A 72,089-nucleotide genomic window follows, 5' to 3' on the forward strand; every position below is an offset into this window, starting at 1 on the left:
AAAGACAGATCTTCACAGAATGTGCTGAGTTGGAAGGGACCCACAAGGATCATCAAGACCAACTCTTAAGTAAATGGCCCATATATGGATTGAACCCACAACCTTGGCATTATTAGCACCATGCTTTAACCAACTGAGCTAACTAATTGACAGATTAAAAGAGCCTCTACTTGTATGCTTAAATCACTTCTCTTCCATCCTACATAATTTACCAGGGATAGGGAAAAAAAAGAAGTGGTGCAAGAGAGATGCTCCTTCTTCCATCTTTACACAAAGATAAATACAATCCATAGCTGTAAAACAGTAGTAAATACAGTGTGTAAAGCTGGATACTGCAACGAAAGCCAGGAGTGTCTTGCTGTTCTATTACAACTCACCCATGACAACAGCAAAAAGGATCATTGGACCTTTTTCCAGCCATACATTCTCTAAGACATGTCCACAGCTCTTACTTAGTCCAGCGCTTGTAGCGTTCAGCAGAACACCTTCTAGTTCATGACCCAGATAGCAGCAGGAAAGGTGACTTGGCATTTTGTTGCATGGCATAACTGATGAACTGTGTAGCAAATGGAGAGGGACATATGGAAATAGAAAGTGAAACATTGTGCAAATGTCAACTCATTAGGAAGTTATCCATACATGGAAGAGTGACAGGCTAAAAAAAGCAGGGAGAATAAAAACACGAAGGGAATTGTGTGAATAATACTTTGAGACTAATTTAGCGACATTTGAAGCACCCATGTGTTTGCTGCTTCCATATGGCAAAGCAGAGAGTTAACTGCACAGGATTTGTCCTGCAGCTCTGGTGATAAACACACTGATGACAGTAGGTTCATACAGGCAAATAAGAAGTGCTGGACAAGAATGGCAGTAGGGGAATGAAGCTAGGAGGGGAGAGGAGTGGTGTGGGGAAAAATATACAGCAAATCCATATTGAAGACAAGCTCATGAGTAGTAACATGAAGCCCACTGAAGGTGTGAACAAAACCTCGCATCAGTAGATACCTATGTTCCCAATAATAAGTTGGCAGCAGGGAATGTTCATGATCCTGAAATGAAATCAGCTACACTAGCAAACTCCTAAAATGCTCCCAGTCCTGCTTTCAGCCTGAACCAACTAGTTTTGTTCCCAGCTGTTTTGAAACCTTGCCAAGGGACTGTAACCCAAACACTCTCAGTGTGTCTTTATAGGAGAGGTGCTCCATCCCTTTGATCATTTTTATGGCTCTCCTCTGGACCCGCTCCTGTGCTAAGGACCCCAGGGCTAGACACAGGTGGGGGCTCTTGAGAAGGAAGTAGAGGGACAGAATCACCTCCCTTGACCAGTTGGTAACACTTTTTTGATGCAGCCCAGGATACGGTTGGTTTCCTAGGCTGCAAGTGCACCTTGTCAACTCATGTCCAGCCTCTCATCCACCAGTACTCCCTAGTCCTTCTCATCAGAGCTGCTGTCAAATTGTGTGTCTTTGCTGAAAGATTGGATTCTGCAGAATCAAAATAAATGAATCATACAGACACAAAAATATTTCAAGTATGTGGAACAGGTATTTGACCCTTGCCCCGTCGTTCTGTCCTTGGTCTGGCTATATCTATACCAAGCTTAGTGTATGACTGATGTGAACTCATCAGGAATTACCTTGTGCACACCACACCTCAACCTATTTACTGTGAATAGGGCGGAAGCGAGCACCATATTACACTGTTTGTATTGATTTGGGAACCACACCTTATGATTACCTTATCTTTGGGCTATGATTGTGAGACATCCTCTGGTATTTACATTTATGCCACTGGTTTTCTGTGCAACCTGGGACAACTTATTTAAACATGCTATGGCTGCATTTCTTCATCTCTAAATTGGGGGCAATTCTTTCCTCATGAGATTGTTATAAAGCCACACTAATTGATGTTTATAAACAGAGGATATCCTGGGGTGAATGAGATAGATACATGAAAAATATTCTTATTATTCATATTGGGACAGCACATTCTGCTTGTATGTACATAGAGAATAAACCATCTCAGAATGGGTGAAGTTTACTTAAACAATACATAAGAGTAGTCACCTAACACCTTCTAGTCACTGTTCTAGACTCTGTATATTATTGATAGACACAGAAAACCTTAGGCAATGACTTTTTTTATCTAAGGGTGGTAGAATACATCTTCCTTATCTAGGGCAGTAGAACACATCTTCCTCTGCAAGTGTCTCTTTCTCCCTACTGGCTATGAAACCTGGAGTAGTTCATAGAAAATATGCAGGTGTGCAAAGGAAAGTGGCATTAAGCACAGACTTACCTCTTTGATCAATCAACTGCTACTACTTATTACTTATTCATAAGAATGATAGGGCTAAAATATCACCTCTTCTGCACCTACCATACCCTTTAAATCAAGTTGGACAGCCTCATAAAAGTCATACAAGTGTGTACCCAGCTTTATCATTGTACATGCGGGTTGTTGCTACACTGTGCTATTAAGTGTACAGACAAGACGCAGGAGAATCACCTGGAAACTCTGGAAACAACAAGTCCTGCAGGCATGAGCTCAGGTTTCTTCATTGAATGCATGGCAAGCCCTAACCCCAGAAACTGAATACGCAGCAAGAATCTATTTAAACTTAACATCAAAGCTGAGCTCACGTTTGGAAAAAGGAGAGGAGGAGTAGGAAGAGCTGAAGGAGGTGGCATCACCTCAGGTACCTATTTAAACATCAGTAAGATCAGTGAATCTTTGTTATAGCCCACTATACCTATACAGGAATAATTTCATGGCAGCCTCTACCAAGAGCATGGCCCAGAGGTCATTTTCCCTAGCCTTCCCTCCCATGGCCAAAGCATTTTTCATACAGGCATGTCAGAGTGTTTTGAAACTGCCAAAATCTGACTTGCCTATAAGATATTTTTATCCAAGCCTATGTTGCAAGGCCTTTACAGCAAGGGCTGTGTTCTGCTGTAGGTGTAAGTGATTTCTAGGCATAAAGGTAGTTTCTAGTTGCTATGGCATTACAGATAAACTATTATTATTTGCAATTAATATTTTCCTAAACCTCCTATAATACATAGTTATTATACAATGGATGTATTCTACAGATGGATGAAATTCCATTTATACTTGTGTTAGACATACAGAATAGTCACATTTTTGGATATACTGCAAGCTATTCTAACATGATTGATACTGTCATGCAACAAAAAACTCTATACATTCATAGGGAATTTGAACCCAAGTGGTAATAAAAGTTGCTTGTTTGATTCTCTAAATAAAACAACCTTGCAAACACTCCTGTGATGACCATAGGGGATATTCCTGCTGTAGTGTTACTACTGTTATTCCTACACAGTAGCATATTTGTGGTTATCATCACACTTGTACATTCAAAATATTCCTTTACAGTATGTCTTATCTGTATCATTCATGAATTTGAGCAAATTTAGTATTATAAATATTAACTGATCATAAGTCCTCTATGATGTACTGTGAGATACCATATACTAGAAGTATAACTCAGGACACATCACGGTGTAACCTGTGTTCTGGGATACATTTGCACATATCAGGAAAAAAACAAAACCAAAATACTGCTAGGAATAGATTTCATTTTTAGTTGCCATACAAAAACTTTTCTGACACTTCTGACACATTAAATGCAATACACATGGAACAGAATACAATTTGACTCCACCACCTCCCTGGACAGCCCATTCCAATGTCTGAGCACTCTCTCCATGAATAACTTCTTCCTAATGTCCAATCTAAACCTCCCTTGGCACAGCTTAAGACTGTGACATCTTGTCCTACTGCTGGTTGCCTGGGAGAAGAGACCGACACCCACCTGACTACAATCTCCTTTCAGGTAGTTGTAGAGAGTGATGAGATCTTCCCTGAGCCTCCTCTTCTGCAGGCTAACCACCTCCAGCTCCCTCAGCCTCTCCTCATGGGGCTTGTGCTCCATCCCCCTCACCAGCCTCCTTGTCCTTCCTTGGACACACTCTAGCACCTCAACATCCTTCCTAAACTGCTGCAAGCAAGCAGTGTCTGGTTTGGGAGAGTCCCGATGGGGGCACTGAATTGGAGAATACCATTCCTAAACCACAACAGTAAGCAATTAATGTCCAGCAACCTGGTATTATGAAATATAGATTTTGTTAGATAGGTTACTATTTGAAGAACAAAAGTCTGACTGATAAAGGTAATAGTACTAGTACATAAATAAGCACCTGAATTTGGTAAGCACCTGAATTACATGAGTTTACGAAAAAAATTAGAGGTGCAAAAATTGATTCAATTATATGGATTAACAAGTAGTTAAGTGATAGAACATATAGGGTAACTGCTGTATGTACTAAGATCATTATTGAAATATTGTAGACATATCTGGCATTTACATTTCTACAAAAACACTAAAAACTTGCAAAAACTTTGGTGAATGATAAAACATCTGGAATATGCCTAATAATAACCATCAAAATAAGACTATTCTGATTTGCAATCTAATAAAAAATCAAGAAGTTACTAAATGAAGACATATGAATACCTACAAAGAGAAGAGATTACTGACAGTAGACTGATCTGTACAGTAGGGCTGAGAAAGCATAAAAGCTGCAACTGGAAATTCAGATGAGAAAAATTATTAGGTTCTCATAAGTACTTAATTCAAAATAGAAGAGAAATGGAAACTCTTGTATGTTACAGAGATAAAAGATACAACTTTTTCATTGCTGCAGCAACTTATGTGGAGGTTATTTGATAGGCAGCCAGTCTGGGCTGACAAGAAAGCAGAGATGATGACAGCAACAGATGTTTCATCTGTTTCTTGACACAATAACCAGCAGGTCTGAGGACCGTGTCTTCTGTACTGCAGCCACTGAGCAGTTCTGGGCTGGAACTGTGTTATGCATGGGCCTGCACTTTGGCAGAAGTATCTGGTGCATGCGCTTACCCCCATGTCAGTGAAAGAGAGGAAATAGGTCCTCTTACAATCAGGTACTGTCCTATAAAGCATTTTTATTTAGGTACCAATATTGTACTGTGTAAAACTGTAAAAAAATTAGAAGTATGATTTCCTTTCTGTAGTTAAATAGTCTCTGTGGAGTTTGAATACAGCCCTGGAGGTAGCCTTGTACCTACAGATACCCTTTCTGGAGCATGCTGGTATAATGAATGCTACTGTATACCATATATGTTGTATATATACCTGTACTGTTGCATGGTGTTATTCTATCCCAGATGCCTATTTTCCCTTGATGAATTTCATAAAATGTTTGTCAGCCCATTTCTCCAGCTTGTCGAGGTGACTCCAACCTCAGACATATCATCCAGCACAAAGACTGCTCCCTGCAGCTGGATATCATCAGTGAGCTTGTGGCAGACACATGCTGTTCCATTGTCAAAGCCATGAATGAAGATGTTAAACAATACTGGTCCCAATACAAATGCCTTTTGCTCCAGCCTTTTTTTTACTGACCGTAATTCACCCAGCTAGTCCTATCTCTCTAGCCCCAAATATTCTGTAAGACCAGAGCCAAAAGCCTGCCAAAGTGAAGGTAAAGGACATCCACTGCTCTGCCCTCATCTTCAAATCCAGTCATTACATTGTAGAATGCAATTAGGTTGGTCAAGCACAACTTGCACTTGGTAAATTCATATTATTTTTTTTCCCAGTCACTTTTTTTTTCCCTTATGTGCCTAGAAATGGCTTACATGAGGATTTGCTCCATAACCTTCACAAGAATGAAAGTAAAGCCAGTTGGTCTCTATCTCCCCAGCTCTTCCTCCTTGTCCTTCTGAAAGATGGGTGTGACATTTGCTTCTGCAGTCATTGGGAACTTCTGATCACTGCAGCCTCTTGAAGAGATAGAGAACAGCCTTGCAGTGATATCAGCCATGCATCCTGCTTGGCTCTGTATTTAAGTTGCTTACGAAATCCCTAACTCAGTCTTCCCCTGACACTGGTTGCATTGCACCAAACACATGGGAAGCCTGAGAACAGATGTTGCTAGTAAAAACTGGGGAATAAAAACCTCAGCCTTTCTGTCTCCTTCATCACTAGCTTTCCTGTCCACTTGGCCTTAGTCTTCCTCTTTCTACTTTTCTTCCAAGAAAAGCCCTTCCTTCACCAATTTTTACTCTCACTAAACTTTGGATTTCCTAATTCAATCACTGCAGACTTGGGCATTCCTTCTGTATTCCTTCTGAGCAGCCTATCCGTTCTTCCATCTCCCACAGGCTTCCTTTTTCCATTTAAGCCCTGCAGGAGTTCCCCATTTAGCTAGTCTGGCCTCCTTACCCGTGCACTGTGTCCTACGATTCTTCTTGTGCTTTGAGACTCACTCTCCTGGGCTCCTTTGTCTTTCAAAGAAGGAGCTCCTGGGAACTAGCACACCAAGAATCCCTCTGAAGTCCTCTCTTTTGCAGTTCAGAGTTGATGTCGCTACTCCCCTCTTTTGCTTTCCATCTTCAAATCTGATCACTAACTATGTCTAGACCAAAAAAGCCTGGTGCTTTTGTTATTTTGTTTTGTTAGGCAGAAATAAAACCAAATTTTATTATTCAGCAAGCTAATTTTTAAAAAAATTATCTTGACATTTATTATTAAATTGATTCTCAGAATATGTTAATATAACTATTATACTGTGCTTTTTTAGTGCAACATCTTTGGCCTCCCTCACATTCGCCACTTTCTCAGTGAAAAGGCGAGTAGTATATTTCTGATGATGTAAACAACACAACATAGTTGTTTGTAAAGACTCTGCTGAATTCCAGAGAGTCCTGTTCATTTATACAAGCTGAGGATCTGTTCCAACTGTTGGTTCTTGAATTCTTGATGTAATTTAGATACAGAGTTATTCTTCTGTGTCCATGAGCACCTCTGTTCCTGTGAGTTTGGGGCACGTATTACACTATTTGGATGGTCTTTGTCATTTAGGCATACTTTAATACTGCATCTAACAGATAGATCCTCTTCCAGTGTCAGGCTTCCCAGGTTTTGGTTTTACGCATTTTGCTCTATTGCATAGGTAAGACATAAGATTTTGAGACAAGAGCTCAGGCAAAATAAAAATTTGTGGCTAGACGCAGAGTTGATAAAATGTGCACACAGAATAAAATGAGCATAGTTTGTGCACCTACTCTTATCCAATAGCGGTCTTTTAAAAAACATGACAGTTTAAGGTCTCACTTTCTCTTTTGGGAGTACATTTAGCTGCCATGTAGAGCTGCGACTCTTACCTTGGGGACAGGTGACTTCATTCCCACTAGAGCTTTGTAATCCTGGTAAAATCTTCCTGAGTATTAATTGCCTCTTGAGCTAAGAATGGATGGCTCAGAGGCTAACACCAGGCCCAGTGCCACAACACCCTGTAATGGGCAGCACAAATCCCAGCAGGAAGCATAGTACACCTACACAGCAGTCCTCCCTGGGGATTTCCCTGCCTATATACAGGAGAGAGAAATGGATGCATGGCAACTTGGGCCAAGTGTGGATGGGAGGTTATAGATGACACTAGCAAGGTCCTTTACAAAGCAATGACTCTTTTTCTGATTTCAACAACTAAATATTCATATGTTGTGTTATCGTTTTCTGCTCCTTTCTTTTTTGTTCTCTTTAAATATCATCGCATTATACACATATACATACACATTACTGCTATAAAATTTTCTGTTGAGAACCCTACCAACTGAAAGCTTTAAAGCAGTTGCTGCATGAAAACTTACAAGAAAATTCTCATATGCTTTGTGAGAAATTTGGAATTTCACTATACAATATAGGAAATGCTATGTTTTATATGTATCTCTCTTGCCTATAACTACCTAGTGGATCTTCAGGTTCATTCCAAAGAGGCTCATGCTCTAATCGATCATGTCTGAATACAGCATTGGAAAGACCAGTGAACCACGGGTTTATACCATTGAGTGGCCAAGACTTAGCTAACCTGGGGGAGATCCCAAAATTTTTGCTCTCTTCCATTCCAAAGAGCTGGAACTGGTATCACTTTTCTCTAGGCTTGGTTTTAACATACATAAAGTGAAGGTAATACTGCCAGCTTATCTCAGTAGGGCTATATGGCTAACTTACTGTTTATAAAATGTTTAACCCCATGGCAAATACTTCCACATGATCTTCCAAGGGTAAGTCAACACAAGCCTATAACGAGGACTGGCACTCAGGTTGTCCATCAAGAGTGTACAGATCTACAGAATACCCCCCTGGCAGAGTGAAAGGTGGAGCGTGCACCAGGTCGCACCAGTTCAGAGGCCGAGAGGCTGACACAGCCTTTATGTAACTCCTTTACCACAATTTCATCCTCCACACACCATACAGATAAAGGATATGGCCAGCACCATTGTTACCACCCATACTCACACAGTTACAGCCAGAGACAGCATAATAGCACTCAACTTGCTCAATCAACGCCCTTCCACCTAACTATATTGCTATAAGCGGCTTCTGCAGGGGACTATGCCCTACATTTCAGGCCATTACTAGCGCAGAAGCAAAGGTGCAAGATCATCCCTACAAACAGCTACACGCCTTCAGGAGGCTGACACACCCAGTGAAGTGGGTGCAGTAGCAGTGACACACACCTGTGGAAAAGACGATTTGGTAGTTAGCGACGTGCTGCAGATCTGACTATACATGTTGCTGTCATTTCAACACAGTGCCCTCAAAACATCAGCCCATAGTTTAGCATCATCGTTCTCCAGCATGTACACATATGAAGCCCTCATTGCAAAAGCGTGCTTGCCACACCTCACAAATGATAGATGCTGTGACAGATATCACTGCAGATAAAAATCTTAGCTGTGTAAAAGTCTGAGAAACCGTGTAAGAAAAGTATCAGTAAGGCAGAACGAGATGGTATACATACAGGTTTTTATAATCCTCATGTCTGTGAAACACTCCTTTTTAAAAGGAAGCTGAAACATGGGTGAAGCTATGAACATGTGAGTATACAACACATCTCATACACTGTATATGCACATTAGCTTCTTGGTTAGTGACAACTCCCACAGAGGAACTAATTATAAATTAATCTCTCAGATTGGGGCTGGGAAACACAGAAATAATGGCTCCTCCTCTGGACCAGTACTGAACAGCAGTTGTTTAAGATGGATGTAGCCCAGCCACTGCAGGCCAATGCTTCAAGTCTCTGTCCAGATTGCAGTAAATGGGGTTAGTTCTACAGTTTAAAACCTGTAAACATAATGATCCGGAGTCAAACCACAGTTAATTAGCTTGGGAGTAAAGCCTGACATGGCTTGGGAGAAAGCTGTCCACCACTTCCCTGGTCTTCTACTTGGGACCAAATTTGCATGCAGAAAGACGAAGAAGAAATGTCAATATGTATAGTGAGTCCTGTGGAAACAAAAGTTGCATTCACTTTGCCACTTGGAATGTTGGATCTGGCCCTTGAGCATTTAAACCAGGATATTAACCACACTTTAATTCCGGTATTTGAGATAGAGCCACAGCAAAAATGGCTGATTTTCAAAACATGAAGTTGACACAGACGAGAAATCCAATTCAGTGCTGATGCCAACAGATGCAAGTGAGGTGGAAGCTAGTGGGAACTTACATCAAAGGTAAGTTTTGGCCAAAGCCTGCACTGAGAATTAACACCTCTGGATACTTTCTGATGCATCATTCCAATATATTTGGTTTGGAAAAAAAATATTTTGATGTAGCTAAGTGTTCCAAAGGACAGATGGAATCTAGCAGACAGGTTAGAAGACAAATAGTAGGATCTTTTTTAGCTCCTACAGAAGACTCCCTGTGCAAAAGCTGTGTAATCCCTGTGTGCCTGAGTTACCCCACCTCAAATTATGGAGTTAACAATATGTTACGTAATAAACAAAAAAAATTAATTAATGCTGAAAGACACTTTGTTGGTTTTAATGTTATTATTTTTAAAAATTATGGTTGTATTAAAAAAGTGTCTTTTAAACTTGTATGGTATAAAGCTGCCTTAAATCAGCCTCTGTATTGAAGCAGATAGCAGTTGTGCTATTGCATATGAATACACTTGAGCCTGTACTTGTTGATTCAAAGATCAGATAAGCTTTTTTTGGCTCAGCTAGCAGTCTTTATAAGGCATATCAGCTCGAAAGCTTTAATGCAAGGAGCATATCAACTGGACAGGCTGTGCAAGAAAATTCCATGCACTGCAAATTAAGGTGCTATTTTATTTCATCGTTTTCCTTCTTGAGACATTGATGGAAACAAATGAAAAAATATGATAGTTCAACAGTTAATCAAAACATATTTCTAAAGTTAAGGTATTTTGAACATTTAAATTTGGTTGTGCTTAACACATATAATACTTTATATGCCTTCCTTACTGGTAAGTGAATAGGTTGTCCCTTACCACATGGTGTAACATTTAGATCTGTCAAATGCTTTGATTCAAGCACCGTTATGCTTTCGTTGCTGACTGTGGTGATTCTCTTTGTAGCAAGGCAGAGTTCTTTTACGGCTGTTTTTGTCTTTTGGTGAGCTGTCTGGAGGGATCACTGGTGGCAACATACAAAGTTTGACTGCTTTCTTCCTACTGCTCTTCATAAATATTACCAAACACACCTGTCTTACATTTTTCCCCTTACAGCAATTTCATTGCTAACCTGAAGCGAAACCTGAGTGGGAATACTTTCAACTAGTGTAGAAGCATCTGCTGATTCATCAAACATTATGATAGAGTATGCTTCACTGAAATTAATGAATATGTGTGTTTTTATAAGCGTTACTAAAGGCACTGGTCATCCGGAATTTGAAAAATTTCTATCACTATTTATTTGTTTCATGAAGAAGCAGAAAATGGCTTGAAACAGTTTTGAAATGAGATATAATTGGGGGTTTTTACCAAAAGATCTGGAAGAAATACAAACAATTTGTATGTGGAATGGGAACTGTGAGGAGACCTTCCTTGAGGCAGGCTGTCCCACAACTTCCTGTTACCTTCTGCACCCTTCCTGAAGCACACAGACTTGCCTGCTGCCAGCACAAACACCCTGGAGAGCTGGCCAAAGGGACAGAGCACAGTTGGGAATACATGTGTACATTCCTCTGGGGTTAGCTGCCACAGGTCTGCCTTTTCCTAGAAGAAATTTGCCCATCTGAGATGTCCAGGTTTTAGAACATGTAGATTACCAGGTAGAAGATGACAACACTAATTAACAATATTGAAAAATCATCTTTTTCTGACTACCATGCTCCATTCCCGGAGAATGCTTTGATACTGTGCCTTTGAATGCCTTTCTCCTTCTGCTCTCTTTAAGTAGAAGACATGGTCTCAGCATTTTTAGATCCACCACATCTTGCTGGGTGCACAAATGTAGGAAAGTAGCTGGAATGTGTTTGGAAGCCCCCAGACACAGACCTAATCTTAAAAGCATGTCCATATACTTGCAGGCTGAAAGTTAAACTAATGAAAATAGTTTGTCATAGATTTCAGCACATTTTTTACAGGCAATCTCAAAGCACAAAGGAAGTTACTCTCATTAGATTGTTCATCTTCTCCCCATTGTCCAAACTCTGCAGCTCAGTTGCGGCTCTTCTCAAGGCTTATTTGCTCTGTAAAATTATCTATGTACAATCATACAGCCAGTATAAAGGATTTAGTTGCAATCAAGGAAAGTTATTTAATCTGAAATAGATGAAACAGTAAATTGGACTGTATAAACATTTTATACACAATAATTATTGGTGTCAATTGTGCAAAAAAGTCTTCCACAGAATAAATAAGTAATCATTTTAATACAGAAGTTAGCATATCTAGGCTATTAACTATTAACAGGAATATATATTAATATTGATAATATGTCTTGTTCCTTTTTTGTTCTTTGGTAGATAGAATGGATCTTCACTCCTTGTGTTGGTGGCACTCTCTTTAGTCCGCATCTTGCCCAACAAAGGCAGTGAAGTGCAATCCTTTGTCATGTTGATTCATTCAGTAGCCCATTCTGTTTCAAGCAAATGGCCATACACCAATTTGAGGATTATGACTCAGTCTTCTGGTTTCCTTTTGATTTAAATGATAGTGTTAAAAAAAAAGTTCCAAAGCTGTGCTTCAGACAATACTAACCACAATTAAGATTCTCAATGTCCAACAATACACTGCAGTGGTTTCTCCTAAAGGAGGCACAGGAACCACAGCTAACACTACACTGTCTGCCCGCAACTTGGGAAGCAGGTTGCCCTGCCCAGTGACAGATCCATTTCAGAGCTTTCACCAGACCTTCTGCCATGATCAGTGCCATCAAAATAAAGCGTAATTCAAGTCAGCGTAATTCATGCAACTAGTAGTTGTCCATACATCTGTGTCCAATAGCCTTGCTTTGCTCCAACTTTCAGGTGGCATTGGGATAAGCTGGACTTCCCTGTCCGTCCAGGCCTCCAGGGGTTGACATAGCTCCTCTTCCTTTTCCCAGTGGAGGTGATTCCTTCTCCCAAACACCTGGTTTTGGTGCAGCAGCTCTGCTTACTGTGGAGTACCTAGTGATGGCCAGTGTGCCTCTCCTCTCCATAGGGCTGGGATCGCAGCAGCCGGGCAGTCCAGGAGCTAAGCAGACGGTGACTCACCCAGGAGGAGGAGTGTGAGCTGTGCTCAACAAGACCAAGTGACAAGTGACAAAGGTGCTGGTGCACTGGAGAAGGGAGAGGTAGATACCATCTGATCTGCTGTCTGCTGTGAGGAAAGCTCACAACTCGGGTGGAGCAGGTCCCCTCCTGCCCCTCAGTGGGCAAACCGATCCCGGGGGTGTCATGCAGCCATCCGCACTATGCAGACCGTGGGAAAGGGAGGGTGAGAGACAAGTTGGCAGGAGGAGATAAGAAGCAAAGGCTGTGAGCAGCAGCTGGTGCCCTCACACCAGGAAGGGGGTTTGTTGGGGCTGAAACGCAGGGTGCTCCTTCTGTAGCACCCAGCAACGCTCTGGGCAGGGAAAACCTCTTTGCGCCATGGAGCGAACATCCAGGCCTTGGTGTAGCAGAAGAGGGGAGAGCGTGGGTGGCGCCTGGAGGAGGCTGGTCAGTGAAGTGCCACCAGCCGGTGGGGCAGGGAGGTAGCGAGGTCCCGTTGCCGTTGCTGGTGTTATCCGTGCTGGGAGGAGAAGGGACTTTAGCGGAGGCTCCTTGCAGAAGCAGAAGAGCCGATACTTCGGTGCGCACAAATGGATGTAACGCGAGCGTGGCGAGCGGCGGTGCCTCGGCATGTCCGTCAGGGGCGAGTGAGAGGGGGAAAAAGAGAAGGAAAATCCAAACTGCTACAAAGCGAACAGGAAGAAAGGCAATAAGAACTGCCTGAATTTTTTTTTTTTTTTTAACCCCGTCTGGTAAAAAAATAACCAAACCAAATCCTATTTGACAATAAAAAGCCCGGTTAAGTCAAGAAGCTGCCCTTCGCCGCCCCGCACACGCGGTGAGGGAGGAGCGGGGTCCCCGCGCCGCCCCGCACCTGCTCGCGCGGGGGGCGGCGGGGCGCCTGCGCGGCCGGGCCGTGCGGGGCCGTGCGGCCGCGCACCCCGCGGGCGCCGCCGGCGGGCAGCGGGACGGCGGCCACGTGACGCCGCCGCTCGGCTGCCTGCGCTCGGCTCCGCACCGCGCCGGGCGCTGCGCACCGAGCTGCGGAGCCGCCGCCGCCCCCCGCCTCCGCGCCCTCCACCCTGCCCGCGGGGCACGGGAGCCGGTGACGGGAGCGAGGCGGAGTCTGGAGGGAAGATACCGAGAGATAGAGATTTAAATCACATCCCCGGCTGTAGAAGGGGCAGCAGCAGCAGCAGCCCCGGCGCAGAGGTACGGACGCACGCGCCGAGACAGGTCTGCCGGCTCCGCCGCCGCTGCTGCTGCTGCTCATCATGGGTGCCGCCGCCGCCGAGCCCCCCAGCGCCATGGGCCTCGTGTCCAGCGTGGTGAACGACACCCTCGAGTTCTATCGCTGGACCTGGAGCATCCGAGGTAACGCGCCAGGGCGGCCCCGGCCCCGCCATCGCCGTGCCCGGCGCCCCCCGCCCGCTGCCACTGATGCGCAGCGGCTCAAAATGGCTCCGTCTCCGGGGAGACGCGGAGCGCGCTCCGGCTCCCCGGGACCCCCCGCACCCGCCTCTCCTCCTCGTCCTTCTGGGGGAGCTTGGGTGCTTCGTTTGTTTATCCGCCGTAATCCCGGGTAAGGGCCCGGGGTGCGCGGGGCATCGCGTCGTGGCAAGGTGAGGGTGTCCCTCGGGCGCCCGCGGGCTGCACGGAGCGAAATCCGCTTCCCAGAGCCGTGGCTCCTCTGGTTCCCTCTCGCCGCGATGTGCCTTGGGCTGGTCATACGGGAATCTGATGTCGGAGGTAAGCGAGGCCCTCCGGTACTTCGTGCCGGAGCTCAGACGGCCTCCGGCTTCTGCGGCAGGTGGAAGCCCCGTGCCGGCATCGCGTGGAGTTAAGCAAACGAAATGAGGAAACGATTATTACCGTCAGTGCTGAAGCTTTTTGTTTTATATTAAGTGTGTTTGGGTCAATTTTGCTGTTTTTCATTTTTAATATGCTCCATTTCTGTAATTGCGCTCCACGACTGCAATGTGGGAGATGCTGAAGGAAGAGAGAATGTCTTGGAATATGGAGAAATGTGAAAAAGCAGCTTTCAGTGTTGGAACAGTAAACGAGGTGGTCATTTGCTGCAGTGCCTAGTAGCTCTGGAGGTGTTATTGGTCAGCGTGAATGGCTCTGTCTCGTTGGTCAAATGAAAGGAGTTGCAGCTTTCATAGCTCATATTGTGAGTAGGCATGGGCAGTTGACAGAAGGATCACTTCTCTGGATGTTTTCCTCGTTTTCTTAGTTGTCCACGCAATGATGAGGTCTAGGCTATTTTGATTTAAACCTAAAAACACATAGAGCAAAACCGCAGCGAATGCACCTATGGACGTGTTTTGTGGCAGTGTGGTGAGTGGAAATGTGGGGCCTTCATTGCAGACGGGGAGCTCACTGCATCAGCAGTCTTTGCTTTTCCGCCCCCCTCCTTTCTGCCATCTGTCAGATAACAAATTAATTTTATGTTATAGATAGAAGGAGCTCACTTTTTTCCACAATTTGCCTTCCCATAACTTAGGTGTTTTGCCATATTTTAAAAATTAAGCCTACATGTGTGTTTTTCTTTTTTGTATTTAACAACTGCCAGAATACGAGAGCAAATAAAAATGCTTGCAGCAGCACTGCATTGTAATTTACCAGTGTTTGCTCTCTTTCTCTGCCTCTTGCAACATACCATTGTTTGTAGACTGCCAGGTAATGTGTGAAAGAGATGCTGTTCTAGCCCATCAATAGCATTTTCAGATGGATATAAAAATAGATGTGAGTACAAAATTGATATCCTTATGGATTACTTGATTTCTTTGGAAAAAATACTTCAACTTCTGATATGTTTCCTGAACTTCAAACATGTTATTTAAGTCTGTACATAGACCATGTTTGTTGTAAGCAAAAATGATGAGAGAAAAACTAAAAAAAAAAAAGGAGGGGGATGAAAAAGCAAGTAAATGTAAAGAATGTAACAATAATGTAACTGACAGTGATACTACATATGGAGCAAACTTTCACTTCTTCTCCTCTTTGTAGAATGTTTAGTAGTAGGGTGACTACACTTTGATGGCAACTAAAATATGCTTAAGTCTTACTAATTTTCTAATGCAGAATTTTAAATTTTTGCTCTAAGTTCGGTAGTGTTGCTGTTAACACAGGATTCCATTGTAATGAAATAATCAGTCCTATTTTGTGTAAGAGGTGGAGCGTTTCTTGTTCAAATTCTGAATTTCAGCAGGTTCCTGCAAGGCTAGTTTTGGACAGAGCAGAAAAACATACAACAGCGTTTTATACCCAGTAGTAAGTAAACCAAGGTCCTGAAGGGATTACGGTCAGATATGGATAGGCAAAACATGTAACGTCTCACATTGTAGTCACAAGGTAGCTCTGGATAAGAAAATGTCATTCATGAGGCAATGCTGTGTAGCTTTTCAATGAAATAATTTCTTAATGCATTAAGTTCCACTCAATTTGCTGCTTTTCTGCATGTGTCTTTGTTCAGACAAAAATAATTGTCTCCATTTGCCATGTCTGAGTGAATATATAGCATCCTTCCAGTACCTAAAGGCAGGTGACAGGAGAGGTGGATAGGGACCTTTACAAGAGCATGTAGTGATAGGACAAGGGGTAATGGATTCAAACTGGAAGAGGGCAGGTTTAGATTAGATATTAGGAATTCTTTACTGTGAGGGTGATGAGGCGCTGGAACAGGTTGCCCAGAGAAGTTGTGGATGTATCATCCCTGGAAGTGTTCAAGACCGGTTGGATGGGGCTTTGAAGGTCTAATGGAAGGTGTCTCTGCCTGCTGTCAGGGTGGTTGGAACTAGCTGATATTTAAGGATCTTTCCAACCCAAACCATTTTATGATATGTTCAAATCATGAATTCAGCAATGTTATGTGAATTCATGCAATTCACCTTTGTGTCAAGAGCTATGACAGTGATATTGCTCAACAGAAAACTTAAATTATGGCATGCAAGACCATTGCCTAATGTTCAATATCATTAAATAAAAGACTATACCACGCAGCAAAGTTGCTCAACAAATGATGCTATGCAATAGCATTACACAATAAATCATACTGAAACACTACTACACAGCAAAATTACACAACAAAATGTGAAGAAATTTTATTCCCACTACGACTCCTACACTTATTCTCTCCAGTTCCCACTTCCATTTTTTATTGGACACCCATCTGTCTTTAGCCCTGTTCTTAGTATTCAGCAGGATTGTCCTGCCAGCAGGTGTTTTCTCCTGCTGCCTCAGACTCCTGTGATGAGACTTGTGTAGAACTGTGCCAGAATGTCCCACTGAGTTTTGTGCTGCTTTATTTTTGCACGTTAAGGATTTGATCTTTTTCCTCCCCTGCTCTGTACTATTTAAAAGCAAATGACCTTTTCTGAGACTAAAAAGAACCCCAAAAGGGTTCTTTATGATGAGCCTAACTGGATTTTGTTTGAATGATGTCACAGGGGTTTTTTTCAGCATTAAGCATGCTGTCTAAAGCTGTTTTGTTTGTGGGTTTGGTTTTTTGGAAGTTTTTTTTAGATCTTGCATTTGGAAATAGTATTAGTGTTCTGTGCCATTTTCCCCATATATATTATCAAGTACATTTTCAGCCTTACATTAATGTTTTTGCTTGTTCATTTGTTGAAAAATTTTTTTTTTTCTCTCCTTACTTGACTATGTCTAAAAAATCTATTGTAGCTGTATATTCACCTAGGAGGCTGAGGGATATAATTTAGGAAGCCATAAACTTCAAGGAGAGATACAAAGGTCAGAAACATGGTCTTGGTAGTCATCAGAAGAAAAAAAGAAAGGTGGTCGGAAGAACAGTTACTATCAGGAAGGATGATCTAGGAATTCCATGCCCTTATTTCTGTAAGGGCATGGGACTGGTTCCATGTAATAGCTAGGGCAGGGCTTCCTTCTTTCTCTCAGCTGGAGTAGCTGGTTGAGGTGAGATCTGCCAGGAAGGATTTAGGATATGATTAGATGACTGAGCAAGTGACTTTCAGGGAGGTTCCAGGCTGTGTCCAGGGGAACTATTAAGATGAATAACCCAGGACACAATCCAGGAAGGAAGAATGTGGAAATTTCAAAACTTGGGTGAAGAGACCACTGACAGTTGGGGAGGGGGAATAGGAGACTGTGGCTTGAAAAGGAGATTTGTGAAACGCTGTACAGAAAGATTTATTTAGAGGAACTAGTTAATTTGAATGTATTGAGCTGAAGAGCAGAAGGCTTTACTGACTTTGGGTGAGAATGATTGTTCTTGGTGCTCGGAGTTTAAGGAGGCAGGGCCATCCCGGGCCAGCTGGGACTACTTTGGAACAGCAACTATTTACAGCTGTTGCAGTTAATAAGATTACAGACTTTTTCCGTCAGTAAGAAAGGAGAGAGGAGAAAGATGCAAACTTTCACTTTAGTGGTAGGATAGTCTTCTATGTAGCATCTTGTTCAGGAACAATTTCAGTTGTAGTTTTTATCAGTTGGGTCAGAAGCATAAGGCAATGAGGACAGAAAACATGGGAAATTTACAGCTGCTTGCCTGAAGAGTGAATCAGTGGAACAGCTTCCATGGGAATACAGATTGCCATAAAAACTTTTGCCAGGAAGATCTTTAAGAATGCCCAAGAAGTTCAGGTTCGTTTTCTTTTTCAGTCCAGGGAACAGAACTGGAACAAAAGTTGTTTCTTCTTCCCTCATTCATTTCCCCATGGAGAAACCAACTATGGCCAAAGGATCCTGAATGTTTATGCTTGAGGAAAGCTCATTGGGGTGGTTAGCAGAACACTCTGAGTGCAAGTAGTCCCTTGTATTTGAGGATTTGTGCCAAAGCTGGAGGCAAGTAGAATCTCAGTGAAAGTTTCTCAGGAAGTGGTGATGGGGGGAGAGAGAATGAAGGGTGAGATGAAGATACAAGAAGTCTATTTCACAGAAACAAAGCAGAATGTGTTCCTAAGCTTTTGGATGGATGGCTGAGCATTAGACTTGGTGATTTGGAATGGTGACTTGGTGATTTTTGATACTTGTCTTGCAGATACAATTTTCTTGGGAAAAATTTTTCAAGAGAACAGTTTTTTCCATCTGTGACCGTGACGGGGTAAAACACAAGGATTAGACAGGAACACACCAGAAACTGGAGAAGCAGTGTAAATGGGCTTGGCTGTCTTGTGGCAGAAACACAAAGAAAAAAACCTGTGGCATAACCAGCACCCGGAGAAATTGATTACAGAAGTAAAGAATGTTAAAGACTAGATCGTATGAGTCTGCTTTCAACCAAACTGAGCAATAGGAGCATCCCAGTTTATTTGATTTATTTCACATTTAATTGCTTGTCAGTGGAGGGAGGTGATGAAAAAATTATTTATTAGTGACAAGAAAACAGCTGTTGGTATTGAAGACAATTTGCTGAGTGTTTGAGGGAAATACCACTCATATTTCATCACCAGGAGATTTTATCATATTTCAGCACTTGAAAGACATAATCAGAACTAAACAGATACCAAGCATCTTTGGAAATGAAAACATCATTCAGAAAAATACATTACTGAAATGGAAACGTCTGCTTAGAGATTTTGGATCACCAGGCTTCAAGAACTCGATTATGAGGGAGTAGCATGAAGCGAAGTTAACATTGTGGATGAGGAGCTGAGTTGTGAGTGGAAAACTTCTCTTTCCTAAAATGAAGGAGAAGTTGTGGGGACCACCTGCTCAGCTTGAGCAAAGACACTAAACAGAAAAAAGCCTTCAAAGAGTACCAGCAGGAATGTGATACATAATTCTGTTTGAACACTCATCAGCACAATCCAAAAGCAAAAGGAAATGTGTAGACAAAATCACAAGAACATAATTTTTGGAAATTCATTTTAAGGCTGTGTAGATAGCGTGTCTTGAAATCTTTGAAGGAAATCAGTTATTATAAATACTCTTAAAGGAGAATCCATGGAAAAAGATCGGAAAACAGCTTTATGCAGAATTTAACCAAACTGATTGCATGACCTTACTACCTATTGCAGAAGACCATATAACTAGAAGTTTAAAATTGCGGCACACAGTAAATTGCTGTTGTGGAGTTCTCAGTAAATCGTGTTTCTTAGCTGAGGCTGCATGACATTAGTGAGGTGCAAATCCATATGTGGTGCTGGAGCCACATACTACAACCAGAGGTGAAAAATCCTTGAGCAGTTGAAATAACTGTGGCATAAAGCAGATTCCACTGGTTGCGTAAATTGATCAATTATAGTGTCGGAACTCTTGCTCGTAAGGTAGCTTCTCTAGTTGGAGTAACTTGACTAGAAGTTGACTGTAGTAGTCACTCTGTATTTATTCTGTGCTCAGTGTGAAGAGACATGTAGCAGGGCTATGGTTATAGCTATGGCAGACCAGAAGAGGTTGTATTCAAGGCAGCTGTGCTGTACTGTCCTGTGCAACCAGGGAAGATTGTCAAAGGCTGCATAAAGACAATTAGTAGAGGAAGGTGTAGGAAGCATAGGATACAGTTCCTTTTAAGGTCTTGTAGATCAGGAGCCATGAAGAATGGATGAGGCAAAACTCCACTTTTTCCTTTGCCAGTCCAGGCAGGTTTTTGGAGTTACTTGATTCACATGGATTAAGAGAGCACTTAGATAAAAGGTGAATGAATGAAAAGACTCTAAGTGTATGTGGAGACAACTTTGAGAAGAAGAATTTGCTAGGATGCAAGACTAAGGGAGGAGAAAAGGCTGTTGTGTATACTGAAGAGTTTTTTGAGGTAAGGCAAGTGGGGTTGAATGAATGCCTGAGTGGCCTGAAAAACTGGAGCTGAATGAGAGTTTATTTATTTAAAAAGAATTGGCCATTAAAAGAATGAGACCTTTGGCTTTTAAAGATTGTTGGTATGACTGGAGTGTGCCTGGAGAACAGAAGTTGGGACATTGTAATTTAAAGGACAGAGGTAGGACTTCTCTGACTAGTAAATATATGACAGGGCTTTGCTTTCTCAAGCTGTATTTGGAAATCAAATTTTAGCTACCATTGTGTTTCATAAGGAACTCTTGGGACTGTCTGACTGACATTGTTTTTAGGAGGATATCGATGCTGAGTGTATAGTTACCAGGTCTCATTTAGGTTACAAGTGGGTACAACCATACTCAGTGTTGTCAAGACTCAAGTGCTTCTGAGCATCTGAACTTCAAGGTCTTGTGGCAAATGAAGGCAGCTCTGAAATTCAGGCTTGCAGAGATCTAAGTGTCAGCTCTCTTGGGATTTTGAGTACTGCACCCTAGATTGTAGACTAAGCAATAAGTAGCTGCAAGGCAAACCTGGAGATGATTTGAGTGTGGCGTGGTTTGTATTAACACCCTCTGTGTGTGCTTGGATCTCAAGATAAGCATGAGCTAGTTTATCTTTCTCTCATGGAAGGAGAGGGGGAATAAGCTACCTCAATTTGGCTTGCAGTTTTGCCACCAAGTTGATTAGAGGCATGGAACACCTCTCCTATGAGGAAAGGCTAAGAGAATTGGGATTTTTCAGCCTGGAAAAGAGAAGGCTTTTGGGGTGACCTAATTGTGTCCTTCTAGTATCTGAAAGGAGACTACAAGAAAGATGGAAAGAAACTTTTTACAAGAGCATGTAGTGACAGGATAAGGGGGAATGGCTTCAAACTGAAAGAGAATAGGTTTAGATTAGATGTTAGGAAAAAATTCTTTACTGTGAGTGTGGTGAGGTACTGGAACAGATTGTCCAGAGAAGCTGTGAATGCCCTATCCTTGGGAGTGTTCAAGGCCAGGTTGAGTGGGGCTCTGAGCAGCCTAGTCTAGTGTAAGATGGCCCTGTCCTTGACAGGGGGGTTAGAACTAGATGATCTTTAAGGTCCCTTCCGGGTCCCTTCCAACTCAGTCTGTTCTGTGATTCTGTAACATATTTAAGAAGAGAAAAAAAAATTGGCACGGAAGTAATTGCAGCCAGAGAAGAAAGGAGTGAGAATATGTGAGACAAACCATTCTGCAGACACTGAGGTCAGTGAAAGAGGGGGAGGAGGTACTCCAGGTACCAGAGCAGAGCTTCCCCTGCGGCTGATGGGAAAAACCATCATGAGGCAGGCTGTGCTCCTGCAGCCCATGGAGGTCTACAGGGCAACAGAGATCCACCTGCAGCCTGTGGAGGAGCCTCATGCCAGAGCAAGTGGATGCCTTAGGAAGGCTGTGACCCTGTGGGAAGCCCATGCTGGACAGGTTACTGGCAGGACTTGCAGACCCCTAGAGAGAAGCCTGCTCCTGAAGGACTGCACCCTGTGGAAGAGACCCACACTGGATCAGTTTGTGAAGACCTGCAATCTGTAGGAAGGACGCAGGCTGGAGAAGTTTGTGGAGAACTGTTTCCTGTAGGAGCGACCCCATGCTGGAGCAGGGGAAGGACTCTTCCTTCTGAGGAGGAAGCAGTTAGAAACAACATTTGATGAACTGACTGTAACCCCCATTCCCCGTGTCCCTGTGCAACTGGCAGAGAGGAGGCAGAGAATCAGGAAGGAGTGGAGGGCTGGGGAAAGTTGTTTTTAAGGTTTATTTTACTTCTCATTATACTGCTCAGATTTTGATTGGTAATAAATTCAGCTAATTACTCCAAGTCAAGTCTGTTTTGACCATGACAGTAATCTGTGATCTCTCTGTGTCCTTAACTCATGAGCCCTTTCTTCTGTTTTCTCTCCCCTGTCCAGCTGAGGAGGGAAGTGATTGAGTGGCTTTGGTGGGTACCTGGTCCCCAGCCAGGGTCAAACCACTGCATTCCTAGTTTCATTCCATCCATCCCCCTCCCACATGTACTCCTCTCTTTCAGCATAATCATGAACTCTTGACTGTTTGGTTTGTTTCTATCACATCTTCCTATTCTTTTTATCTCTTTTGGCTGTATCTCTAAAGTGTCTTCCTCCAGCTCTTGTCTATGTTATGCTTAGTTTACATGTTTGACCATGGTGTTTCGGGTTTTTTTATCTGCTTATAGACAATATCTCCTTGTTTCCCTCTCCTGATTATAACCAATATGAGAGGTTGTTTTATTTCTTTCTGAATGCTCACAGAATGTTGCTGGAAGAAGGGAATTTATCAACCATATCTTTCACTTTTTCTGTTAAGCCAGGAAATCTTATCTTTCTAGCCAATATTTTATGCCCTTCTATTCTTAGAGTATCATTGTAACATGTTGTCTTTAATATACTCTAAAGAAAAAAAAGGAAGTAGGAAATACAGCTGTTAAATTGAGTAGCTCGGCTTTAAATAGGAGACTTCATAACCATTTAATATTTAGTAGTTTGCCAAGAACAGATGTGCACAATAGAAATTCTCACACACAGAGTACTGCTTTGATATTTAGGTCAGATTTTTTTCTATACTGTCTAATCTCCATGTTGGTGATCCATGAATTTTTGATCAAGAGTGAAACTTTATTTGAGAAACCATTAGAGAAGCTTAGATTTAGGGCCATGTGTTACCATGGAAGGTAACACAACTGTGGAAGTGAGGAGACTTAGTTGTAGCAGTTGTTGGGGCATGGACATTATGTAGCTGCCAAACTGATGATTTTGCTACTGTATACTTAATGAAAGATTCAGACACTGATCATTCTTTTCACCATCTTTGGGTTAAAAACATTTTGGCATTCAGTTCATGTTTTGAAAATCAACATTTCAAAATTAGTCTCTTTTTATGCTGTTGGTTTCTTCACCCCTAATTTGTCATTAACAAAGATGTTAAAGGCATGTTGAGGAATTGAGTTCTAAATGTTTAGAGAGTTGTTTTTCTTTGGAGACTTTGACTGATGTATTTGTGTTAGGCTAACAGAAGACCTAATGTATCCCACAACTGTAAAAAATACTTCTGTCTCTGAACTTTGAAGAGCTAATGCATTTCAATAACTCCTTTTGTAGTTTTTAATCAAAACAAAATTCCCTCTTTATTCATCCTTCTGTAAAACCAAAGTGATGAGCATTCTTGTGATGATGCAAACAGAAAAAACAGGTAGTTTATCAGAGGCATTTCTGTGCAACTTATTGCAAATTTTCTCCAGTAGCTTTCTTCTATTTTGAGGTAGATTTCACTTACCATTGCTGGCTTTCATACATGCTCGAAACTGCATCTAGAAGTGTCTAAATATTCATCTGCAACCCTAAATTATTCTGTGTTACAAGAGCAGCAATGTAAGTAGTTTGTTTGCAGTGTAGTTAAGCATCACTATCCTTCCGCTGTGTTAGCACATTAGCAAGACGTGTATCAGTGCTCAATTTACTGTCTCGTGTATGCTGAGTATGTAACACATGTCTCTACAGTGGATAAGGCCTTGCAGAGTTATTATTAAACTGTTGTTAATAATCCTTCATATTTTTCAAGGATTAGATTTAAACTGAGGAAATCTAATAAAAATATCTGTTTATGGAGAAGATAATCACATTCTATGATCATCCCCTTCAGCATTATAAAACCCTGGATGGGCCAGTAGCCTAATCTGTTATTGCAACATTGAATATGCATAAATCCTGTGTTTGTATTACTGCTTATTGATACCCCTACAACTATTTTCATAGGACCAAACCTCAACGCTTTTGTGTGCAGTAATGACATCTCCAGTTTGAGGTCTGAGAAATAGTTTTGGCAGAAACCAGAGAAGAGAGAGTAAAAGTGTCAGTAAGGAAATCACTGTAGAAGGAAAGTTTTATGCAGAACTTTTATTGCTTTAGAACTACATAGACATGGACTGGATCATGAAGTCTGCAACTAGTTTACAAAACTGCATCTTGTGCCTGGATTGGGGATTTTTTTTTGTTTTCTTCTGTTTATTCCGTAACATACAATATTTAAGAAAAGGCATGCAGGTATCACTGCACTGGGAATGCATCTTGCATTTGTGATGTTTGGAAAAGTAAGATTTGAACAACAGAAGCCCTCAAGGCAGGAAGCATTCTTCTATCTTGCAAATCTTACGTAAGCTTCAATGAGGATTATATTTTCATTATTCCTTGAAACAGAGCATTTGCACTGTCCCCACAAGTAGTCATAATCAATGGAAGAGATAAATCAAATATAATTTGAGCAAAGTAATCTCTTTAGACTTGAAAATCCTGAGACTTGATGTTAAATAGTTGTGTCTCTTGAACTTCATAATAATTCCATTATTATTCTTGTCTTGAAACAAGTAGGTTCTGTAATTGCTATATACAGGTGCAAAGAAAATATGCTATTAATGATTGAATGATGGGAGTCCTGAGAAGACTAGAATGCTAGTTAGAATAATGGGAAGGGTAGATAAAATACATCTGGCCTTTTAACAGCAAGGCATTCCTGTTACTTTATGGAAGTTTATGAAACATGCATATTACACGGATGTTCATTAGCTGCAGGAGATATTGTTCTTAGCTGTGTGGCATTTTGATTTTATGTTTTTGTGTATAGCTTTAAGGAAGACTAAGCAGTCAATTACGAAGCCCTGAAATTCAAAACAAAGCCACAACTGGTTATAGGTCATACCTGTTAGTCTTGTGTTACAGTCCTTTTGGTGCTGGGACAGGTGTCTCTCATTTCTGAGTGCAGCAGCATTCGTACATCTTTGCAAACTTAGAATCTGTGGGCTTTGTTGTTTTGATTTTCAGAGTAAGTGCTTTTGTTATTAATTGTGCTTCAGGCTGAATATTCTTATTCTTACACCTTAGTTTTGGTAAAGTGACAGTGCTTTGCCATAAAATTTTGATGTCTCTTGTTCTTGACCCAAACAAGTTAGTTTGTTCTTAACTAGTTAAAGCTTGAGGACATAACTCAGCTATTGCCACTCATTATTCAAGATCAAAGTAAACTTGCTTTCTGTGTACTGTATTAAAAAAATAATTACTTAAACCAGGTCACCTGTTATGCTTTTTTGTTCCAGGTTTTGGGAACCTTTATCCATCCTGTGCATGTCATCCTTAGCTTTACCAGTAACACACATAGGAATAGATTCTTTACTGTGAGGGTGATGAGGCACTGGAACAGGTTGCTCAGGGAAGTTGTGGATGCCCCGTCCCTGGAAGTGTTCAAGACCAGGTTGGATGGGACTCTGAGCAACCCAGTCTGGTGAAAGGTGTCCCTGCCCATGATGGTGGTTGAAACTATGTGATTTTAAAGGTCTCTTAAGTTTAGCAGAGAAAAGTGTAATAAACTAATTAAAGTTTAATCCTAATTCCTTTGGATTTAGAGAGCAAATTTATGCAGTGGGTCTAGTTAACGTTTTACAGCAAGCTGCTCTATGTTCTGCTGGGCTTTCCGCCTCTGAAAAGACGCTAAACCAGGAAATTCTTCTAAGTAAGATTGCTTAGCTAATATATGTGTTAAGGGAAGTTTCATGGCCTTTGTTTGTAAATGATGCTAGATTATTCCTGAATTAGGCAAAGGTATTTTTGAACCTGTCAGACTCCTTAGAAATATCCATAGTGCCAGAAGACTGCAGACATTGCCAAGTATGATAGGTAAGAAAGAAGCTTAAACTGGACATTTCTTGTGTCCCAGTTGTTTTGCTTTCCTGTAGCAATCTGTCTGCACAATCCTGCCTCAGAGGACATAGAGAATTTTTCTGACTGAAACAATGATGAGGCTATAGGCATGTAATTTTAGTTTGTGTGGTAGCTTCAATCTACTATCGTAGGATTTCTCATAAATAAACTTGATACACTGAGATAATTAGCAACATGACGAGAAGAAATGGCCTCAAACTGTGCCAGGGGAGAGTCAGTTTGGACATCAGGAGGAATTTTTTCACAGAAAGGGTGGTCAGACATGGGAAAGGGCTGCCTGGGGAAGTGGTAGAGTCACCGTCTCTTGAAGTATTCAAGAAAAAACTGTATGTGGCACTTAGTGCTATGGTTTAGTTGACAGAGTGTTCAGTCAAAGGTTGGACTCAATGATCCTGGAGGTATTTTTCAACCTTAATGATTCTATAATTCTATGAATTGAGGATTAGGGTGCAATATGTGCAATGAATAATCATTACAAAACAGGTAAGCTAATTCAAACACTAAAGATGTTTAAAAGAATAATTAATTTTGGGCTATATGAACTGGTCTATTAAAGTCATAATAAATAAGCGCATAGAAATTTTTAACATCTACAGATGTTCGATCCAAAAATATATGGCCTCTCAATTTTTACTCTGCAGTGGTGCTTCTCTATCAGTCTTCAGTCTCAAGCAGTGCAGCCCATATAGTTAGTCACATTCTGTTACAAAGGCTAAGCTTCAGCTGGTTTTGTTCCATTTGTACATTCTGAGATGTTAGTCAAAGACTGAGGGTTTTTTCTTGGAATCTCTACAAACTGGTAACAGTAAATGTACTTCTAAATTGTTCTGATACGTTACAGTTTAGTTTAAAAGCCTAGGGTCTAATCAGGTAGATGCTTTTTCAAGTTTACTTTCAACTGAGCCAATCTGCAGTGGTTGTGTAGCCACAGTGAACCTTGTATTCACTTGTAAATATTTACATGACTGAAACAGTATTTTTAATACGAATGTAGAAAGAGAAGTATGCTGTATAGAGTATTTATCTGTAGCCAGAAAGAAAAGGGGAGAATGGGACAATAAAGTACTGCAAAAGGATCTAGTGTGAAAGCTTTGTAAACATTTTAAGGTGTATAAAGTTTTGTTTCTCACGTTTTCTTATATGGGTTTTCATTTTGTAAGAACCTTCAATTACAGTGCTAGTGTAACTAACAAGACATGGGAAATTCTTAGGTAATTAAAATATTGTACTTCATAGAACAGTGCTCCAACTAGATAATATTGGTTTGCCTTCCTCATATTGTGGAATTTAAAATTTCACTCATTTAAAGAAATCTTTCTTAAACTGGAGATTGGGCTTTGAGAGGACTTCTTCTAAAGTAAACAGCGTGATCTGCAGAGGGCTTTCACAGAACTGCTTTCAAACAGTTGCCATTATTTCTGCAGTGTCTTTGGAAATGTAATCGGACAGATGGATGTGCTGGATTGGCACTGTAAGTGTCTTTGCGCTGAGAATAGTATCAATAGCTATTAATAACTTTGAAAGTCTCTCCAGATAAATTAGTGAGTAGTGACCTTATGGCTAAGGAATACATAGTAAAAGTAAAAATAAAGACTATCTAAGTTTTGATTTTCGAATCTAACATTAATGCGGGGAATCTCAAAAATCATGTATTTTAGTAATGTAATATTTTCCCCTAAAACGAGTATTAAAAGCAGAGATAGTCACCATTGTACTGTTTCAGGATTTCTCTTGGTCAATGTCAGAATGACTGTGCTATACATTTGTTTGCTTATTTTTAAAGTTTGAACTTCTAGAGGAAAGGAAAAAAAATTGATCATAGGCTAAGTAGTATGCAGGAAATTGAACCATCTAAAATCCTTTCTGTTGGAAAGGAAATTCTAAGCCACATTTAACAGCAGTGTTTGTGTATTGAAACAATTACATTATGTTTCACAGAAGTTCCTTGCAATTTTAATACTAACCATCACTACAACCTTACATATTGAAATACATCTTCATTTGACATCTATATTTCAGTATAGGTTATGTTCTCTTTGGACATTATCAGGCAGGATATTCAGTGCTTTTCACTGGTCCTGCTCTCGTTCTTCCTTTGAAAGAAAGAATCAGAGGATTTATGTGTGTATTTCTTGTTAATTTCCCCATGTAAATATTTCCATCCTGCAAAGGTAGGTACCTCAGGGCAATTTCAATCATTTTTACATATATATATATATATGTATGTATAGACACACACACATATACATACGTGCATACATAATAAGTTATTGTGTTTCTTGTCCTTGCAAGGTGAAACTTTAAAATATATTTACACTAAATGACAGAAAACCTTGTGTATATAAACATTTCATACTATTTCCTTACATGACAGTAATTTTCTATCAGGAACAAGTTAGAATTAGCCCTATTCTACATTGGATTCGTGTTTGCTGTGAAGTGCAACTCTAAGTATTTGTTCTAAAACTTTTCCCACCTTACCAAAACAGAACTGTACTACAGGCTGTGCCATCGCAGCAGACATTTTATTTGTGATCAAATTAGAATCTGGGTCTTGGGATTTGAAAGACAAACGCATTAATCCCCTGAAAGATTCAGTCAATCTCTGTCAATTCTAATCAGGTAAAGGCATTGGTCATTTTGCTTTGAAGCAGCTGGAGGGATTTTTTTAAATCAGGGAGCTGGCCTTTTTATTTCAAGCTTATTTCATCTTGCAGGTAAAAATGTCCCTATTGCATGTGAAATAGTGAAGGATTTAATACACTCATATGTCCCCTGAAGCTATCACAGTGCTTTCTAATTTGCAGAATCTTTTGTGGTCATAGCACCAGCTACTAAGTAGGACACAAAATTCTGCTAGTTTTGCTGAAACAAAGTGGGAATGGAAGGGAGGAAGGTGTTGGAATAGCTTGCAATGTTTATCACTAAGCAGATTACTTGAGAGTGAATTTATCTTGGTTTGAAAGAGAGTATATGAAAAGAAGTTTGAAGCAAGGGTCTGCATGTTACTGTGGTTTTTGTGTAGAACATGGACAAGGAGGCTTGCTGGGTAAACTGAGATGAAATTGGTTTTGGAATATCTTCTGTGCAATAAGAATGATTCGTGGAACTGATTTTTAATGCAACAAGTGACTTTGCATTATTCAGGAGAGGCATGTTTTCTGATGCCACAGTACTAGTAAAAAATACTCATACGCAGAGTCTCCTAGATGCCTTTAAAATAAATGTAAGGTCATGTTCTTAGTTAGCACAGTAGGAATTAGAATAAAGTTTTTCCTGTAGATACGTTTCTGTTTTGGCCAGGATGTACTCTAGAACTGAATTGCCTGCCCTCTCATACAGGCATTTTGTGTTTGAAGTGTAATTAATTGTCCTAGAAGAAGTCAGGCCCCCAGAATAGCAGTCGGATTCCCTGGGCAGTGTGTTATGAGATCTGTATCAGTAATCTGTGTTTTTCTTGCAAATACTTAAAGACTTGTCTCTGAGATGTGGCTCCAAAAACCCTTTGTGGAGGGGAAAGTACCAGGCTGAAACCATGGTATGGAGGAGTAATGGCAGCTTTTCAGGTGCTCTTATGTTGTTGTTAGAATTAGTGAAATATATCTCTGGGTTTTTTCCAGTGAAGTTCTTCAATTTGTAGTACTTGTGGAAAGGAGGTGAAAGAATTGTTTACAGTGCTGATGAGGTATGAGGCAAAGCCTAGTTACAGCTGGACTCTAATATAAGTTGTCCCTTTGTTTTTCCTTTCACCCTCTAGGGAATCCTCATTCTTCCATCTTTGTCTTCTGCCATAAAAAGAAATCTGGAATAGGTCATGGTTTCCTATTTCAGCAGTGGGTGGTAACATTCAACTCCTGAGTAAAATTACAATCTGTCTTTTTTACATTTCTTTGTATTGGCACTTCAACATTTAAGATACCATGAAACGCTGTGTTATAAAATAGAAGACAGATTCTCTAATGTGTCTTTGCCTCTTTATTCTCTTTATATTGCTTACTGCAAGAAAGCTGGGAAAGCAACTGTGTCTCTTCCTCACCTGCTATTAACTCTGTGCACACTACAATGAAGTGAGATGTGGATTTGATTAAGACATGACACATGGACTATTCCCAGAGCTGCTTCTTAACTGACACCTTTCCTCTTGCTTCATGATGAGTCTTTGTCTATTAATTTGTATCAGATAGAGTATGAGGTTCTCCATTTCTTTTTTTAATAGTGTTATCTTTTATTTTTAAATTCAGATTGGTAGAACAATTGCTAAAATCAAGCAGGAACTAAAGTGTAAGGGATATAACTGTGTAATAATTGGAGTGCATCAGTGATTTTGGCTTCGGTAGGTGGTATTCTGTCTGGTTCCAGGAACTTGCTGAAAAGTTAAGAGGTAACTGTCTTCTCTCACTTGGTTTGGTTTTGTTTCCACTGCCTGTGTTTCTACAGCCAGTCTTCTCTTTTTTTTTTTTTTTTTTTACACTCCTCCCTGTACTCTTTACTCTGTCTTGCCCTTGGCTTCTGTTGGTGGCTGTGGCTGCAACACTGAATCCCATCATTCTGGCAGTGTCAGTCTTGCTGGAGGTTTCCATGCAATTAGGATGAATTCTTTCTTCTGGTATTAACAGCCATAATGGAAGCAGCTAGGCTAGTTTCTCTTTCTTCTTTTCCACTTCTTTTTAGACCTCCTGGTATCTTACTTTGAATGTGCAGCTCAGTTATCGTTAAATCATCCGGATATAAGAAGAATTAGTGTTCTGTGTGCTCTTTCTGTAGTTGGTAATACTTGTTGTTTGTTAGAAATAGAGGGTCTCATGAAATCTGCTCCTAAAATGAGGTTCTAATTTATGATCCTAAGGACAATAAAGAAAACGAGAAAGAAGTGTAGGAGAAGTAATGGCAGTGCTGTTCTGTACTTTCTTCACTGCATTAGAGTTCCTCATTTTCAAGATAAGTAGAGTTTTCTAATTTACTGGTTAGTATGCCTGGGATTAGGAATTAATTTTTGGTATAGGGATTTTTCTCTGTCTTTGAGTTCTCTAAAAGAAACTTGTCCTCTAAGTAAGCACATGGGCAAGTGCATTTGTGAGTTTGCTCACAAATGACTGAGAGCATGTGTTTTAGATGTCTGAGCTTCCCAAGGAGCCCTGTGATGTGATTTCCATATGAACTATGACTAGCCTAAGCAACTGGAAGATATTCCAGTTATTATCAGAGCTGTGCAGTATCTGAAGTTCTGATAGTTATGGAGTATTTACCTTTTATGTCTTGCTACAATTTGAGATTAGCCTGCAGGGCACAGAGGACACACACGACACATGGGACTACATGGGCACTGAGTAAGGAGGTGTCATTGTAGTCTTGCTTCCTTTCTCTAGCAGAGCCATCTTCTAATCCTACATGTCACTGGTTCATCAGGCTAAGAGCATTTTTTTTTTTACTGATCCAGAACTTAATACAGCATATTCTGGGCTCTGAAATATGTGTAATGTAACTCTGAATCCCATGAGTGGCTGAAGCAGACTATAAATAAAACCTTTGTTTCCCATATGGCAGCACAGATTAACTAGAACTATCCCTTTAAACTCTTCTATTTAATTGTTTTCCAGTACCATTGATAGTATTCTGTTTGAAACATGAGACTGACCTACATCAAATAGCTAAAGTTCTTGGTTATCATCCATCATAACACCTGTATAAAATTAATAGGAGGCTTTTTAGTGCCTAATTTTAAACTAATAAAAACTACTGGTTTTATCAGTATTTTCCCAAATTTGTGTATCTTTCATTTGCAGTGGTGCTGAATATTTGATTATGTTGCCACTGCAGTCACTGTTCATCATAAGCAAACTGGGTTTGGGGGGATTAGTGGGTTGAGTTGTGTTTGTGCTCATGTGATACTGTTTGCTTTACTGTTTTGGATTATAGAACTGGACAACAGAGCTTAAATAACATAATGAATCCCTGTGTGAGGTAATATGATATAGTGTGTTTTTTAAAAAAACTATTTTCTTTAACCTTCCTAGAAAGAATGAGTACACTGTGTTTCTACCAGCTGATGCAGCTATTCCAGGAGAGAATAATATTTAACAAATTCAGTACTTAAAGTGATGATGAAATATATTTTATTCAGACCTTGTTGACTCCTTCTGTTTGCTTCACCCCCTCAGACAAACGTGTTGATGATTGGCCCTTGATGCAGTCTCCATTTCCAACACTGACTATAAGCACTATTTATCTCCTCACTGTCTGGCTGGGCCCCAAATGGATGAAGACGAGAGAGCCCTTCCAGTTACGCTTCCTGTTGGTTGTTTACAACTTTGGAATGGTTCTGCTCAACTTCTTCATTTTCAAAGAGGTGTGTATGCCCTCTTGCAAGAGGGGATTCTTACTGAGGTTTGAGGATGTCTGCAGGTTGCAAAATGAAAATAATTATCTTGCATATTTATGATGTCTATTGAGAGTGAATGTTTTGCACAGACTTTTAAAGATGGTTTTGCCTTTGTGAGTATTTCTATAGCTAGGTACTGTCTGTTTGAGAATAAATGCAATAAATGAGTCTATAGAGAGAATTTGTGTACTAGCTATTCCAAGTTCTTCCTAGACTTATGTTAGTCTAAATACTGGACAGAATAAGTAAAATCTATAGAGATTTAACACTTGTAACTGATTTTTTTTTCTTTTTAATAATCCTAAAGGGTGTTAGAATGCATCTTGTTAGAAATTGAGCTGTTTGTTCTTGCCTTCAACGTGTTTATCATTTTTAGAAATTCAACTGTCCATTATCTGTAGTGAGGAAAACTGTCTTGTCTGCACATTATCTTTTATAATAAGAATAAAAATGAAGTGAACTATATCTCTAAACAAAAATAAAAGGATAGAGTCTTCTACTACTTGGTTTGAAATGTTCAGAATGTGCTAATTCTAATAAATTTCTGTGTTGCTGCATTTTTCCTTTGGATTTCTGTACAGAGGAAATGAGTAGTAACAATGCAATGGACCAACTCTGTAGTAGTAGCTAACTGGGATTACTTAACAGTTTGGTAATTATTATTCAAGGACAGCTGTACAGAATATGGCTGATGCTAAGTTAATTCTGCTACGATTGCTCATGTGGATCAAGAGGCGTCTTCCTGGAAGACCTCGGATCATAGTTTTGCAAAATCTATTTTCAGAAGTAAGCAGATGAACAGAGTAGTTAAAATTACAGCATTCAAGAGCTCTCTGGCTGGTCTGTTCTGTACTTTTGCCAAGAAAGCATGGTATAGCTGATGGTGATATGCATATTGACCCTTTCCCAAAGCTTCTATAATAAGAGCATTTAACTGATTTCAGCTTCTTTTTAAGACATGGTTCAGTAAAATTTTAGCCATCACAGCTCAGTCATCATTTTGTCTAAATTGTTTCCTTGGACTATTCAGCTAAGTAATTAAGTACTACAGGTACAACAGAATTTAATGCTGACACCCAAGGATAGTTGTGGGAAGAGATTAAATCCAATCATCTTGGCAGGTTAAAATTGAAACTCCTCTGAAATGAATTCTGCAGTGTTACTGCCATCCCTGACTTTTAAATTGATTTATTTTATCCATAAGCTGAATTATACCAAACTTATGGTCAAATGGTTTTCAAACCTATGTTGCTTATAGGGTAACATGTTTGTGGCATTTCCAAGTCACTGAATTAACACAAAAATGAATGGGACTGCAAATACATTTTTACTGCTGAAAGCTCATAGTTTTAGACACAGAGGTTCTAGTTTCCTGCTCTCTCAAATGTAGGTTGTTATTCAGTGAATGTTAAGGCTATGGATACAGCATTTACAGGAAGTGTCTTTTCTTGATCTTAAGAGACTGACAGGAGGAAGCTGTTCAAGTTTCAGTTGATCCCTTTATGAGGCAACTTCTTCCATCTACATGAGGTTTACAACACCACTGTGCCACTGTTGTAATTCACATGAGTTTTAATGGAATTGTTATGAGTAAAATGATACAATTTGTATTTTGTGAATGACTGTAAAGTTTCCAGACAATGCTAAGAACAGAAATTGAATGTGAAAGGCCTTTAAATGCTATTTAAATAACCATCCTGTTGGCAAGCTGTTTCGTTCATCTGTGGTAACTTACATTAAATAGTAAGTCCAGAAAGCACTGTGAGGATGTCTAGTCCAACACTTCCATATGTTGGATTCAAATGCAGGTTCATATTTGGAGACAGTTTTGCTCAGAACATGCAGAGGTCCCTGTATGTGGGGATGTATAGACCCTATGTTACCACAAAATCAGGACTTTCTTATTCTACTTTGAGGCAGTCTGGTGAAGTTAATTTACTGCCTTTTGCTAAGGTAACCTTGGCCAAGTTACCCAGTAGGTTGCAGTAGAGATTGGTTGATTTCTATAACAGTGTGGACTAAACTTTCCTTGTTCTTCCTTAATAGTATCAAATATCCTCACGCTTGTGTGGGACCACACTGGAGAGTAGTGGTATTACAGCAGTTTGTAAATGGACTTGGAGGATGCAGAAGTATGTTTTCTAGGATGATTTCTGTGGACAGTTCTTTCATCTACTTACATTAAAAGACACGTGCAGCAAATATGTCCAGAGCTTCACAGGCTTTGGTATACTGGGGTTTTTTTCTGGATAAGACTTGTCTCTGCATCTGACTGCACTCCTAGTGCTGTGTGCAAGATGAGACACCAAAGTAAACTCAAGTTCAGTTCAAATAAGATGGAAGTCAGGTTAGTGGTAAGAGTAGTCAGTGCCTACCCATCCTTTTTTTTGACCATCTTTTTCTCTCACCCTTCTCTACTTTTACAGCTCCCAATTTACAGGTTATGTCTGCTCCACTGCTGTCTCTCTTTGATCCATAACAGGATGGGATTACCTGGCTTTAAACAGTCTTGGATCATAACATTTATGAATGTCAAGATTGGAAATATTATTTGAATTTTGTACAGCTCTAGACAAGAGTACTTCTTTCCAATGGGAACTTGCTCAAGTGTCAAGTTTATCTTCTCCTGTCCAGGTTTTTGCAATAATCTTGGTTTGGAGTGGCCCTACGGGAGCACTTAATGTATTTTAGGCCATTTCTGTTGGCACAAAACGGGGAATTTTTCTCCATCCATTTTCTCTCAATGTGTTTTGTGGGTGCTCAGCTTTGGCTGTTCAACCTGGGTTTTTTTCTGGATTATAGTTGGTATACTGTATTAAGAATTGTAGATCCAAATTATCTAATTATCTGTCACATAAATAGAGTTCTCTTGAATCCATCCTGGGAATAGTATTTCTGTCAATTGTAGTGAAAGCATATAGGTATTTTCTGTCTCTAAAGCTAGAGCCATGAGAAAGAATACTCATGTTTGAATAGCTCAAGGTCATACTGGAATTCGTAGTAATTTGTATGAGGCTGTAATTATCTGGGCAAATACATGCAGGGAGAAATGAGTACTGTCTTTTTAATTATAAGAAAAAAGTAAGTACTGTGTAACAGCTCGTTGTTAGTACTAAATAATGGCTTTCTCCAATAGTATTCTAAGGATTAATAAGAATACTTTAAATATTTCTGTTCAGGTAAGTTTGATGTAGCAGGAAACTTGCTGATAATTTTTATAAATGTGTTTTATGTAGTATCTTTCCCCTGATGTATGACTTTAATATTTTCAGCTGTTCTTGTCATCAAGAGCTCGAGGGTACAGCTATGTCTGCCAGACTGTGGATTATTCAGATAATGTTTATGAAGTTAGGGTGAGTATTTCTTTTTTTATATTTGTATATGAACATGTGTTTTATGTAGCACCACATGATAGTTTAAGTCTTGTCTGAAAATAGTGGTTCCACAGTTCTGTTGTCAGCCATGACTGTATCCCGTTATATTTTCACAGACCACTTCAGGTTTGACTACACTGTGCACAGGTTTAATGAAAGTGCATCAGCATATTTGCATTAACTTTCATCTGACTGCTACAAGTAAGGGGAATCTTAGATACTATCCTTGGCTTCATCCACAGTTATACAATCCAGGATAAACTTTGTATACATACTTTGGTTCCTAGATCTTGCTGAAGTTTATGATACCAGGATAACCGCAGTAATGGTGGTGTTTTCTAGGTAGATCAAAGCAAGTGAGATTTGTCAGCATATCCTGTGGTTGCACTTCACCCATACTGGTGAGGCAGCTTTTTGTCTCCTTTAACCATCTTTGGCTTCATGAGGTCTTGCTGGCTTCTGGCAAATGTATTATCAGTACATTTCATTGTAGAATCTTAGATTTCAAATACGTGAGTTTTGGAAAACATCCAAATTAAAAGTGCAGATGCGTGTTAATTTTTGTGTAATGCTGTTGATTAGCTCATGTACTAACCCTTATCTTCCAGCAGAGCTGACACCTGAGAATCTCTCAGCTGTCCTTGCAAGTTTCACTTACGAATTAGAACATTAGGAAGTGTAATGAAAGTATGGTATAGTCTAAATACATTTAATGTTTATAGCACAGTTGAAAAAATGTTTGTCTACAAGGTAGCTGTTCATGGAGAGTATTACTCAAAAACTTGTGCACGTGGTAAGGCTGATAGTGAGACAGAAAGGTTTGAGTCTTACATGTTATGTGTAATGGCTGATATTGCAGAACAGATCTGTGTGTAGACTTTATTGGCCTTATGGTAGTTGCCAGTCTTTCACCTTTGCCAATACTGTGCTCTCACTATTTCAGTCACTAGAATACATCTGTAAATAATTTTGTTGAAAAACAAGATCTAGCAAAGTATACCAAGTGCTTGAAAGGTTTGATAGATAAGCAAAATAGAATGCCCGTGGACTCAGCTGAATGACATTGAGGACTGGTATGATGTACATTAAAGGAATTTTTATGTTAGCTAAGTACAAGAGGTACAACTTTTAGCATGCAAAAATTCTGTTGTATATCCTCGCTTTTAGGTGCACTTGTTTGTGGGAGGCGGTGGAGAGGCCAGACCTGCACAAAAGAATTAACATCTGTTTTGTTTGTTATGACAAGCAGAGCATTGTTGTATAATGCAATAAATGCAAAATGACCTGCAGAGTGTATTTACAGCATATAATATGTCCAGAAAAGAAAGATTACTCTAGCAATCTTTGGATTTCCTGACATTTTAAATTTTTTGGTTATTATTATTATTTTTTACAAGCTTATTTAAAATATTTAAATAAAATTTATTTCTGAAGTTTTAAAGTCCAGCATATTCAGTTTGCAAGTGAGGGAGTTGAGGAAGCAGGGAAAATTGAGTTCTCTCAAGTTGTTGCAGCAACTGTATAGTACGCTATCAGTCAAGACTCTTACCTTGATAATTTTCTGGTAGTTCTATGGAATGAATTCTCAATTTAGGTAAATAAGTTGCAAGCAGAAGATTATGTTTTCCACAAGTGTACTTTGTCTAACTCAGGAGTCTGGGATACATTTCTGTTCTGCTTTACAGTGTATCATGCTCTGCATTTAGAAGATATGTTGTTAGTTTTTGACAGTGTTGAACAGAAAAAAAAAATCCCTCAAAATGAGGGGTCTAGAAAGTATCCTTTGTCCCTCAAGGGAGTGCAGAGAGCTGGTAAACAGTTCCCAGGAAAAAAAGTTTGGCTATCCTGGGTGCCAGGGAATGTCTTTCCTTTCTTCTCTAACCCACACTGTGTGTCAAGACAGTAAGTCAGTGGTGATTTTAAGGGAACAGTGTAAGGGCATGTGGTGGCACTTCTGTATAGTTTAGCAACACCAGCAATCTGTAGCTCACAGATCTCTTAAGTTAGACATAGCCTCTTTGTTTTGCCAGTTTTTAAGGGGTTGTTTTTCCATTAATTTTCCTGTATGTTTTCTTCAACATTATCAAACTTCTGGCTTTCACTGATGATGAATTATGTAGGTAGTTTGCACATAATGTGAAGGATCCGGTCCTCCTATTTACTGTTTTGAACCTACCTACACCTGTTAATCTCATTCAGGCTCTTCTGGCTGTTCTACAAGAGGCAATGGACAACTGGAGCAAGCAGGGATGAAAATTAGATTCCACAGTTGTAGAAATAAACGCCTTTGTGACGGATTTATCTTCTGGGTGTAGTAGGTAGCCACCTTACTAACTGCTGGCAGGAAGTTAAATGCATTTTGTTATGAAAAAAATAAAATGTTAGTGGTAGACAAGAAAGAAAAGAGGGAACAAATCTCCAAGAAGGGATTTGGAAGGATCTACTGCTGCATCTTGGAAAAAAAATTTTGATTATAGCTTAAGAGTCAAAATAATAAATGCAGAGAGGTGAGGTGTTAAATCCACGCTTTCTAGTACTCCCTTGGGAGCTTCAGTATTTGAAGTGAACAGTTTCCTAACACTGTCTAACTTAAGGCATGTCAGTGTCTGTGAGTAGTCCTTTTCCCCCTCTGCTTACATTTGTGTGCCCTTGTTTCCCAGGTCAGGGTTCATCTATTTTATTAGCATTTCTGAAGAGCTGAGAAATGGGAATATGGGGTTGTGTGAACTGGGTCTCTAGTTTTAAGTGTGCTGATTGTAAATCCTGAAGCTGAGCAATGGTTGTCTCCTGTATTGTGATTGTAATCTGCATTGTTTGTATTTATGTCTAGAGCTTGAGTGGTTTCCTCTTATGAAAAAAAGCCTAATCTTAACTTACGTTCTTTTTTCACAGAAGTTAAAAGCGACTTAACAAGTCAAGTCCCGTAAACAAAATTCTGTAACTGGGAAAAGAGTTCTCTTTAAAAGCTACTTTAATTTTTCATATTACTGTGACCTTCCAAGAATTGCCTGTCCCTTCATACCCCTTGATGGATAACCGTTTCCAACCCGAAATGAGGAAGGATGGTGCAGAAACAGAGTCCTGTGTTAAAACAACCCTCCATTCAAAACCCTGCAGCAGGCAGAGGACATGGGATTGAACCTCTTGTTGACCCCCGTAATCCTAGGCTGTAATGTAATCTTTCTGTGCCATCTGGTGTTTTAACTGACTTAGGTTGGCACATATGAAAATTACCAGAAAAGATATGGTTTGACTAATATTATTCATTACAAGAATGTGCCTTTTTAATGCATGTTTTCTTTTCAACTAAATCTTTTTTTTCATGCTGTGTTCAAAGAAAGACTACAGGTTAGGTCATGATTTCTGAAGCTTTGCAAAAGAAGTTTAGTAGTAGTCACCTGCTCCTGACATAGCTTACATATTAGTATATTGTTCTACTTTATTTCTGCCCTCAGTCACTGATTGCATGCATGGCCTCAAGCAAACGACATGACTTCTGTTTCATTTTAAAGGCATCTGTATAAGCCATTAGAAGCACTGAAATAGATCATCAGTACACAAAATCTTTCAGGTTTGAGAGTAAGTGGTAGTAATATTCGATGATAGTGAGAGAGCAAAGAAGCTGACAGGCAAAAAAATCTACAGGAACACAAAATCAGCAGGTATCATCCTGCAAAGAAATAGTCTGTTCTTTTTTGTTATTGTTCTTAAGTAATAGGAAATATTTTGATCAAAAGTTCAAATTATTTTTATCCAGGGGCTGTAATTGCTTTCTGTGCTAGACAGGTGGAATTCAAAAGAAGAGGAATAAGATGTGTTAAGCGACTTGTCCAGGAGCATATACCGATCCTGTGGCATCTTGGGCATAAAACATAAGTATTTTGTTAGGATTTTTCTCCACCTATATTTTGCTCTATATCATGCAGTAAATTGGGGGTTTGCTTATTGGCTGTTTGATTTATTGTTCCCCCATTTCATTAATAAAAATGTACATTTGCTTTATAAAAGATTTTTGGCACTTTGCGTGTAACTGTCATATTGATTCTATAAAAGTTTCTCGGAAGGGAGGACCTCCAAAGAGCTAAAGTATTGCAGTGCTGGATTTGTCGTTTTATGGATATAGTCCAAAGTGTTTGTTGTTAACTTATGAGATGAAAAGATGCTTGTCTTAATTTATTTAAGAGATGCAGCTTTAGCAAAGATCTGTAAAAGATTCTGGACTGTTATGCTAATCCATGGGTGTGAGACAAACCTTGATGTGGGTGTTATTAACCACCTGACTACCTGTCCCAGAGGCAGTACTGTACTGGATATTGAGCAATATATGTATATATGCATATGGTTCTTGCAGCTTACTTGTGTGTCTGGGAACTCTGAGATCTGTGAGACTCACTTTTCTCTTGCTGAACCTCTCTCCAACTTTGACAGATATTAGTATCTTTTGGTATAAAACTGGTAAAATCTGCCTCCTCTTCCTGAGATCTGAAGTAAGCTAAATCAAATCCAGTGAGTGAGAAAGGTGTTCATTAAACAATACATTGAAGTCTGCAGTTTGGCAACAGTAAGATGTGCAGTCCCTTTGGGAAACTGAAGTCTGCAATGCAGATCTGCAGCACTCTTCTGTGCTGCTTTTTTGCTGCTGCTGTAATTTCTCCTAAACTGGTCACCAGTCCAGTTTTCACTGGCTGTGAAAAACTTACTCTGAGGAGACGTGTTCCTTTCCCACTGGTTTGGAGAGGTGGAGGAAAACATCATGCAGGGCTTGTAGCATTGCTCTGTACAGCTCATTCTTCTGATCCTGCTTTCTCTCGCTCCCCTAAACACTATGTGTGTAGTTGGGAAGGAAAGCTACTCTGTGTTAACCTTTTTTTCTTCTGTCTCCCCTGGGGACTGAGGAGGTGGTGGGGTTATTTCACACCAGGTTAAGGTAAGAAAGTCTGATTTGTCATCAGCTGAGTCCTGAAAGACAAGGCGAACTTCTTACAAATAGGTGTGTTGTGACATTGCTTCTCTCCTCTTGCAGGTGGTACCAATTCCAGTTCTTTTTTTTTTTTTTCCCCCATTCTCTATGTGAGTCACCATCTGGGATATGTTCTGGTCCCACCCTTGCATAACAAGCTAGGTGACTTACAATGCCAGGAACTAGACTTGTTGCTATTCTTTGGGATCTGGAATGGAGTCCCTACCACCACCATACTCCCATATCATAGTATGAACAAATTGCTACGCAGAGCTTCATGGTTTAACAATATCCTGATTTCAGCTGGAAGCCATGTTTATGTTGCATCCTGGACAAAATTCACTGTGATGGGTGGATTAGAAAAAGAACTTTAGGGGTGTAACACTGCCCTGTTGGGTGAATGGTTATATCTGTGCAGTTTTGATGGCTCCTCTAGTCTCATTTCTTCTATTCCCTGAATGGCACAGAGCCACTGGGGGAATGCTGCTTTACAGAGGGAGTTAGTGAGCAGGCCAGAAAAAGCTGAGGGAACATTGCTCTAAGAGACGTGAACTCTGTACTACACCTAACTTGTAAGAGTGATTTGGTATCTTTCCACCCATATGTCTGTGGTACTGAAGGTTTCAGTCTTTGCTACTTTATTGTAATGTTTCTGCCTTATTGTTCTGACCACATCAAAGTGTTGCCTCACTAGTAGGGGAAGCCCCGTGGAAGTCTTCTCATTCTCTCTCCTAAGCTTTGTGAAAGGGTACAAACTCCCTGTTTAACTGCTAAACTGTTCAGAGATGGCAAAGTTTTTAACTATATTAGCTCTTTTTTTACAGTTGTAATTTGTGAGCAATAGATTCAGAATAATCTGCTTCCATGTCCAGAATAGATGAAAGAAGTATTGTTTTTGTTGTTATTCTCATACCGTCAGATGCTTGATGACTCCACCTCAACATTTACCAGGATACTGGGAAAGAAGAAGTATCCTTCTCTTGCAGCACATAGGTGGAGAGAACTTTATTCCATTCAGCTTGAAATCACTAAACTTTTGTATTGTCTGTTTTTCATTGCAGATAGCTGCTGCTTTATGGTGGTATTACGTCTCTAAAGGAATCGAATATTTGGATACAGTATTCTTTATCCTGAGGAAGAAATTTAACCAGATTAGTTTTCTTCATGTCTATCACCATTTCACCATGTTCACCTTGTGGTGGATTGGTATTAAGTGGGTTGCAGGTGGGCAAGGTGAGTTCCCTTCCTCCCATACCCTTTTGATGGGGTAGAAGGGAGAATTATTATTGTTTTGGAGCAATGGAAAAAAGTTTTGTAGAACTTGACATTATAATTTACAAGACTGTTTAGTAACACGTACAGTCTCCCTCTGTGGGAAGCATGGGGGAGGAAAAGATAGCAGAGCAATAATCTAATGAATTGCAAAATTTCTTTTCCTCATGGGCATCAATTGCAAGCCTGAAGTTCTGCCTTAAAAAGTATCCTTATTCTCTATGAATCAGAAAGATGTATATGTCTTGCCTAACTTTTATTTTTGCAGATACAGAGAACTGCAAAATCTAATTATGGGCTACAATCTGTGTGCAAATTGCATGAAATTAATGGAGATATCATTTTGGCATTGTATCTGAGTTTGAGGTTTGCTTTCTTTTTTATAAAGAGGCTTGTATAAAATTCTGAAACCTTCCCTTGGAGGTGAGCGAATAAAACTGTCAATTCACTTTTAAAACCTATTCATAATGGCACAAGTCTGTAATTCATTATCAGCCTTTTTTCCCCATTGCTTCTTTTTTAAAGCCTCCATCAAATAATTTTATTATTATTTATTGTACTTGTCACATTCTCCCTTGCCTGTATTTGTACCCTTGTTCCTGGTGTTTTGCCGTTGTCCCTCTGAAATTACAACTCTGCGAAGCTGAGGATAAAGGAAAAGTATCATGTTTTGTTTGTAATGTGCTTTGTAGGCTTATGACACTAAAATTAGCATATAGCAAACACAAAATGCCATATTATAAACACCAAGTTAATATTTTGGGTTTGGCATTTTTGTTGGGTTTTTTTCTGAACCACACTAGTACTTAATGCATGGGGGGGTTATGTTCCCATTTACTATAGATATTTTGTACTGAGTGGTCACTTATATTCAAAAGAAGAAATATATAAAATTAATACCTGTGACTGTCTTTTAATTTCTCTCAAGTAATCTGCAGAAAGCAGGTACTCAGCCAGACAGTTCATGGTCTTTATTGGCAACTGCATCTATAAAATAAGTTTATTGGAGACTGGATGGTTACTTGTGGTCTTGCTTAGAAGTTCTCTGGGTGTCTCAAAAGACCCTCTACCTTGTCGCCTTTTCAGAGTTTTCATGCTAAATATCAACAGTTTTCAATATAACCATCGCGACTATTTCCAAATTTCTTTTAAGTTTTGGTGTTCTTGCACTGCTTCTTAGTTTCTAGGTCCTGCAAAAGGAAAAGCAGAGGTTGCTTTTCTGCCTTTATGTAGCACTACTGCATAAATGTGGATAGATGTGTTCTTCTGTTTTCTAGTTGATAGCACACTGCTTACATAGACAGGTCTATTGTAAACTAGACCCTATTATAGCTAACTGGGTCTACACCACATGCACATCTGAGCTGTTTGATGTCAGCAGCTACTGTCTGTATTGACCTAATCTTAGACATTAGAGCCTTTTTGAGCCTCTCTGTCAGTGTAAGAATACCTTAACAAGATGCAATGTGTATCTGTTAAATGGCTGCTAATTTGACAAAGCAAAGAGATCTTAATATAAATGAAACTGTCGTGATTTCCAACATGGAACATTCTTGATAATGCTACACTTATATATTTAAGAATGTTGGATATTTTAATGATAAATAAACTAAAGATGAATAATTTAGGAAAACTCACCTGCAATGCCCTTGAAGTTCTTATAACCATAAGTCAAGTTTTACTCTAGTTGATTTTTTTGGCCTATTTAATCCGACTTTCATGTGAGTTTCTTGATTTCTTGCTGAGAAGTGAACTTCATGTATTTAAATTCAGAATATCATACTTTACATTGTCAAATACAGCTTTTAATAATCTCTTAGCAAAACAGTTGCAGTTATACTACAACAACTGATGTGGAATCTATGTCATTTATGTCTGTTAAACAAAAATCTTATGAAAAGCTTTTGCCTAAATAGTTCCATGAAAGGTGTGACATACTACTTGCATGAACAGGTATTTGTGTCAGCATATGTTAACAGTCAGGTCTGTACTATACTATTAAATATTTTGAAGATGGAATCCTGCCATGTCCTGTGCTTTGTAATTTTTACTGTAATGTAAATAATAGTAGAAAAGACTTCTCTCTTCCAAAATTACACAACGATCTTCCCTTCTGTTCCATGACAGCTTTTTTTGGAGCTCAAATGAATGCATTTATTCATGTCATTATGTACATGTATTATGGATTAGCAGCTTGCGGCCCTAAATTTCAGAAGTACCTGTGGTGGAAACGATACTTGACCATATTGCAATTGGTAAGTAAAATTTCTCCCTTTATCTCAAAAGGTATTGCCTCTGAGTGGATTTGCATTTGCAGAGCTTTGGAACACATACTGCACCTTCCGGAAGTTCTTCTCTGTCTGCCACTGACAGCTCAAGTTAAAATACTTCCCAGAGATGGAAGCATTTATTCAATTTCTAAAAAAAATATGCAGCATAGATAAGAGTTGTGTGAGTTAAAGTCTTTCCTTGCTGGTTGTTTCGACTGAATTGCAAGAACATGTTCAAAAGGTAGAGAAAATCCAGATCCTTATTATAATCTTCTCATTTTCCTGTTTCTGAAAACTATGACAGATACTGCAATAAATCTGATGTTCCTGGTCAAGCACAGGTGTGCATGCATGAATGTGACAGCTAAATACAGCTCCCTGCCACCTCCCAGTTTACCAGTTTTCGTAACTTAATGCATAGGTGTAATGCATAGGTATAAATTGTTGCAGTCAGACCTACAGAATATATCCAGACCTTTTTGATTCTGTATTTTCTGTCTTACAGGTGCAGTTCCATGTGACTATTGGCCACACAGCCTTGTCTATTTATATTGATTGTCCTTTCCCTAAATGGATGCACTGGGGTGTCATTTTCTATGCTGTCACCTTCATTTTCCTGTTTGGTAACTTCTACTATCGGACATATAAGCTGCCCAAGGAACCTGTAAAGAATGGAAAAATAGCAAATGGTGCTGTTGCAAATGGAGTAAGCAAACCAGAAAATAATGCAGTGGTGGAAAATGGAAAAAAGCAGAAAAAGGGAAAAGCAAAAGGAGAGTAACTTGATCCAGGCCTTAACCGTTGTTGGCAGTGAGGAACCTCCGGTTTGGTTTATAAAAGGAAGAAAAAAACACTATCTGTACCAATTAACCTTAGGTTACTGAAGAGCTAGAACACAGATATTTTCATTATTTATGAAGATTGTTTTAAGAACAACACTAAAGTTGAATTTCTATTGTAATTATGTAATTATCATGCATATGGTCTCTGTGTAAACTTGTAGACTGCTGGTGTTGGTGAATGTAAGGAAGAATTGCAGTTGATTCCATGTTTAGCAGTCCAAAAGTTAATACTACCATTGGTAAAGGCAGTTTTGTTGGCACCCACATTTCTTTGGGGGGGAGGGGAAGGAAGTAGCGTTTGGATACTTGTGTTTTCCTTCCAGAAAACTATTAAATTTCAAATTATGATATATTATCTAATCAGAATGTGCAACTTTTCTTGTCCTCCTTGGAGGGTATCTTCAGACGCATTATGTGCTGTCAGAACAGTGTTTGAATTTTCAGACATTACTTGATTTAATTGAGTATCTGTTACAGTTTGGTTTTTGTTTTATTTTTTTTTCTTGTGTGGAAATATACCTACCTCTTCATCTGCTGAAAAGAATATTGAGCATTAAATAACTGGTTTCTGAAATATGGAGTCTTCTAATCTAAATATCTGTTAACACTAATTCAGAAGAAAATGATTTCCTGTGGGAGTAAAAGGGATTTTTTGTGGTATTTTTTGATCAAGTCATCAATGACCTTTTTTAATGTAAACTGAAATTTTGGAACAGTACTTTTAGTATAGCTAAATCAAGGAAACATTTTAAGAATATATCAATATGAAAGAATATATTGTTTGAAGCAATCAGTAAAAGTAGGCTTGCTGCTTGTTTTTCATGACCTGCATTAAACCTGTGGTGCTGACTGATACTGAAAGTGGTAAGATAATGTTATGGTGGAAAGAAAACAACAACATGTAATTCCATTTAGAAATGCTGCGTGCATGAGCAGTCATGCTATCTACAAGACCATCACTGTACTGGGAGAGGAATTGGGATTAAAAGTACTAAATACAGCAAACATAAAACGTTGAAAATGCTGTTACTGCTGGATACCTGTCAAAACTCAATTTGTTAGACACTTGCAAAGTATTGCTGGTAGACGGGCCACCATTTTTAGTCAAAACTGCTAAAATAAGGAGAAACCTTTTAGATGGATGTTCATTTGCATGTTATATAAAGGACTTTTTACTGTTCCTTTTGGAAAGAAAATAGAGAAAGAGTTATTGGCCTTTTGAATTCTGTGATTACTAAGAGATGTTTTGAGCTACTCAGCATGCAGTGAGTATAGGACAGAGATGGAATTAGAAACCATGTCCTGAACTCCTGTGTTCCTTCCTCATCACTTTATGAGCTGCATTGTTGCTGTCCAAAAGCATTCCCCCCAGCCCTGGTCAAAAACATGTTCACAGGTAGCAACAACCTTGCATCTGTCAAGTGGCACTATTATTGCAGGAAAAAGTACATGGAGCTGGAGATGTAAAGTGTGTGACACATTTAATAGATTTTTGCATCTCAATTATCCATTCATCTGTTTATAGTGCACAAGCAGGTCACATCTTCTATGTCTCAGATTTGTCTCTTTTCTCTGTACACAAAAAAAAAAAAATCTAAGCCCAAAAAACAGGTCCTAGGAAAAAAATTTTGGATATAGTCTGTTGTATTCCAAACTAGTTTGTAATGCTGGAGTTGGTTCAGCTGAAAGGTGGTTCATCCATAATCGCCACCACTGTGGATTTTATGGCAGGATATAGAATTGTGAAAGAATGTCTGCTGAACTGTAATGTATGTGACCATTAAGTTTCTATCTGTTGTGTCTTGTGATTCTTCCAGCCTTTGTGCTGATGCTTTTTGCATTTGCATAACTCTATGTATTTTTGTAGTGTAGCATGAGGAAGAGGGACAGCGATCTATGCTTCCTTCTTGGACAAATGCCACTACTCTTAACCAAGCCAAAATGCTGGCTGACTCGGTGACTTTGGAGTAGCTAAAGGAGTAAATAACTACAAAGCAAATTTACAGCAGACCTGCTACTCCAAGGTAATGGGTGGTGTGAATACACTTACCCTACTGTAAATTCAAGGTAGTTTGCCTCACTTTGATTAAAGGGTAACTTCTTTTTATTTGCCATGGGATGTGAGCAGCTAACTTTCAATCTGTATCATTCCTTGAATTATGTTAAATTGGTTACATGCTCTATCGTTCTTTCGATAAGCCAGATCAGATAAACTGATACTCTTAGTGTGATCTAGCTCTGTAAGAGCATACTGAGGAGTATTCCAGTACAGGTTCAATTATGTCTTTGCTACACTTTCTAAATTAAGGATTATATCTTGCATAATGGCAGATATTTAAATAACTGAAAGTTAAATCTTTCCTTCCCTCATCATGCATGGAAGTGGCTTAAATTGATTAAAACTTGAACCTTATTAGCAGAACTTGAGTAGGAACTTACTGTCAAACTCTGGGGCAATTGTTAACTTCTAAGAAAAAGTGAAAAAGCACATTGTGAGAATGCATGGGTACATAAACATCATGTTGTCTGGCCCTGTGCATAAAACCAGTTTGAGAGATCACCATTTCATGGGGAAAAAAAAGTTAATTGCTGGAACACTGCTGTTTCGAGTACATCTTCTGCAATATGACTTTCCTAGCTCTAATAATGATATATTTGATTGTTTGTGTAACTAAAGTCCCGTTACAATCTTGAATATAATGGCCTTATTAAATGTGCATTTTTTTAGGCATGGTCTTGAGTGCAATATTTCTGTTTCTGACTATGCAGACAGACTCACAGGATACAGGGCTGAACTTTTACAGCTTTTCTTTTTCAAAATTTGAGGCAATGATGCACATGTGAGATATTGACAGATTCATTAAAGTCATCTTTGAGTCTAAGGCACCTCAAAATTTTGCCATGAAGGTAATAGAATATATGTATAAATATGTGTATTTGCTATCCACAGAACCGAAATTTAAATTATACAGTTTACTTTTGCATGTTTGTTGTTTTGGGATTTTTTTTTTAAATCCTTCCAATTTATTTAAAAATTAAATTCAAACCATTTGGAACTTTTCTTTTTTTGCCAATGAAGGAGTTTTTTTCTTTGTTTGTTTTTTTTGGTTTTTTTTTTGCCAGGAGTTCTGAAGCTCTTGGACCAGAGTATCATAATTATTTGATGCCATATAATACAATTTCATTTAGCCTCATCTCTAGCAGTGGCAGTTGTTGGATTGTTTTAGCACTTTGTCAGTGTAAAATAAATACAAATTATCAATACATGTCTGTATGTATGTGTACACATACATAGTGTGTGTGTGTGTGTGTATATGTATGGGTTCTTAGGAGATTCTTTCAATATGTGAAGGAAATTATGTTTCTTTAATGTGAAGTTGCAGGAGCTAAAAGAATGGTTCCTACAGCTTGAGCAGTAAAATAAAGCAGTTTTCTTCCATCCATAGATCCAATATCAATCTTACAAACATAAATAGTATTTTTCAGTCATTTAGACATAGGATGGCAGACATGACAGAGCCATTTCACCCAGTGTAATAAATATTTTGAGTCATCAGTTGTAGATTCTGAGGGGAGGGACCTCAATTCAGTGTAGCTGAGGAAGTATGCTGTTTTATAGTAGGAATCATTTTAGGAAACAGTGTGAGTAACTTGCAGCTAAGTCTTTGAAATGATTGCAATCATATTCTCTGTTTAACAAAACGCTTTGAAAAATAAATCATAGAGTCATAGAACCATTTAGGTTGGAAAAGGCCGTAAAGAACATTGAGTCCAACTGTTGAATAAATGTTTCTCTATAGATTCAAAAGCATGGCCTATTTGAATATGTAACCATCAATTACTTCCAGCTCCAGATCAGGAGAAAAAGGTGAAGGTAAAATGAAAATGATGCATATTTTTTTCAGGTTAACCTTGGGGCACATTTCTTCAGAGTAAGCACCTGAACTCCACGTGCTGGGGAGGGAAGGTAAGAAAGGATAAATAGCTTTTGTGCTGCAAGGTCTCAGTCCTAAAATACCTTATGAACATACTTGCTGTCTCTTAAAAACTTGAGTAAAATTGTTAATGGTGCATAAAGTTAAACCTTGCATGGGGGCTGAGACTCATAATGTTGAAACAGATATTTAAGATGAGATCTGTTTCAGTTAAAATTGAAGATAATGGGGAGCTTATAAAGTATATGGATAGTGTATTTATCTTGGTTAGAAGCACGGACTTATCCAATCTGACACCTAAAGCAAGACACCCGTGTGACATCTCACTGCACCGTGCTCTGATGCGTTGGCCTCTTTGCTGACATAAGCAGCTGGAGCTCTGTGGGAATCAGTGGGGTGGTTCCCATTTACCTCAGCAGGGTACGTTGAACCCTCAAGAGTGGAGAAAGTACTTGCTTTCTGCCAATATCCTGGGAGGATAAGGGAAATGTATGGCTCAGGGTATTGCTTTTGCATAAGGTGTTCATGCTTTTGTAAACATTAAAAATAAACATTACTTTTTTCATGCTGTTTGAGTTTGGTTTTATACATTCCATAGTGTGTTCTTCTGCGTCCAGTCTTGATTTGAGATACTTACATCATATGATCTGCACAACACTGAAATTAGCAAGATGTTTTGTAGCCCGGAAGTTTGAGAACAATATTTTTGTGGCGCACCCTCCCATTTTAACGTTATGGGGATTACCAAATTTTGAATATTGCCCCCAAAGAGTAGTGTAGTGGATTTGAAATCACCCTTAGGGAACTGGTTGAAAATAGGATGTCCACTTATACAAAGAAAACCCATAAGTTTCCTTTTTTGATCTTGAAAGTACTAACAGTTAGGAATACAATTAGCACGTAGTTTAGCTTTTGTGGGACACTGTGTTGTGTTAGTGTGATTTCTTTTGGCAGTAGGTACAATTTGTGATTACATGTTGCTGTGTACAGTAAGTTCCTTCAGAGTTAGTTTGCCAAGTATGATCTCTGTAATCAACCTCATAATATTGAGTTGCACTCATATTGCAGTCCTTGCACCTAAATGCAAATAGCTACTCCGGATGTCAGGTAGTAGAGAATCAAGTCTGCCATCACAGCAAAATATGGTGTGATCAATTATCTCTTGCATAATTCTCAGCTGTTGCTTCACTCCACTGCTTACATCCTCCCTGGAATCTGAAAATACACTAAGTGTTCAGAGCAGGATTTGTCTTTGAGATGATTAATATGTGCTGGAGTTAGGCTCTCTGTCCCAGCGTCTTTTCCATACTACTTGTTCCGCACTAGGAATTAAAAATCAGAACACGTGATCAAGTTAGATTCATCAGATGATTGGATGGAATAGACTGGATCCTCTGTTTTTCATGTTCAGTTTTCTTTGTTGTATTACTTGCTTCTTGAAGACCAGAAAATTGGGGTTGAGGAAAGGGCTTTGTTACCTGTTTCCTTGCTCAGCTCAAAGCACTGGGTGAATGCAGGTTGTAGTCTCAGACACACACAAAGCATGTACTCAAGGACGGCTTTGATGGCAGTGCCTTCTATGGACTAGTGCCTTTCAGTGTCTTTTTTTGCTTGAGACTTCTCCTAGGGAACTTGATGAATGCACACACACTTTTCTGTTGATTGCTTGATGTGTCAGTGACATCACATTTGACTTAATTACAAAGATGCTTGTTGATGGGCAAGATTAAGGGTCTTGATCATTGCCATGTCAGTTGTCCAGACCCTGATTAGTGCACGCTGGTCTATAGTATTAGAATAGTGCTGGCAGTTCCTGCCAGAGCACCGTGCAAGTCAGTGCAGCTTTGAGGGGAAAAAGCTATTTGCATTTTGACTCTGTATGTGGGAATTGACACGAGCGCGTGGCATCATCACTGTCTGTCAAATCAGTATCAGGTAGGTTTCAGTCTGCTAAATAGAAGTCTTTGATTCATGGAATGGTTCAAAGATAAGTGTTGTTTGTCCTTATCTTTAAATGGAGAACTGTTATTCTTGCGGTGGAATCACCTTAGTTTGTTTCATAAGAAAACCACCTTTATGCTGGTATCTTTTGGAGTGTGTTTATGAGAGAAAACTAGAGAAATACAAGAAATAATTTGGGCCAAAAATTAGAGAACATGGTGTAGTTGCTCCTCTAGTTTTTGCCTTTGCCCCTAGATGTTGCAGGAGTTAAATGATTATTGTATGACTCTTACTGCTGTGTATTTACTTTTTATAGATGCTGTAATTGTATCCAAGTAGTGTACCTGTGCATAAGTACATTGTGAAGTACATAAAAATTTGCTTTGTCTTAAATGACAATGAAGGGAACTATTTATCTAACCACAAATGTTAGTGGTTAAGTAAGTAATGACAAATATTGTAGTCCTGCATTGGCAGGACCCACAAATAATTCATCTTTCCTCTGTATTTTCTGATTAATAATCTTCAGAGCTTCTGAGGAGCTTCTTACGCTAATACAAAACTCTGGAAAACTGAAAATAGCTGTATAACTGCTAAAAACCTGTTTTTGCTGAGCTCCTATTATTGCTTAGTTTCTTTTTTATAAATGTATTTTCAGGTCAGGTGCTTGCTTACTAATTTATTTCAGATTGGGATGTATTTCATAGAAAGACTTGTGGTAGTTGCAAGAGAGTAAATTGTTAAAATGAACTCTGGAGTATTTTACAGGCAAGGGTTTCATGTCCATGGCATCATTTGATACACTGGCTTCACCTCAAATGCTACTCTTGGACACAGGGCACAGCAGTCGGGGTCCATCTAGCCTGTTAGGAATTTTCATTACTAGACAACAGATTCTCACCTGGACTTGCTTTCCATACATTTGGCAGATGGGGCAGGAGAAGTCCTTGGACCAAAGAGAAATGTTTTTTGCAGTTGTACCTATTCTCAGAACACCAAACTTGGCTGGAGGTGTTGGAACATTTCTACTGACAGCATGAGGTACAGAGTTCAAAGAAAATGTGTCTCTGGATTTAGTGCTTGTAGAAAGCCTATCATGCTTTTCAGTTTTTAGTTGCTTGACAGAAATCAAATATGCTGGAAATGCTCCAATTAAATAGGAAAAAACCCACACCCTTTTAGGATTTATTCAGGAAATGAGACTTTGTTTAGTAGCTAGATTTTTACTGAGAAATTCCCCTTTTTTCCCTTTTGCCCTCTTCAATCACTGTGCATGCCTCTCTGCTCTGCCAGTGTGGCTCCTTGGATAAAGATTGTGATGTGTGTTCAGGGAATAATTCACTGCTGTGACATTTGTCACTGGGGCATGCGAAGTGACTTTTCTTACTGTCTGAATTGCGGAACAGCAGCCGCACAGTCTGAGCAGGTGGAGTAGTAACAGTATTTTGCATTTAATGGTCTCAAAATACCATAACAAAACGGGGTGTTCTGGATACAGTAAGCTAGAAAAAGGAAGAGTTTTTATTAAATTTTGTCTTCCTGCTTAATAAATATGGGGCTACAAGGACAAACTCTAGTTTTGTATTCTATGGTATGAAGGCATATAGTACATTCATAACCAGAGCTTATGGCTGCGAGAGACAGAGAGTTTACTGCCCTTTGTTAGAGATTTTATACTGAGCTACTCTTTTCTGTGATCAGAATTTAATAAAAACCAGATTTTTATATAAATCTGACCTTTGGTTTGGGGTTTTTTTATTTCAAAGTCAGGTAACTAGATAAATATTTTCTTGCACAGGTAAAAATTCTCATCCTGGCTTTTTTATGCTTTTTGGTGTTCTATATGTGAAGCTGTACTTATTTCAGTGAGTATTTTCACTAAGGACACTCCATGAAGCTAACAGAATTTGTAAGAGCACACTTACCATTTAGACCTCACATTGGACACTAAGAAGTTTGGAGGATAGTAAAAAAATAAGTACCAAAATCTTTTTTTTTTTTCTATTTAGTTTTTTTTAATTACTTTACAATGAAGGTATAATTACTTCAGTAAAACACTTGAAGTGGCAATGTATTTTGAACTTATCAGTTCAACTTATCAATTGGGTGCAGCAGATTCCTTACTGAGAAAACCCTGCTTTTGCTGCAGAGCAGTGCATAGGCAGACCTTTTTCATGCTTTCTGACCCTTTATTAAATCTGCTTTTGATAAGGGATCAGATATGAGACTTTATGTGCAACATCTGTAGCCCAGACTCTCCTGAATGCCTCTGGTTCCACCAGCACTTTGGAATACACCTGTAGTACCATCTTGATAAGCAGTTGGCATAAGTTATCTGTCTCACAGGTCTACAAAATCTCTTGGATCTGGAAGATGTTGTCTGAAGCCTGTTGAAAACTATAGAGGTATTGATTTACTACAATACTCGAGTGGAACTATTAGGACAATAGCTTGAATTCCAGATTAAGCAAGCCTGTAATTTTTTTCATACTGACTTTTGCAAGGCGCCATATGTGTATGTTTCAGACCATTTTTGGCAATAAGACAATTTCTCATTCTTTCAACACTTTGAGTCTTTGACTCTGTGAGTCTCTGGTCCTGCCACTGGCTACCAGGGAGCAGCACAGGGCTCTCATCTATTCGTGGCAAGTACTAGAAGATGGCTGCTCAACTCAGTAGGTGACACATTAGGTAGAAGGAATCCATTTACTTTGTTATGTGTTTTGTTTGGAATTTTAACAACTGACTGGAGCGTAAGTGGGTATTTTAATCTGACCTAAATATTCTTGGTATTTTCTTCACATCATATCTAGATGTATGTTTTTCATGGGCAGTTGGAACATGTGCTGGGTTACAAACAGACGCACAAAGCGTTAGCGGTTTCTTGCTTTTGCATTGCAAGGATGCTGAAAATGACGTGTTGTTTTAGCCAGTCAAGTGATTTGGGGCTCTGTTCTCAATTTAATTTTTGGTGTAACAATTTTGGCAGCATGACATCTTGAGGCAGCGTAATTCTTTGTTAGAACAGGAGCAGAATGCTGTGCAGTGCGTCCTTCACTGAGCAAATCTCCCATTGTAGGCATAATGCCAGACAGCAGGATTAGCTCTGGTGAGCAGTGCATTCTGGATCTAAATTACAAATTTAAAAGAATTCCATAGAATTAAGAAAATTGTTATCAGGTTTTAAAGCCTCAGCTGGAGCCTGTCTCTCTTTGTTGCTTAGATAAAATAGCCATTACAGTTGTGAAGAGTGCTTTAGAAAAGGGATTAATGATATACTCAATCAGAAATGGTGGTGGACTAATTAATTATGTTTCTTGATTTCTTTTTTTCAGTGATATAATGTTGTCTGAACGTTTTTGTCAGAATTTCAGTTCCTGAAACTGGAAATTTCTGGAGCAGAAGCAGCATGTTGTGTTAGCAAGGAATAATCCATCCACACCCAGAGGGATGGCCCTGGCATCCTGTGAAAGTCAAAAGAATTAGAAATCATAGCAATATTTGGCCCTGACCCACTTTTAAAATCACAACACTCTCATCACTCATCAGTCTTATTTCTTGGGACTAGTTTGCCTTTGAGGACTTACTGGATTGACTGAGCAGCAATTTAAATAGGTAAGTAAATAGAAATAACAGATGCTGAATATTTGTTCCAGGTGATTTAGTGGGGAAGTGAACATTCCCATAGCTGGAAACTCCATCCACTTGCAAAACATTTTCTGGGTGGCAATTGAGTTTAGCAGGTTTGCGCAACCTGCAAGCTGTCACCAGATTACACGATGCAGGGACAGATACAGGTGAGTGGTAGTGAAGGCACAGCCAGTTGGATGATGTGTTTCACTACAATGTTTCCTTGGGAAAACTTGGAGCCTTTCCTAACTGCTGATGTTTCCTAAGGAAGAGCTAAGTAATGTTCTGGCATCAATAGGAAGGGCGTTTCTGCAGCTCCACCTCCATGGCTTTAAGACTTTAACTGATGGGCAATCATAAAATGGCTTTTTGGTGTCCACATAGCAGCAGAAGGAAAAGCTGGTCTTTCAAGAGCTCCTCAACATCAGTAAAAGACCACTCTCGGGTGTTTAGCTTTGGGCTATTTCTTGCCCTAACAGGGAAAGGAGAGCAAAAGAGAAGACCTGTAGTTTATGAGGAATAGCTACTGTGCAAACTGCAGGAGGTTTGTAGGTTTTCCAGTGGTTTATAGGCCAGGATGGGAGGACTGAACAAGCTTTGAGCAGACACCCTTTCTGCAGTGTGGTGTCATGCCTTAACAATAGTATTATCCCTCCTGGCAGCACTATAAAGTGAGGAGATTATTAATTTAACAGTAAAAAGCAGGGTAGGTAATTTGTGTAAGTCCTAGCTTTTTGCTAATGTCTTTTCAAGAACAAAAAAAAAAAAAAGGCATTTACAAAGTGGTTGGAATACTTGGTAAACAACCAGAAACAAGACTTGCAAGAACTTGGGTAAAGATGACTCTCTCCTTTGATCCCGTTCCTTCTGCAGCCATGGCAGGCTAACACAGGGCTGGTGCTCTGTCTTCAAGTTCAGTGCAGGACTTGTCACACCGAGGGGCTGGAAATGAGGTGCTGTGGCCACTGCTGCCTCCTGGGGGATGGTGGTATGGAGAAACATCGAGAACTGGCAGAGCTTTTGCTCTCCTGCCCATCCCCAGAGCACCCTGAATCTTCTAGTGCAGTGAGTATGCTGCAGCGTGTGATTTGTACCATCATAGCTTTTGCAGTTTCTGGGATAAGAGACTGAATTAGTTTGCGCAGCATTAATAGAAATTGTGCTGAATGCTGAAAGCTAATGCCAAATCCAGTATCTTATTCATTAATAATAAAGTCTTTTTTAATTTGGGATGTAATTAGCTTACATCATAAAAAATTCCTAGATAAGCATTTTCTAACAGCTGCAAAGAAGTCAGATGGAAATATTCATACTTGCTTGACATAGAGCTAAAACAGTTTTGCTTTGAAAGCTTCTAACACAACAGCAGTTGTGTTAGCCATAAAATCAAAAAGTGTTTATTTTTGCTACATATATACACCCAGACACCCATCCTTCCAAAATCATGGCGTTTCACTTTTCACTTTTATTTTGAAGGTTAATTGTGTTTTACCGCCTGTTCAGTGTATCTGGGCTATTTTCTCTTTTTCTGATGTTAAAATTAAACTAATCTACTGGTGCTGTATTTTTCTACAGCTCTTGTGAAGTAAATTGTAAAACCTCCAGCATCTTTCTGGTGTTATTCATGAGCAGGCCCAAACACACCAGTTTAGCTGTTTGTGTGCAAGTCCTAAAGCCTTTGTCAGCTGCACAAGAATGACTCTTCCTTAGCTTTTACTTTTGCTGAGCCACAGGAGGGAGATTTTTATAATGTCACCGAGCTGCTCTGTCCTGCAAGTCTAGAGCACATGAAGTACGGTGCCGGTGATCAGCTGGTTTTGCAAGGTGTTTATATACGTATTTTATCACCCTCTAATGAAAATTAACACTGTGACTGTACCACAGCCATCAACAAAAAAGGCTACAAATAGAAATTGGCCCAATGTTTGAAAAGCCAGCGACAGCTCAGGAATGAGGCTAGTGCCTCCCGCAAAAGGCTCATCCCCTCGGTGGGCTCCAGCTCCTTCACCTTGTCCAGAGGGCAAGTGTCCCTGCAGGGGTGGCCGTCACCTCTCTGTTCCAACCATTCTCTGTATTTCCCCATTCCCAGACTAACCCTCAGCTCATGCCCACCACTTATGGAAAGGAGTGACCGATCTGGCTCCTACCACAGAGACGCTGGCTTAGGCAGGAAAACATGCCAAAACATCACCAAGCAACAGGGAAACAGGAGCAGGCTTGGTCTTGGTGTCGCCCCAGCTGCCTCTGAAGAGCGCTGGCTGTGCAAGGCAGGCCTACCCCTCGCCTGCTGACAACCCTGTGTTATCTCCCCTGCCATCCTTCCCATAGGCTCATTTTGCTTGGTTCTACCAGTGACTCAGTCTATTAAATGGGCGTCATATTTTATTATAAACCAGAGCTGATTAATTACATGCTGTTAGGCAAAAAAAAAATGCAGGGCAGCTGTAGAGGGGAGTGGTGATGCAATGGAGGTGCAAACAGAAAAGTTGTCACTTCTGGAGAAGGAAAGAAAAGGATTAAGCAGCTAAATGTAACAGAGGAGCTGCTTTACTAAGTGGATGTCTCACGGGAGGCATGGGGAAAGCATAGCCTCATGAGCCTGCCACCATGGGAACCACTGCCACACACCATGCCAGCACCCTGCAACTCTCTTTGCAGGGCTGGGGAGTTGTGGACCTCCTTGTACCTCTTCAAAAGTAGTTATTGCCATCTGTGCTAATTAAAAATAAAAGTGGTTATGCTTTTTAGGAAAGATTTTGAAAGTTCTTTGAAATGGTACGCATCTGAGCTGGTGTGGGGGGGATCCAAAGGAGGGAGGGTTTGGAACCATGGTGCTTCCAGGGGGAGGAAGTGCCCACAGATCCTGCCTTTCTGTTTGGGTCAGCATCATAACTTTGCAATCTAATCAGAAAAGGGCAAGACTCCTCTTGCCAGGGAGAGACAGAGAGTTCCTGGCAGCTCTGTGTCTCAACTGGCACCTGTGGGGAGGGAGGACACAGCTCCATCCCTTTGCAGATAAAAGCAAGTGTGAGTGAGGTGAGGAAGACCAGGGAGGATGGTGGCTTCCTGCTGCCAGCCCTGTCTCTTGGTGTGCAGGCTGGCAATGCCTGTCTTTCAAAAGAAGGCTCTGTGAATACACAGTCACACACATAAGAAAATGACTTTCAAAAACAATTTGGAAATTCTGTGTCCAAGACAAAGAGTAAGTGGTGTAGTTGAAGAAGCCAGGCATGGGAGTAGATGAGTGCATGAGTCACTCAAATGGCCTTTTACAAAGGGGAAGGCAGCAGGTATCACACTGAAATTACCATGGGTGGCAGCTCACACCCCTTGAAGAGCTGGCTAAGCCAATTTATTTTTTTGTTATAAGTGCTTGTTGACTGTACTTGAAATCACACGGAAAAAAACCACTTCTACTTGATCTGTAAAGCAGACTGTCTCTTTGGTGCTTGAGCTGGCACGTCCTTGTGTGGTGGGTTGACCCTGTCTGGACACTGTGTGCCCACCGAAGCAGTTCTCTATGACTCCTCTCCTCAGTTGGGCAAGGCAGAGAAAATGCAACAAACAGCTCATGGGTTGAGATAAAGGCAGGGAGAGATCATTCACCAGTTACTATCACAGACAAAAGGGACTTGACTTGGGGAAATTAGTTTAATTTATTGCCAATTAACACCAGAGTACAGTAATGAGAAATAAAAACAAATCTTAAAACAACTTCTCCACACCCCTCCCTTCTTCCAGGCTCAACTTCACCTCTGATATCTCTACCTACTCCTTCCCAGCAGCGCAGGGGCACAGGGAATGGGGACTGCAGTCCTCATCATATGTTGTTTCTGCCACTCCTTCCTCCTCAAAGAGAGGACTCCTTACACTTCCCCTGCTCCAGTGTGGGGTCCTCCAGGGGCTGCAGGTGGATCTCTGCTCCAGCATGAACCTTCATGGGCTGCAGGGGGACAACCTGCCTCACCATGGTCTTCCCCACAGGCTTCAAGGAAATCTCTACTCTGGCACTTGGAGCACCTCCTTCCCCTGCTTCTTCACTGACCTTTGTTTCTGCAGAGTTCTTCGTCTCACATATTTTCACTCCTCTCCTCTTTGGCTACAATTTGCTCCCAGGCAGTACCTTTTCCCCCTTCTTAAATCCATTATCCCAGAGGTGCTACCACTGTCACTGATGGGCTCAGCCTTGGCCAGTGGTGGATTCATCTTGGAGCTGGCTGGCATTGTCTCTGTTGAATGTGGGGAAAGTTTCTAGCAGCTTCTCACAGAAGCCACCCTTGTAGACTCCTGCTATGAAAACCTTGCTACCAAAACCTGCTACCAAAATACAATGCATCCTGTTTTCCAATGCCATAGGAAACTCTCTGAAGCCTGTGGAGTAAGAGAAAGGGGAAAAAATCCTCTCATGCACCACTTCACTCTCAAAGCCAAATCCGTGGACTTGCTAGCTCTGGAGAGGCCACACAAGTCTCCTGTATGGTAGATGTGTACTCACAGAACATCTCTGAAAAGTCAAGTCTTGTTCCTTGGAAAACCACTTTTAGCTTTTCCTGATGCTGGATAACTTCTTTCTGTGGCCCCGGGTATTTCAGAGCCCTGGCTAAAACACAGCCAAAGTGGCACAGATTTTGAATGTATTACTAGCAAATGCAGGTGACTCTAATTTCAAAATAGCAGTGTTATCACTGTCTCGCTCACCAGAGAGCACAGGTTCTGTGTAACAGAGGAGCCAACAAGGAAAATGTACATCATAGGGCACTGGGTACGTGCCTGGGCACCAGCACCGCAACCTGGCATCAATGGAAAACCTTCAAAGTGATTTAAAAAATCATTGGATTAGGGAATATAAAAAAAAAATGGGTATACGCTTCCTGCAGATTTTTACTTCAGGAAATAAAATAAAAAAGTCCAAGTTTTTTCAATAATGTAGTTATGTCTTATATCTCATCCTGTACCCCACCTCTACCTCTTTTTAATACTTTCAGCTATCTTACTATATGATATACCATATTTTTACATCGAATTATAGAATAATGTAGCCTGGGAAATCTCTCTGGTGACCTGGCCCAAAACTGTGCTCAGATCAGACCACTTTCCAATGACTGAGAAGCTCCTCAGATAACCCCTGCCCATTACTGAAAATGTGTACTTACCAAACACTCACTATTTGGACACTTTGACTAACACAGGGAGAGGGCGGAGGGAGACTGTAGGTGTCCCAACTGCTAGTGAAGAGGGTGGACTAAGAAGGACCTGAAGGAAGAGGTTAGAGAGAGGGTTCAAGGCTCAACTGGCTCATCTTTTACCTTCCTGTATATAGAGACAGTCTGGTTTTCTTTTAAATCATGACAAACAGACAGCTAGCTACCTGCTGGAAATAATGGTGATTCCCAGCAAAAGGTAAAATTCCATCCATCAGGGTGGTTCAGAAATTGAAAATTCAGAATTTGGAATAAGAACAGTGTATATGAGGTCCAGCTCCAGGAGCCATGGCCAAAAGCTCCACAAGAAAAGACATTAGAAAAGAAGATGAACTTACAACATCCCACCAGGAGAGGTCTAGAAGCCTTTTAAGCTGTCAGAGGTGCTGTATTTTGTATGAAATATCCAGCAGATCAGCATAGAACTTGTGCTGCTGGTGAGACATGAGACATGCAGAGGGCAAAGCCTGATGGATATCCCTGAAAAACAGCAGGCAGCAGTGATATCCTACTAAGGAGATGATAGAGAAGAAGTAAAGACAGATAGATAGACATTTTTGTTATGCATTTAGAAACAAGCAAGATGGTATTTTCAAGCAAAATGAGAGAAGTGACTTTTTTTAGCTGCTAAGTTGTAAGTGAGGATGTTAAAAATCTGTATTAGACATAAACAGGTTTAAGTCTTGCTACATACTCAGGCCTGGAAAATCTGCCTAGGAGATAATTGGCCCACTTATCTTCATTTTGAGAACATCCTGGTGTACCAGGGAAATTCCTGAAGTCTTACAGAGCATTAGCATTAAGCCACTGATAAAAGGCATAAAGATGAGCCTGGTAATTGTACAACATTTAGTCTGACATCAACCCAAGGCAAACTGATGAGACTGCTGACAGAGGGATTGGACTGATAGATGACAGCAACAGAAACTAATGCTGCTCACTGTGATGAAGAGGAGGAAGGAACGGTTTGAAGGGTTTTTTTCCCTGCACTCTTTGTCTGCACTCTATGTAAGCAGATATTTGGTTTTCTGTGAATCTCTTGGTTCAGTGCCATACAACACTTTAGTGAAAATGTTACTGTAAGTTGTATCAGAAAGAGCAGACAACTCTGGGTGGGCAGGGGAGAAGGGACAAAGTGAGAAACAGCAGAGGGGACACCAAGGTCGGAGGAGGAGAAGGAAGAGGGCAAGGGAGGAGGTACTTCAGGAGCTGTTGAGGACACCACACTGTTGAGGACCCACACTGGAGCAGATTTATCCTGAAGAACTGCAGCCCAGGGAGGACCCCATGCTGGAGCAGGGGAAAAACATGAGAAGGAAGAAGCAGCAGCTGTGCAGTGACCCCAGCTCCCATTCCCCATCCCCCTGTGCAACCTGGGGAGGAAAGGAGCTAAAGGAGTTGGAAACGAAGCTAAGGCTGTGAAAAGCAGAAGAAAGATATAATATTAATGTTTATCCTTGTTTCTCTCTACATGAATCTATTTTAATTGGCAACAACTTAAAATATTCTCCCCCTCCCCATCAAGTTTAGTTTGCCTGCAGTGGTAACTGGCAAGTTACCAAGGTCCCTGTCCTACCTTGACACAAGACCTGGGATGAAGGGGGTGTGTGTGAGTGAGTGGGTGGAAGGGATTTCGGCTGTCTGTGACAACTAACCTACCACATACAGATCATGGGAAGCAGAAAGCAAATGCATTAGTTAGTTTAGAAAAAAAAAACCCACAAATATAGATGATTAATAAAGCTAACAAATAAAGGATAAGGAGGCCAATCATGGGGTTGTATTCTTGCTTCTACCAGGAGCCTATCCTTGGATGCCATATGTTGGGGGCCCAATGCCATCTCAGACCATTCCAAAAACTGAAATTGAATGCTCTTGGCAGATTGATTTTTCCTTACAGGTATTTTTGCCTTGTGTACATCTACTAGATAAAAAAAACAACCAGTTTGTCTTGAAGTATTGATTTTTAATCTTGTTTGCCCTTCATGTTTGATTTAACCAAAGAGAAGGAGCTCTTGTTAAGAGTTTGCAACTGTTTCTATGTGCTGTGCTTACTGTAATTCATCCCCTGTGTACCTTAACTATAAACACAAGGCTTTCCAGAGAGCTGCTGCCAAGACTCCAGAGACCAATAAAGACCTGAGATATGTTTTCCAAAATATCCACTAGAGGGTACTCAAGGACCTCCTAGTGAAGGCAGGTTTGCGATCTGGTGACTGGGAGAGGAAAGGCAAAAGAAAATGTCTCTGATCCTTGAATTAACAATAGCAGAGCACAGTGCAGCACCAGAAAGCACAGTAAAGAGGATTTTAGGGGAAAGAAATATTGGATGAGCTTAAATCTGGAATATATCTGTACCACAGCTCCAGTGGCCCCAGACTGCCAGATGGAAAAGGGGCAATGGGAAATGGAGGTTTGTTGGCCATTTCCTGGGGAGTGTGAGCCTGTACCCGGCCCCACTGTGGGACTGGAGTGCGGGGTTGGCTGGAGCCCCAGCACACTGCTGGGGTTTCCTCCTTTCTTTCCTACTTTTGCTGTCTGACCTGTGCTAGAAGTGACCTCTGTGCTATGTGCTAGCTGGTTTGACATAGCTGAGATTTTCTGGGAAAAAAAATGCATTTTTTTCATATTACTGGCCATTGAGAGAGTTGATGTGGGATACTGGGTATAACCAACCATCTCATAAAACAACAGTGATTGTTATTCCACAGTGATCACAGTGATCTATTTTTTTTTTTTCCGCAAATCACTCATGATCATTTTAAAGAGGTAGCCAATGACTGTCTTTGGAGGCAGACTAGAAAATGATATAATTTTACCAAGCAAGTAAGTCACAAGCAGAGACTTTATAAACCCGTCAAATCCCCTAGTCACAAATTTGTGCTTGTATTATTATTATTCCTGGCTTTTATTTCCCCATTAAATGCTACAAAGGACATGTAAAATGCTAGACAGGGTCTCAGAATGCTGGCCCTGCCAAGGATATATCATTCATCTTTTGCCTTCTGCTTCCAAAAATCAATAATAAGCATCTTATTTCAGTGTTGAAAGAGAAGATTTTTACTATCCAGCAGGACATCTGAATTATTGACCTTGAATGTTAATCAGTATGTTTGAATGTTCTCACCAAGTTTAGAGCTGAGGCTAAAAAAAACCTTAATTAAATCAGCAGGGGGCACAATTTCTTCAAAATATCACAAGATTATCCAGCCGTATGCTGGGTTTTCTTTCTACACAGTGCAGAGCTGCCCTATACTGTTTCTAAAGATCTAATGTGTTTTCTCTCAGTTAACCTGTTCAGTCCCTGAACTGTCCCACAGGGAAACCTCAGATCTTATCAATAGAATTCATGGTCCTGCAAAGGGACTCTCTGCCCCAGCAGTGGGTCAGTCCTGCAGGGCATTGCTTTTAATCATCCTGGAGTCCTTTTTGTTTCTTTTCCTGAATGTCCCAGTTTCCTGGGGGCAGCCCAATCCTTGGCTGCTTTGCCATTAGCCTGCAGTATGCTGAAGAAGAAGTGCTGATTCATATCTGGCGTGGCCATGGGTCGTGGACACCAAGCCCTAAAGTCCTGGTGGGCTGCAAGAGGCTTACCTGCACCTCTGAAATCATTCTTAGCAGTAAGCAATCAGGAAAGCAAAACTGAGGCAAATAGGCCTTGCAGGTGTTTAAAAGACGTGGAGATGTGTCACTAGTCCACTTAGTGGTGGACTTGGCAGTGCTAGGTTAATGGTTGGACTTGATGATCTTAGAGGTCTTTTCCAACTTAATGATTCGATGATTCTGTAGACCAGCAAGCAGCATGTAGGTGAGCAGGTACCACTTCTGGAAGCAGCAAGAACAAAACCTAGGGGTAGTTACACCAACATGGGGACTGCCACACCAGAGGGGACCCTAGAAAAGACCAGAGAAGGGACCACCATGCTCAGTGCACCGACTCTGTCAGGAGACCGTATATCCTTAGGGAAGGTGTTTAAAAAGAGAGCACATTTAGGGAATCTGTCCTCTCCCTCCAGAAATCAGTCAGTAGTATTGGGACTTCCTGAGGTGGGATCCAGTCCATGGTGCCTTGTAACCATTAGTGACTTTACTCACAGAAAGGCTGTATTGGGGATGCAAGCAAAGATTTTTATGTTACTTCCCTCCCAGCTGTTATGGCTATTTCGTATCTGAATAGCCATATAGTTTTGGCTATTTCGTATCTGAACTTGAATCTTGACAAGCTCTCATTTTTGGTCGTGTTTTTATAACTCCGAAAGCTTATATTTAAAGGCTAGACATTCAAGCTGTTTGGTTTCACAAACCAAACAGAGGGGTGAATTCATGAAAAAAAATTACTCTTCTGTCTTTAATAAGCAAATCCCAACTAAGACCTATAAGTATCTTTAAATGTGTGTTTGTCCTTTGCAAGCATTCTCCTGAAATGTCTCTACCTGTTCCCAATATATGTGCTACGTCTCAGTCAGAGCCTCATTTGAGGAGTACTGCTGATTGGAAGAGTACCTGAAAGGGCTGGAGGTAACAGTGGCAAAAATTACCAGTTTTGATTGTGGGCATGGATAAGGGAGCACTGTAAGGACTTGCTGTTAGAAAAGGTACTATAGCTCTCAAGGAAAATTTTAAATGCTAAAATGCTGCAGGTGAAGATCCTCCAGTAGCTTCTGAGTTATTTCCCCACTGCACCTCACTCCCCCCTTTCTCCTACCCCATTATGTTCCCCATTATGTCCCACTGCAAATGCTCTACTTAAATACACCTTCAGACTGGATTCAAAACTCAGAGATAAAGCAAAGGTATTATCCACTTTTAGTTCAGGACAATGAAATTTCCCCATTTTTCTAGCAGACTGGCTGGGTGTACTTGCCATTTCTTTACCAGTTGCACCACTGGATGGCTTTCACCTGCTGAATAGGCAGGGTAAAAACAGTGAGCATGAATGAGGTGGTCAGTGGGATGGTGCTCTGGGGCAGAATGCCGTCAGGTCTGAGTGCCCACAGCAGTATGGACAAATGACAAAAGAAGCTGACATATCCTTATTTTTTTGTATGTCATCTTGGATACTTGATCCAAAGGCTCATGCCATTTTCATGGGAAATTCCCATTCAGACTCTGCCTCAAGTTCTTGGAAATTTGAGTTCACCTTCAGTCTTTGGTCAATAGAGAAGAGAATTTACTTGTTGGCATAAATGACTGTAGATTTGAGGGCTCGGATTGACTGAATTTGTTTTCTCTTTCTGTAGAAGTTGGCAATAAAGACACAACTATGTGAGTCAGTCAAAGTTCAGAACACAGTGTAACCCTAAATGAGTGGTTTGTGGCTTGCAAAGCAACACATCAGTTATTTCAGTAATTGCACAGTATCCCTTTTCTCATGCAGATTCCCTGCCTTCACTTCAGTGCACTTATCTAGGTCTCTAGGTTCCTTTGCTTCAGCACTAGTAGCCTTTCATGTACATCTCCCCCTTTCTGGCTTTTTGATACCTCAGAAAATAAAATGGGGTTAGTAAGGGGACTGTTTGGGCTTTGTTCCACAAGAGACTGGGTGACAATAAGATATTCCAGTTTCTGCTAAACTGCTGTCAGGAGGAGATCTGCACACTCAAGCAGACTTCCCAGAAGACAAAGTACTTCATCTTGACTGCTTCCCCAGTGAATACATAGATGTGGATTAAGGTACACCCACGTTCTGCTGATCTCAGGCATAAATCGTATACTCTGAAGTGGGCACATGTTACTATGACTGCTAGTTGCTAAAAAAACCCTTAGTAATGCAATTGTTTAAAGCTATTAAATGCCGAGGGAAAAAAAAATATACAAACAACTATTTTCCATTTGGGGAATATTTTCCTACCATGTGTAATGAGAAGGCGGAGGAGATAGAAACCAGGCTGCAAAAATCTCCTTTTTTCTTTCTCCCAAGTCACCCCAACCAATGCATATGCAACTTCCCTTCTGCACACACATGTGCCAGCAACTTCCTTGGGACACGCAGGTCTCTATCTCCTGACTAATCAAGACCTGCAGAGCAGCCAGAGAGATGCTTATGCCTGCCCACGACCCCTCTGGCCCTTTGCTGTAGACATATAAACGGGTTGACTGGGCTGGATTGCTCAGTAACGTGGTATGAGCCAACTGGAGAAGCAGTGGCCACAGGAAGAGTCAACCATCCCATCAGCCAGCATTGGAAACTTACTGTCTGGGTAGTCCCAAGAGGGGAAATAGGAAAGAGAATATACACAAATATAAAACTGATTTTTTAGGTTCATGGTTAAGGAGAGAAACAGATATTCTATATTTTCTCACCATAAAACCCATACATCCCAAACAATGGATATAACATAAGGAATATTTAGGTGTTCTTGGCAGCTTTTGGACATTTCCTTGTGTCCAGAGCATTGCAGTTACTTCTCTGAGCTGGTTTATGCCAGTGCACAATCTTGCCAAAGACTGCACAAGCAAACCCCTTGCTGATGTGGCAGCAGGCTGGTCTGCATTAGTGGCTCTCTTGGGAGGCTGCTCAGGGAAGGATGTACTTCTGCAAAGGTGGACGATAGGTCAGTTCGTGCTCTGCAGTCCTCCATGACACAGAAAAAGTGCTGCAAGCTGAGCTGTTCTTTCAAGATGAATGGAAAGCTTTCATCTACCTCCACCCTGAGGAGAAAGTAAGAAGAGATTTTGTCTGTTCATTTGTTTGCTGACCCTTCTCTGGAGCCCATCAGTTTCAACCTCTTGTTTCAAGATGAGGCGACCAAAACTGTCCAAAGCATTTGAATGCAGAAGGACTACTGTCTCGTTAAGTGGCATTTTCTCATTTCTCTATTCCCGTCCTTTCTGTGTTTTGCTGAAGATGCCTAGATCAGGGCCTACTGTTGGATTGTAGCCCCAAAGGTTGTCAATATTTTCTCCAAAAAAGTCAGATTTCACAGAGAAATGAGTAAGGGGACAGGAGAGCTCAACATATTTCTGCGAAGACTCATTATCTCATACTGACAAGAGCCAATTTCTTCCATCATCTTGTTTCATAAGTGACTTTCTTCTACCAGTTTTTCCTGGAGTTTCCCTTGTCCAGGGAAGACAGATTTACCTAAAAAATGCTGTCCGCTGCAAATTATTATCTCGGCGCTCTGTATTTTTAAGGTCTCTAAATGCATTTTAAAATTGTTGACAGGTTTGCATTTTTCCAGTCTCTTGTTTCAGTTTTTGCCTTTACTAAGACTTTCACCTTTTCTTCTTTGCTTCAGTTTGGTTTTCACCTTGTAAAGTGCTGAAGAAATCTCTTCCATGTAGCCCCTGCTCCTTAGCCGAAACCATAAACGGTGTGTGATGTGTGGGTGCATATATGATTCCTGGTAAATGCTAATGTACGAGATGATCATCATGTAAAATATTTGTGAACTTAGGGACTGGAGTAGAAAGTCCATGTCTGTGCTTGAAACCTGCCTGATAGCAGTCTTTGGCATAAATATGTACATATACACATAAACACACATATATATACACATTTTATATCTTGTGTACCCTTCGAAAGAGGGCTGTTGCATCCAAGCTGTCCATGGAAGCAGTGCTACTGGGAGCAGCAGGGATTAGCTGAGATACTTCCCAGCAATGTCCATGCTTGCTGGGGAGAATAAGCTTATTGAGCTGGAGCAAACTCCAGATTTTGTATCACAGTGCTCAAATCTTTCTCACACCACTCTTAGGTGTCACCTTCATCTGCGATTGCTGCATCTGAGCCACCAATTTGGCAGCTCAGAGCAAGAGCTCTGGGAGCTGGAAACTGAAAGGAGAAGCAGCACAATGGGGAGGGCAGTTCAGCAGGCTGAGTCTCATGGAGGCTCCTTTTGTTTTTTGAATCCTGTGGCAGCACCTCGTCTACTCAGATATATTTTGTCCCAATTTTAAAAACTGAGGCTGTTCCTCTGGTACTCAGCTCATCATACACACGCACTGGGCTAGATTTCTGAAGCAAAACAAGTGATATTACAGCAGAGATGGGTTTCTTGCTCTACTAGATTATGTCGTCATATTGATGTATGGACATCCAGGAATGCATCTGTCTTGATTAACTCATTCCAAGTGGACAATGCTCTCTTTGTTTTCCAACTTCTCAGCAATGCAAGACATTAATTAAAATGTATGGCTCTCTCAAGTGCTATTTTAATTGCATTTCAAGTCTAACATAAAGGGCTGGCAAATAATAAAACCGAGTATTGTGTCCATTTTGAAATGCTGAGAAATACAGGGGGAACAGACAACTCCTGCAATCAATTTGCTGTCCCACAGTGCTCAGTTCCTGAGCATGCCATTTGTTTGATTAATGAATGTTATTTTTTTTCTGTAAAAATCAACAATTTTAATATTGTTTTCCATCAGAAACTCTTTAAGCCTTGATGGTGGATTAAGGAGAAACTTCTTTAGTATCTCTCCCAAGTGCTGATGAAATCATTAGTCAGAACAGCCTCTCCTGACCTGGAAGGATGGGAGCTGTACCAGACACACTGTGCGCATGTGGCTCGGTTGCTGCACCTGCTCATTTGTGACCATATTACTACATTGCCTGCCCTGTACCTCTACCTCAAGGAATCTCTCATGGACTTTTCTTCTTACCTTCCTTCTTCCTTCTCTTTTCCTCTTCTCACATATTTTGGAAGGGTGGGCTGTGCAGAAAGCCCATGTGCCCACCCAGGGCAGCCTGAGGTGCTGCAGGGGGGCTCAGCTGGCCAGCAAATGGCAAAAGCTCAGTGGCCCATCAGCCACAGTAACAGCGTAGAGGTTCACACCTCAAGCTCCCAAATCCAGTGGGATCATTAATACCTTCACTTTCATGGGATCAAAACCCACATTCCCTGTGGTTCTCCTGCCATCCCCTCCTGCCCTACAGATTCCAGGACCCAGTGCAGAGGGGATATGTCTACAGGGAGATGAGAAACCCCCAGAGCTGTGTGGTTAGATCTGGATGTCTCTGTCATCCCATGCACCCCCTTTCATGGGAATCTCCAAGCAACTTGTCTCATTTCCACTCAGAATTTATCAGCAGTTTTAAACTTTCCCTTCTTGGTCAGTATTGTCTTATCAGGGTTTTCTCTTGATAGAGAGATTAAGTAATTTTGTTGCAGTCAAGCAGCTGCATCCTACTTCTGGTCTCCATTGCCTCCATCAAAAACACCTCCCATCAACATTTCTTCCCACGTACCGATTTCCTCTCTTAGCAGGAAAATCAGAGGAAAATTGTAGGATTGAAAGATCTTCTTAAAGTTTTTTACATTTTCTTGCTAGAGGTACTGAAAATATACATATTTAAAATAAAGGCAGAGTTTTCCAATAAGAAAGTCTACTTCTTCCTCTTTGTAGCCCTTGCTTTTCCATCCTCACTTCTTTTGACTTGGCTGGTGCAAAGGGGGTGGAACCCACCCTCAGCCTCAGCCTGTCCTTGTGCAAAGGTTTCCTCAGCTGGGGCAAAGCCATTCTCTCTGCTTGCAATTGCAGCGAAGGAAGGCTTGCCAAGCAGTTTCCATTCTGACAAGGAGGTGCTTTTGGCTTTGGGAGGTTCCTGATTGTTTCTGAGCTTTATTGGAGACTTGGCCCATAACCTGGGGCATAACACTTGTGCCGCTGGCATGGACAGCAGTTGTGTTTCAGCTTCAGCTTGCCTTTGTGAACTCAGACCTCAGCCTCCCTCTTCCCCATTTCCAAAATGCCACTGACAGCATTTCACAGCTTCAGGAACGGATGGTGGTTCACAAAGAATTTCAAGCCGCTAAAAGTTGTAGAGGACGAAGAGGCACATATATTTAAAGGTAGTTTAAAGTCAATATGTTGATACACATTTGCAGGGGATGTCATGTTGTTGTCAGGACGGGCACCACAGTGGGATTTCATGAGAAAAGCCTTTGTTTCATACAAACATGGCCAATTTATAGTCTCCCCTAGCCAGCGTGTTTCACCACCATTGATGCCCTTACTACATACACATCTTAAGATTGGTTGCTTTATAGCTTCTACAACTCAGGGTGACTCAGCAAACAGTCCAGACTCTCTGGCTGTCACAGCTGCCCCACAGCTCTGTCCTCCCTGTCCACCTTCTCATCTTCGTTGTTGACATTCCTTCGCAACTTCACAGCTGCAACCACTCAAATTCAGGGCCCAAGCTGTCCCCAGCTCAATTGCCTCCCACAATGTAGTTGTAACAGAAGTTTCTGTATTCATGCCTTCCCTGCTTGCATGTGCTGAGCATAGCACACATGTCTGCCCATTGATCTCATGTCCATATATATAAAAATTAGGGCTCCTAAATCATGGTAGTAGAGGAAATGTTTTTCTTTATTAACTGTTAGCTTCAGAGAGGCCCATTTGGATGCAGTTCACTGCACCCTCATCACTTTTATAACACTCCTAGGAATAAATAGATTAGCCCTGTGTTTAAGAGTGCAGCTGGTATCAGAAATGATGAGCAGATGAAGAGAGAACACTGACTTTGTCGAGAAGAATCTGTGTGATTCACATACGAGCAGCTGAAATGGGCAGAGCTTGACACCTGCCATGACATCCCATTACCAAAAGTCAGGAATGCTTATCACACACAAACTGTGAGCTTAACCCATTTCATGTCAAGCATCTGAATTCTCACACTGGGTCTTCTCATTCTCAACATCTGTTGAGTCACAGACCTTGGGATCATTTTGGCAGACCCAATCATTAATTATTTTTTAAAATTTTGTTGAAACAGATACTTCTTTAATTTGCACTGTATAATAGCTTTGCTGCCTATTTCATCACTTGTTTCATAATATTTGGTCCGACCTCACACCTATCTGTTACCTGCCAAAGCTTGTCCCCTCCACAAGTCAGGAGAGCATTCCTGACTCAGACAGTAGCAGACTTCTGATTTATTGAGATTTTCTTGCCATCTTTTATCAAGATGAACAAGAGTCAGGTAATACAGAGAAGAGCATGTCCAGTATTTACTAAACAATTTGAATTTGTCTAGTATTCCTTTAAATATTTTAATCAGACGAGTGCGAGGGGGAAGCTTGGTCTCATTAATCAGTATGCTGAAAATGTTCATGGATAAGCTCCTGAGGGAAGAATTGCAGAATGTAGGTTATTTTAAGCAGCATTTGCCTGTCTATGCAGAACTGAAAATGTTTGTGATCTACAACAGTTGACAAATAAAAATTTGAGCAATTATGTGCAGCCAAGAAAACCTATTCTGTGCTGAATTATAAATCATGCTACATGGACAGGTCTGAGGGAGCAACTGCACTGGCTAACAAAAGGCCACACAAGTCTAATTACATAACAATGTCCTCAAATACAACTTTTAATCTCCCCTCAGACCCACATCACTATAAGAAAGAGAAAATCTTGGAATGTTTAATTCACCATCAAGCATTTAAAATGTATTAAACACCCAGGGAGCATTAAGAACTTAAAATCTGTGCTTTTTTGTACAAATTAAAGTTAACTCTGAATAAATGTTAATTTCCCTTTCATATGTTGCCTCTTAACTTAATAACATTTAATTAGGATTTAATCCTAAATCCTTTCCCAGTGCAAAGTGCTTGGGCAGGTCTGGTCGCACCAGTCAGATATTGATGTCAGGTCAGTCAAACTGCTTAAACCTATACTAGATAGATGTATAGGTTTACTGAAAGCACATTTGAGGTCAAAGATTATCCATAAATTATCAGCTGATTTACTTACCGATGACACGAGCCATATTTCCTGCCAGGTTGCCATTTGACAAAGGTTCCCTTTGATGTCTCCCATTCTACCCTGTCTCTCAGCACTCCCAGCCCCATGTTATCTCCTCAGTTTTGCCTTCACAGCTTTTGTGGGACGATAAAATGACCCTGATCTGAGTCTTAGGTGGATCTTCTTTATTGAATTGCTTTTAACCAGATCGATTCCTCAGCATGGCTCACTGTATAGCTCCAGATGCAGAAGTACTGGTGTGATTTTCCCACCAGCTGAAACTACCACTTATTATGTATTGTAACAATGATTACAGAGTGATGTATAGTGTTTGTGAGTTTCAGAAAGAAGTAAATAATTACATAAATAAAGTATAATGGCCTTCACCCAAATGGCTAGCTTGTGTAAATCTGCTCATGTTTGCCTGATTTACAACATTTGAGATTCCAGATCCTCTCTACCTCACTGCACACAAACACAGGACACATAGATGACATCTGAAAAGAATTATCAGTTATA

At 40.3% G+C, this 72,089-nt stretch overlaps 1 protein-coding gene across 3 annotated transcripts; it reads left to right on the forward strand.

Moving 5' to 3' along the window:
- The first annotated feature begins 13,615 nt into the window (after positions 1-13,615).
- On the forward strand, positions 13,616-47,893 carry ELOVL4 (ELOVL fatty acid elongase 4). 3 transcript variants are annotated; one of them, XM_032684171.1, is made up of 6 exons: positions 13,616-13,951; positions 32,231-32,418; positions 35,724-35,804; positions 41,847-42,018; positions 44,185-44,312; positions 44,833-47,893. In XM_032684171.1, exons 1-6 carry the CDS (start codon positions 13,852-13,854, stop codon positions 45,106-45,108), a joined length of 945 nt encoding a protein of 314 aa, XP_032540062.1. In that variant the 5' UTR covers positions 13,616-13,851; the 3' UTR covers positions 45,109-47,893. The 3 variants fall into 3 exon arrangements, with proteins under 3 accessions (XP_032540062.1, XP_032540063.1, XP_032540064.1); XM_032684172.1 differs by lacking the exon at positions 13,616-13,951 and adding an exon at positions 14,208-14,326; XM_032684173.1 differs by lacking the exon at positions 13,616-13,951 and adding an exon at positions 14,471-14,491.
- The last annotated feature ends 24,196 nt before the right edge of the window (positions 47,894-72,089 follow it).

Source organism: Chiroxiphia lanceolata, chromosome 3, assembly GCF_009829145.1.
Source record: "Chiroxiphia lanceolata isolate bChiLan1 chromosome 3, bChiLan1.pri, whole genome shotgun sequence".
Lineage (NCBI taxonomy): Eukaryota > Metazoa > Chordata > Aves > Passeriformes > Pipridae > Chiroxiphia > Chiroxiphia lanceolata.

Bases quoted from the DNA above. Each gene is read 5' to 3' on its own strand.
- ELOVL4 (XM_032684171.1), top strand. From the start codon at position 13,852: ATGGGTGCCGCCGCCGCCGAGCCCCCCAGCGCCATGGGCCTCGTGTCC. The intron at 13,952-32,230 runs GTAACGCGCCAG...TCACCCCCTCAG, and splicing joins CTGGACCTGGAGCATCCGAG to ACAAACGTGTTGATGATTGG. The intron at 44,313-44,832 runs GTAAGTAAAATT...TCTGTCTTACAG, and splicing joins ACTTGACCATATTGCAATTG to GTGCAGTTCCATGTGACTAT.